The sequence below is a fragment of the Aotus nancymaae genome, unplaced genomic scaffold (genome assembly GCF_030222135.1).
Source record: "Aotus nancymaae isolate 86718 unplaced genomic scaffold, 86718_ANA_hifiasm-v0.15.2.pri h1tg000081l, whole genome shotgun sequence".
NCBI classification, from domain to species: Eukaryota; Metazoa; Chordata; class Mammalia; order Primates; family Aotidae; genus Aotus; species Aotus nancymaae.
In genome coordinates this window covers 1,173,950-1,245,789 of record NW_026988496.1, presented here as the reverse complement: position 1 = coordinate 1,245,789, position 71,840 = coordinate 1,173,950, and the positions used below count along the sequence as shown (strand labels likewise).

The window sequence follows — 71,840 nt, the reverse complement described above, 5'->3', positions numbered from 1 at the left end:
AGAGTTCGGACACACCCCCTCCCCTCGCGGGGAGTTCGGACACGCCTCCTTCCCTTGCCAGGAGCTCGGACACACCTCCTCCCGCCCCCCCCAAAACCACCGGGAGCCTGGGAAAAAAGCCCCATCAGGACCTACCTGATACCATTTTGTCCCATCCAGGCCCCACTCCCTGCCTACTATTTTGTCCTATCTGGGCCCCACTCCCCTCCATCCGGGTCCCACTCCCCACCATTTTGTCTCACTCACCTTGGGCACAGCCAATCAAACGCCTCCACTCCCTATAAAACCCCGTGCCTGAGAGGAGTCCGCGCGACTTCTCTGGCCCCTCCTGTTGGGCCGCAGAACCTCGTCCGGGAGCCTGAATAAATTCCCTTGCATTGGATTATTTTTGTGCTGGCCTCAGTTTCTTCGTTTTCTCCTCGGCGAGAACAGACCTTACAGACATTGCCTTTTTTTTAATCTCTAGAAGTTTATCTTTTTAAATATCTCCTGTATCTCTACTTAATATGCTCAATTTTTCCTCTGCCATCTGGAATATGGTTATAATAACCATTTATCATCCTTGTCTATTAACTTTATCACCTATGTCATCTCTGGTCAGTTCCTATTGATTTTTCTCCTCATGGTGGATCACATTTTCCTGCTTCTTTGCTTGCCTGTCTTTCTATTGGAGGCCAGACATTATAAATTTTACATTGTTGGGTGCTGGGTATTTTTGTACTGATGTAAATATACTTAAGCTTTGTTCTGGGAAGTTACCTGGAAACAGTTTGACCTTTTTAAATGCTTGCTTTTAAGCTCTTGTTTGTTTAGTTGATTTTTAAGCCAGGGTCAAAAAGTAGCCTTTTAATCTAGGGCTAGTTTTGCTCCTCTACTGAGGAAGTATTCTACCCAGTGTTTTATGAAGTTTTGCCACCCACAATCAGTCTGGTGAGAACACAATCTATTCTGGTCCCTGTGTGAGCTTTGAGTATTTTTCTCTCTAATCTCTTCAGGTGGTTCCTCCCTTAGCTTTAGGCATTTTCTTTACGGGCATGCACTGACCAATCCCCAGCTGAAGACTTGAGAGACATCCTCTATAGACCTCCAGAGCTTTCTCTCTGTGCAGCTCTTTTCTCCAGTTTTCCATCCTGTGAACTTTAGCTACATTGGCCTCCTACTCTGCCAATTCTGTCTTCTTAGCTCAGAAAGACTGCTAGGCTCTGCCTGTGTTCCTCCTCTCTGCACTGTGGCCTAGAAACTCTCTCCAGGCAGTATGCTAGGGCACTCACACAACTCATCTGGTGCTGGGCACAGTGGCTCACACCTGTAATCCAGCACTTTGGGAGGTGGAGGCAGGTGGATCACCTGAGGTCAGGAGTTTGAGACCAACCTGGGCAACATGGTGAAACCCTGTCTCTACTAAAAATGCAAAAATTAGCTGGGTGTGGTGGTGCACACCTGTGATCCCAGCTACTCAGGAGGCTGAGGCAGGAGAATCACTTGAACCCAAAAGGCAGAGGTTGCAGTGAGCCAAGATTGCACCACTGCACTCCAGCCTGGGTGACAGAGCGAGACTCTGTCTCAAAAACCAACCAACCAACCAAACAAACAAAACGCTCATCTTGTTTGTTTCTCCTCTTTCGTCACTATCATATGCTGCCTGATGTCCAGTGTCTGGAAACCATTGTTTTATATAGTTTGTCCCTATTGTTGCTATTGTTTTAGGCAGTAGGACGAGCTACTCAGTCTTGGCCAAATGTAGAAGTCCCTCTGCCTCTTTGTGGTACTGGGGTTTAAGATGTCAGAGGTCAGGTTTTTCTGGTCAGTAAGAGTGTAGCCCTGAGAGAGGGGGCTGAAATGGAATAGAAAATAAAGTTCCTGGAGTGAAGGCAGAATAAGAAATGTAAGGCTTAATTGTTGTGAGTCATTCATGTAGATGCTCAACAGGCAAACTAAGTGAGAACAGAACTGGCATCGCAGACAGAGGGACGAGGATGGCAAAGGGCCTGGAGGAATAAATTAGCAGTAGCTTCGGAGAATTACAAAGTATTTCTTATAGCTGGAATATAAAGTACATAAGAAGCTGCTATGGTTTGAATGCATCCCTTCTAAAATTCAGGTGTTGCCTTTGTGATAATATCAAGAGATGGGTCTTTTAAGAGGTGATTAGGCCGCAAAGGCTTCTCCCTCATGAACAGGTTTAAGGCCCTCAGAAAGGAGAAAAGAGGCTTTTAAAAAACTCTTTTCTCCTCCTCCTCCGCCATCTCCACTTTCTTTTCCTACCCGTTCCAAAAAAAATTGCCCATAACATTTTCTGGATGGGGAAAAAAAAGAGGCTTCACAGAGCATTCAGTTTGCTTGCCCTGCCACCTTCTGTCATGTGAGGACACAGAATTATTTACCTTCAGAGGAGGCAGCCCTCACCAACAACCCAACGTGCTGGTTCCTTGATCTTGGACTTCCCAGCCTTCAGAACTGTGAGCATACAAATTTCTATTCTTTGTCAGTTACCCAATTTCAGGTATTCTGTTATAGCAGCACAAAACAAACAAAGACAGAAATCATGTCAGGAAATGAAATGGACAGGTGACTGTATCTGAAGGATCCTGTCCGTTATACTAAGGAATTGGATATTTTCTTAAAGGCAATTGAGAAAGTCAAGAAATTGACAAATTATACTACAAAGCTAAGGTAACCAAAACTACATGGCACTGGCATTAAAAACAGACACATAAACAAATGGAACAGAATAGAGAACCAGAAACAAATCCGTACATCTACAGTGAACTCATTTTCGACAAAGGTGTCAAGAACATACATTGGGAAAAGGACAGTCTCTTCTATAAATGGTGCTGGGAAAACTGGCTATCCATATGCAAAAGTATGAAACTAGACCCCTATCTCTCACCACATACAAAAATCAAATCAAAATGGATTAAATATATATATCTAAAACCTAAAACTATGAAACTACTAAAAGAAAACACTGGGGAAACTCTCCCAAACAGTGGGATGGGCAAAGATTTCTCGAATAATACCCCACAAGCACAGACAATTAAGGCAAAAATAAACAAATGGGAGGGATCACATCAAGATAAAAAACTTCTGCACAGCAAAGGAAACCATCAACACAGTGAAGAGATAACAATTCACAGAATGGGTGAAAATATTTGCAGATTATCTATCTGACAAGGGATTCATAACCAAAATATATAAGGAGCTCAAACCACTCTATAGGAAAAACATCTAATAATCTGATTTTAAAATGGGCAAAAGATCTGAATAGACATTTCTCAAAAGGAGACATACAAATGGCAAACAGGCATACGAAAAGGTGTTCAACGTCATTGATCACCAGAGAAATGCAAACCAAAACTACAATGAAGTATCATCTCACTTCAGTTAAAACAGCTTTTATTCACAAGACAGGCAATAACAAATGCTGGTGAGGATGTGGAGGAAAGGAAACCCTCGTACACTGTCGTTAGAAATGTAAATTAGTACAACCACTATGGAGAACAGTTTGGAGGTTTCTCAAAAATTACATATAGGCCACGTGCAGTGGCTTATACCTGTAATCCCAGCACTTCAGGAGGCCAAGGCAGGAGGATCGTTTGAGCCAGGAGTTCAAGACCAGCCTGACAATATGGTGAGACCCACACCTGTAGTCCTAGAGCTTGAGGTAGGAGGATCGCTTGAGCCTGGGAGGTCGAGGCTACAGTGACCTGTGATTGTGCCATTACACTCCAGCCTGGATGACAAGGTGAGACCCTATTTCTTTTCTTTTTCTTTCTTTTTTTTTAAGATGGGGTTTCACCATGTTGGTCAGGCTGGTTTTGAACTCCTGACCTCAGGTGATCCACCCGCCTTGGCCTTCAAAGTGGTTGGATTACAGGCATGAGCCACCACGCCTGGCGGAGACCCTGTTTCAAAAAAAAAAAAAAAAGAAAGAAAGAAAAAGAAGAAAGAGAACTAAAAATATAACTATCATATAATCCAGCAATCCTCCTGCTAGGTATATACTTCCCCCAAAAGGAAATCAGTATATTGAAGAGATATGCACTCTCATGTTTAGTGCAGCACTATTTATAATAGCCAAAATTTAGAAGCAACCTGAATGTCCATCAACAGAAGAATAGATAAAGAAAATGTGCTATACAGGCACATATACACCATGGAATACTACGCAGCCATAAAAAACGATGAGTTCTTGTCCTTTGTAGGGACTTGGATGAATCTGGAAACCATCATTCTCAGCAAACTGACACAAGAACAGAAAATCAAACACCGCATGTTCTCACTCATAGGCAGGTGGTGAACAATGAGAACACGTGGACTCAGGGAGAGGAGGAGCACACACTGGGGTCTGTTGGGGGGTGGGGGACTAGGGGAGGGACAGCGGAGGGTGGGAAGGGTAGGGAGGGATAACATGGGGAGAAATGCTGGATATAGTATGCACCTATGCAACAACCCTGCATGACTTGCACATGTACCCCAGAACCTAAAGTAAAATAAAAAAAAAAAAAGAAAAGAAAATGTACTACATATACACAGTGAAGTACTATTCATCCATAAAAGGGAGATCCTGTCATCTCTAATGATGTGGGTAGAGCCGAAGGTCATTAAGTGAAATAAGCCAGGAACAGAAAGACCGACTTGGCATGTTCTCACTTACTTGTGGAAGCTAAAAATTAAAACAACTGAACCCATGGAGATAGAGAGTAGAACAATGGTTACCAGAGGCTGGGAAGGGTCTGGGAGTGGGGGAAGAGTAGGAATGGTTATGGGTACAAAAATAAAGTGGGATATCGCCGGGCGGGATGGCTCATACTTATAGTCCCAAGCACTTTGGGAGGCCGATGCGGGTGGATCACCTGAGGTCAGGAGATTGAGACCAGCCTGGCCAACATGGTGAAATCCCGTCTCTACTAAAAATACAAAAATTAGCTGGGTGTGGTGGCAGGTGCCCGTAATCCCTGCTACTCAGGAGGCTGAGGCAGGAAAATCGCTTGAACCTGGGAGACGGAGGTTGCAGTGAGCTGAGATTGCACGACTCCACTCCAGCCTGGACTACGGCGTGAGACTCTGTGTCAAAATAAAATAAAATAAAATAATTAAATAAAATTTTAAAAATAAAGCGAGATAGAATGAATAAGCTCTAGTATTTGATAGCACAACAGGGTGACTACAGTCAACAATAATTTATTGTACATTAAAAATAGCTAAAAGACTATAATTGGATTATTTGTAACACAAGGAAAGGATAAATGCTTGAGGTGACAGATACCCTATCTACCCCAATGTGATTATTATGTATTGCATGCCTATAACATCAAAACACCTCATGTACCCTATAAGCATGTACACCTAATATATACTCAAAAAAGTAAAAATAAAAACTAAAAAAAAAAAGAAATTGGCAGCCCAGGGAGTCAGATAGTCATCCAGATAAATTATGGAGTCTCGCAGCTGATGACAGGACATGGGGTGGAAAGGAGAACTAAAAGCTAGATTCAAAAATACCTACTACTGCATAAGGAGGCTGGGATGATAGTTTTAAGGTTGTGTAAAAGGTTATCAAGCCAAGTAGCCTGAGCCTCAAAGGAGTAGAGATTTGTTGACACAGGAGTGGGATTTGGCAGTGGGAAACTAGGAGAAAGCTTCTGTCCTGTCTTTCCCAACTCCCATCTTCTTTTCTTTTTTTGAGTTCTGCTTCACAATGATAGGAAGAGCCAACACTGAAGGATCAAAAATCCACGTGGCTATGAAATCTTGGCCGACACAAGCCTTTTTTTTTTTTTTTTTTTTTTTTTTTTTTAAGACAGAGTCTTGCTCTGTCACCCAGGCTGGAGTGTAATGGTACCATCTCTGCTCACTGCAACCTCCGCCTCCCGGGTTCAAGCAATTCTCCTGCCTCAGCCTGCCGAGTAGCTGAGACTACAGGCATGTGCCACCATGCCCGGTTACTTTTCGTATTTTTAGTAGGGACGGGGTTTCACCATGTTGGCCAGGCTGGTCTCGATTTCCTGACCTCAAGTGATCTGCCTGCCTCAGCCTCCCAAAGTGCTGGAATTACAGGCGTGAGCCAACAAGCTGTTTTTTGCTTTTTGTTTTTAGATTAGTCAAGTGAAGCAGTGAGAGTGGAGAAGGAACAAAGAAATATGTAACTGGTTGTGATCAATTAGTTGTAAACACCATTGCACTCCGACCAGCCAGCCCATCTTTTTCATAGGCAGAAATGGAGGGAGAAAGCCTGGAGCAGGCTGTGGGGAAGTAGGAGCCTCGGGAGAGAGCCCAATCCAGTCAAGGCAGGAGCTAGAAGGCAAAGTTCAGTGAAGAAAGCCAGGATGTACAGGAGTTTATTTCTCATTAAGCAGGGGTTCCAGTGGTCATAGTGGAAAGGGCTCTAAGAAAAGCAAACAGTGAGAAAAACAGGTTCAGGTGTATATGGAGGAAAGAAAGCATCTGGGGTATGACATTAGTTACGACCTGTTTTCCAGTCTTGTGAAGGTGGCAGCACGTTCTGTATTGACATTATTTCTTTAATGGCATTCTTTTTAAAGTGTTTAATTCAAACCTATATTTGTAGTTTCTAAAATGTTGATCACAGACCATTTTGTTGTTACACATGTCTGCCAATGAAAACAAAAGGCAAAGAGAATCACTGCCATCCCTATAAAAGGAATGGCTCCTTTTCTAACATTCTTTAAAAATATACATTTTACACTCCCTGCACCTCAACAAAGGTGGCAATTCAGTCAATACATTGGTTTATTTTGTTCTCCTCACTATTACACGCATGTCCCCAAGCTATCTGTTATAAGCCCTGTCTTTTTCGATTTCCCAAGGGCTTTGTCCATCGTTTACCCCCGATCCCCGGCATCTGGGACAGTACCACTTGCGCTTTGGTTTATCGTTGAGACTCACGCACGAGAAGTGGAACCACCCGATGGGGCACTCGTTGTCGCAGCGGATCATCTCCCAGTAGGAGGGCTCGCTGGGGTCAATGGGGACGTCCGCGGAGGACGCCTGCCGCTACGCCTTGGCCAAGGAGCGCTGCTGCTTCTTGGAGGTTTCGGCTTTCATTTCTTTGGGCGTGGCCGAGGTGACGTCTTGTTGCGGTTGCTGGACGCTTTCTCGCGGTTCTCGTTGTCGTGCTGCCGCCGGGAGCGCTTTCCTGTTGGGTTTCTCCGCCTGCGCGGTCGCCTCGCCTCGGGGCCGGTACGGGCTGACCCTGCGCTGTCGCCCGGCTCCTGCTGCGCCTCGAACGGCTCCACGTGGCTGTCCACCTGTCGCGTGCGGCTCCCCACCGGCCCCACCCTCTGGCTCACGATCTGGATCTCCTGGTCGCCCGGATCCTGGGTGCAGATCAGGGCTCGCTGGGTGCAGGGTGGCACCCGCAGCTTCTGCACGCCGTCCGTGTCGCGGCGGACGTTGTAGCACTCGTCCAGGTCCTTCAGGGTCTCCTCCAGCAAAGTCTCCGCACCAAGGGCCCCGGTCACTCACGCCTTTCCCGCCACACGCGGCCACACCCTCCAGTTGGCAGAGATGCGGCATGGGACCGTCTACTAGCCGGTCTCGCGGTTCGCCCGACCAGTGCGGGCGGTACGAGCTGCAGCCCAGGCCTCCAACCCCCAGCACTGGTCCCGGCCCGGCATTGCGCGGCCAGAAGCGCAATGCCATTCTTACTGTGCTCCGTTGCAACCATTTTGACTTTCATTTGAACATGTTTCTAACTCTGCCTTTGTTTTCTGCTTAAACCTCACATGATCTGATTGGCATGTCTCCAAGCAAACACACTCTAGCCCTTATGAAATGTGCTCTCTGTAGCTAAAACCCTGTTATTCCAATGTCTTCAGTATGGTCCAAAAGGCCAAATTGTTTTCTCAGACACTGTCAAATAGCTCTGCATTCACGGCTGTTACATCTTTCCTGCTTTACCAGAATATCTGCTTTCAGTTGGAAAAACTGGAAATGCCCCCTTATGTTCCCAAGGTTTTCAGCTTTTGCCCAGGCATTGTTCTGTAGAAGTGCTTTCCAGTTACATGTGGAAGTGCTATTGAACCCTGTGTAAGGCACTAGGAGCAGATACAGGTCAGAAAGTTTGATAAATTATGTGACATAGTTTAGAAAAACAGCACCTCCTCTGGGCGGTGGCTCACGCCTATAATCCCAGCACTTGCTGGAAGGCCGAGGTGGGCGGATCATGAGGTCAGGAGTTCCAGACCAGCCTGGCCAAGAGACCAGCCTGGCCAATATGGTGAAACCCCTTCTCTACTAAAAATACAAAAATGAGCTGTGCGTGGTGGCAGGTGCCTGTAATCCCAGCTACTCAGGAGGCTGAGGCAGAAGAATTGCTTGAACCTGGGAGGCAGAGGTTGCAGTGAGCCGAAGATGGTGCCATTGCACTTCAGCCTGGGCAACAGAGCATGACTCTGACTCAAAAAAGAAAAAAAGAAAAACAGCACCTCCACCAGGTGCAGTGGTTCATGCCTGTAATCCCAACACTTTAGAAGACAGAGGTGGGAGGAACTCTGGAAACAAGGAGTTGGAGAGCAGCCTGGGCAATACAGGGAGACCCTCACCTCCACCCCCATTTGTACAAAAAATTTTAAACGTTAGTTAGGCTTGGTGATTCTCCCATGTAGTCCCAGCTATTTGAGAGCCCAGGAATTTGAGGCATCAGTGAGCTACAATTGCACCACTGCACTCCAGCCTGGGTGACAAAGCAAGATCCTATCTCAGAACAAACAAACTCTAGTATTATATGCCCACAGTTTTGCACCTTGCTTTTTCCACTTAGGACACGCTTGTCCGACCTGTGGGCCGTGGGCCTCATGTGGCGCAGGACAGCTTTGAATGCATCTCAACACAAATTTTTAAACTTTCTTAAAACATGACGTTTTTGGAATGGGTGTGGTGGCTCACGCCTGTTATCCCAGCACTTTGGGAGGCCAAAGAGGGCGGATCACCTGAGGTCAGGAGTTCAAGATCAGCCTGGTCAACATGGTGAAACCCCCGTCTCTACTAAAATACAAAAAATTAGCCGGGCATGGTGGCACGCAACTGTAGTCCCAGCTACTCAGGAGGCTGAGGCAGGAGAATCGCTTGAACCTGGGTGGCGGAGGTTGCAGTGAGCCAAGACTGTGCCACTGCACTCCAGCCTGGGCAACAGCCTCAAAATAAATAAATAAATAAATTTAAAACTTATGTCTTTTTGGCAATTTAAAAAAATATAGCTAGCTCATCAGCTACCGTTAATATTAGTGTATTTTATTTGTGGCCCAAGACAGTTCTTCCAATGTGGCCCAGGAAAACCAAAAGATTGGACATCCCTGAAAGGGTATATCCTGGAAATACATCTCTCCAAGAGAGTCTGTATTAGAGCTGCTCATTGTTTCTCTGACTGCACAGTATGATATTGCTAACAGTACCATCGCTTATTGAATCAATGTCATACTGGTGAGCTTTTACGTTACTTTTAATTTTTTGCCCTTGCAGATTGTTTCAGTGAATATTTTTGTACATGTATCATTTAAAATATATACTTATAGACCTGGCATAGTGGCTCACACCTGTAATCCCAGCACTTTGGGTGGCTGAGGCAGGCAGATCACCTGAGGCCAGGAGTTTGAGACCAGCCTGGCCAACATGGTGAAACCCTGTCTCTACTAAAAATACAAAAATGAGCTGGACATGGTGGCCCATGACTGTAGTCCCAGCTACTTGGGAGGCTGAGGCAGGAGAATCAATTGAACCTGGGAGGCGGAGATTGCAGTGAACTGAGATCTCGCCACTGCACTCCAGCCTGAGAGACAGAGTGAGACTCCATCCAAAAAAAAGACAAAAAACAAAAAGAAACAAAAACCAGGCTGGGCACGGTGGTTTACACCTGTAATCCCAGTACTTTTGGAGGCTGAGGCGGACGAACCACTTGAAGTCAGGAGTTTGAGACCAGCCTGGCCAACATGGCAAAACCCCATCTCTACTAAAAATACAAAAATTAGCCGGGTGTGGTGGTGCGCGCCTGTAATCCCAGCTACTTGGGAAGCTGAGGCAGGAGAATCGCTTGAATCTGGGAGGTGGAGGTTGCAGTGAGCCAAGATCGCACCACTACACTCCAGCCGGGGCAACAGAGAGAGACTCTGTCTCAAAAAAACAAAACAAAACCAGAAAAACCATATATGTGTATACTTGTAGAATGTATAGAATAAATTTGTAGACTATAAATAAATTTGTAGAATGAATAAATATAGAACACAGTCCTTGAAGTAGAATTTCTAGATCAATGAATATGACGCTATCCCTTTTGATTGGCTATGAGGAAGCTCTATTTAGTGATCTGTTGGACACTCTAGCTGTGAGCCATCCCCTTCCAGTCTCTGCTGTTGCTACCAAGGGTAACTGTTTCCACTTGCAGAATCCTCCCTCTTCTTTTCTGGAGTATGTGATAAAACATCTTGTCTAGTGGATCTGAATATATCCTTCACGGAGAACGCTTTGTATCTGTGGTGTAACGTGGCTGGTTCAACTTTTTTTTTCTTTTCACAATCTTTTACTTGTCATCATAATCCTGGTTATGGAAGCCCTCTGCTGACTTCCTGCCATCTTCCTTCTTTTCCTCTTGTTTCCTTCTCCTCCCTCCTCCTCCTTTATCTCCTCCTCCTCCTCCTCCTCCACTACCACCAGACTTCATATAATTTCAGCGATTAGAAGGACACTTTTTTTTTCTTTTTTCCTTTGTCCTCCCCTTCATTTCAACTCCACTAGGCTACAGTTCCCAGTTATTCAATCAAATGAATCTAGGTGTTGCTGTAAAAGTATTTTGTAGACGTGATTAAAGTCCACAGCCATTTGACTTTAAGTAAGGGAGATTATCCTTGATAATCTGGGTGAGTCTGATTCAGTCTGTTGAAAGGCCTTAAGACCAGAGCTGAAGTTTCCCAGATGGAGAAGAAATTCTCCCTGTGAACAGCAGCTTTAATGTGTGCCTGAGAGTTCCAGCTTGCTCTTTGTGATGGCCCACCCTATGGATTTCAGACTCTCTTAGCCACCCCCTACAACAGTGTTAGCCCATTTCTTGCAATGAATGTCTTCATGTGTATCTTCTACTGGTTCTGTTTCTCCGATTGAATCCTGCCTGATACATCCTTCAAGGTATTTCCTCCATCCAGTCTGGGAACTTATTTCATTGATAAGACAAACATAGGGAGGCACTCCCCAGACTCTTATCTGCCCCTCAGGGGGAAAACAAGTTTCAGTGAATACTTACATAGAACTGTCATTGTCTCTGATAGAAAAGAAAACATTATGCAGGGCCCAGGGAGAGTATTCTAATATCAGGAGCCATGTGCCACAGTAGTCAAGTGGAACTACCCTATTGTTGCTTAGTTAGTTGGCTGATGTCAAAATGCTGTTAATTGCATAAGAAAGAGAGTAGGCCAGGCGCATTGGCTTATGTCTGTAGTCCCAACTATTAATACTTGGAAGGCTGAGGTGGGAGGCATCAGCCCAAGAATTCAAGGTTGTAGTGAGCTGTGATTGAGCCACTGCACTCCAGTCTGGGTGACAGAACCAGACTGTCTCTAAAAAAAGAAAAGAAAGAAAGTAAAAATTATTGAGCATAAAAATGAAGACGGGCAAAGTCTAAAATATGTATGAGGCTGGGCGAGGCTGAGACAGGAGGATTGCTTAATCCCAGGAGGTAGAGGTTGTAGTGAGCTGTGATCATGCCACTGTACTCCATCCAGCCTGGGTGACAGAGCGACACCTCGTCAAAAAAAAAAAAATTATATATATAGCATATATATAATATATATATATAAGTCATACTGATATAAATAAGTGATTAAATACATAAATAAATGGTGGAGAATAGACAAATCTTTGATGTTGAAGGATTCCAAATAATTTATGTAGATATTCTGCCCTCAAGGAGGAGGAGCATCACTCTCTATTCCTTAAGCATTGGCTGCAAACAGTGACTTCCTTCCAAAGAGTACAGTGTGGAAAGCAGGGAGAAGAGTAACTTTGCAGTGGAGAAACCTCACAAACACTATCTCAGCAGATGTTGAAGATCAACATCAACAGTGGAAAGTCATGTTGATAGTATGTATCCTAACCATGATGTGATGAAAATGGTACCTTACCTCTGTGATCTTCCTCTCCCAAATACATATCCCAGTTTAATCATGAGAAAAACATCAGAAAAATCTCAATTTAGGGATATTCTTCAAAATACCTGGCCAGTGCTCCTCAGAACTATTAAGGTCATCAACAACAAGAAAAGTCTGGAAAACTGTCACAGCCGAGGAGAAATAACAACTAAATGTTATATGGTGTCCTGGATGGGATCCAGGAACAGAAAAAGGACAGTAGGTAAAAACTAAGGGAATCTGGCTGGGCGATGTGGCTCATATGTGTAATCCCAGCACTTTGGGAGGCCAAGGCAGGTGGATCACCTGAGGTAAGGAGTTTATGACCAGCTGAGCCAACATGGTGAAACCCCATCTCTACTAAAAAAAATAAATAAATAACAACAACAAAAAATAGCTGGGCATGGTGGCGGGCGCCTGTAATTCCAGCTACTCGGGAGGCTGAAGCAGGAGAATCGCTTGAACCCGGGGGGCGGAGGTTGCAGTGAGCTGAGGTTGCACCACTGCATTCCAGCCTGGGCAACAAGAGTGAAACTCCGTCTCAAAAAAAAAGAATAAAAATAAATTAATTAAAAAAAATAAAAAATTGGCTGGGCATAATGGTGCATGCCTGTAGTCCCAAATACTTGGGAGGCTGAGGTGGGAGAGTTGCTGGAGCACAGGAGTTTGAGGCTACAGTGATAGCGCCACTGCACTCCAGCCTGGGTAACAGAGTGAGACCTCATCTAAAAAAAAAAAAAAAAAGAAAAAGTCTACAGGAGTTGGGAAAAAAAGAAAAAAAAAATTACTGTATATTCCAGCAATTCTACTTTTATGTTTCTACCCAAAAGAATTGAAAACAAGTATTCAAACCAAAAGTTGTACACAGATGTTCGTAGCAGCACTATTCACAATGGCTAAAAGATGGAAAAAAGCCCAAATGTCCATCAATGGATGAATGGATTTTTTAAAAATGTCGCATATCTGATAGAACTGAATAGTATTCTACCATATACTGACACATGCTACAACATGGATGAACCTCAAAAATGTGCTATGTAGAAAAACGACAGACACAAAGGTCACACATAGTCACACATTGTATGATTCCATTTGCATTAAATATCCAGAATAGGTAAATCCATAGACAGAACGCAGATTAGTGGTTTCTGGAGCCTTGGGGAAGGGAGGAATGGGAATGACTGCTTGATGAGTATGAGGTTTAAATATGGGGTGATGAACTGTTGTGAAACTAGATAGAGTGATTATTATACAACTTCATGCATATACTAAATGTCACTGAATTGTACACTTTCAAATTGTTAATCTTATGTTTTGTGTGAATTTTACATCAATTTTTTTTGAGACAGGGCCTAGCTCTGTCACCCAAGCTGGAGGGCAGTGGCATAATCAGGGCTCACTGCAGCCTCAACTTTCTGGTCTCAAGTGAGGCTGCAGTGAGCCTCTCAAGTAGCTGGGACTCTACAGGTGTGCACCACCACACCTGGCTATTTTTTTATTTTTTGTAGAGATGAGGTCTCACTACGTTGCCCAAGCTGGTCTCAAACTCCTGGCCTCAAGCAATCCTTTCACCTCAGTCTCCCAAATTGCTGGGATTATACATGTGAGCCACCCCACCTGGCCACATCAATTTTTTAAAAAGAGGAATGCACCAAATGCATAGAGGAAGTTGAGACTACAGGTGTGTGCCACCAAACCCAGCTAATTTTTGATTTTTTTTTTGTAGAGATGGAGCGGGGTGTCCTCCCTGTGTTGCCCAGGCTGATCTTGAACTACTGGGCTTAAGCGATCCTCCCACCTCAGCTTCCCAAAGTGCTGGGATTACAGGTGTAAGCCACCACACTTAGCCAGAAGTGGTGTTTGAATTGAGTTGTTAATCAATTTTTGAATCAATTAGCAAACATTTATTGTGTGCATACTAAATGCTAGTCACTGAGGTAGGCATTGAGGTGCTATAAATAGATATAGGTCTGGGGCAGTGGCTCACACCTGAGGCATGAGAATCACGTGAACCCGGGGGCAAAGGTTCCAGTGAGCCGAGATGGCGCCACTGCACTCCAGCCTGGGCAACAGAGTGAGACTCTGTCTCAAAAAAATTAAATAAAATAAATACATAAATAGATAGATATAGTAGGTAATAGTAGATACAGATACCTAGGTCTATACATATATGAATATTCTCTCTTTCTTGCTCTCTCTCTACACACACACACACACACACACACACACATATGAATTCAGATCTTATCTTCCCCCTCAGAGAGCTCACTATATAATTGGGAGAGGCAGACACATAAATAGGCAATTATAGTGCTTTCTGTTACATGTGATGATAGATGTATTGCAAGGTATTATGGAAGTAAGGAGGAGCAGCACCCATCACAGCCTAGGGGTGTTTTAAATAATTATTAGAAGGTGGCCAAGTGGCCAAGGCACGGTGGCTCATGCCTGTAATCCCAGCACTTTGGGAGGCTGAGGTGAGAGGATTGCTTGAATCCAGGAGTTCAAGACCAGCTTCGGCAACATAGCAGGATGCTGTCTCTACAAATAATAACAATAATGATAATAATAAAATTAGCTGGGTATGGTAGCATGTGCCTGTAGTCCCAGCTACTCAGGAAGTTGAGGCGGGAGGATCGCTTGAGCTTAGGAGGTCGAGGCTGCAATGAGCCATGATCACATCACTGCACTCCAGGCTGGTGACAGAGCAAGACCGTGTCTCGGAAAAAAAAAGAAAGTGGCCAAGTAAAGAGGGAAAGGAAGGTCATTTTAGGAAGTGTTGAGCGAAGAGATAGAAGATATATATGGAGAGACAGAGTGAGTGTGTGTGAGTGCGTGCATATGCATAGGAAGTAATTACAAGTGGTTCCATCTTATCTTAAATTTTTTTTTTTGAGATGGAGTCTCAGTCTGTTGCCAAGGCTGGACTGCAGTGGCATGATCTCGGCTAACTCCCAACTTCCGCCTCCTAGGCTTAAGCTGGGACTATGGCGTGAGCCACCACAGCCAACTAATTTTGCCTTTTTTTGTATAAACAGGGTTTTGCCACGTCACTCAGGCTGGTCTCGAACTCCTGGACTCAAGTGATCCTCCCGCTTTGGCCTCCCAAAGTGCTGGGATTACAGGCATGAGCCACTGTGTCCGGCTAAGTGGTTCCATCTTATAAAAAAAAAATTAAAACTAGGAAGTGGCCAAGTAATGGGTTTCAAACAAGTGAACAACAGGCTTATGTTTTAGATAAATCCTTTTATTAACAGTGTGAAGTCTAAGATTAGAAGAGGAAAAAGACTGGAGGCAGGGAGACTAATAAGAAGGCTATTGCATGGTGGCTCATGCCTGTAATCCCAGCACTTTGGGAGGCCGAGACAGGTGGATAATGAGGTCAGGAAATCAAGACCATCCTGGCCAACGTGATGAAATTCTGTCTCTACTAAAAATACAAAAATTACCTGGGTGTGGTGACACGTGCCTGTAATCCCAGCTACTTGGGAGGCTGAGGCACGAGAATTGCTTGAACCCAGGAGGTGGAGGTTGCAGTGAACTGAGATCGCACTCCAGCCTGGGCAACCCAGCGCGACTCCATCTGAAATAAAAAAAAAAGAAGAAGGCTGTTGCAATGGTCCAAATGAAAGATTTTCAGGGTCTGAGCCAGGCAGGGAAGTGGTAATTGTGAGAAAAAGGAAAGGTCAGAATCAAAACATGCTTAGATGGTAAAATTAACAGGACTTGAGGATTGATTGGATATTGGTGGTGAGAAAGCATTAAAGATAACTCGAGGTTCCTGTTTTGTGTGATGGAGTGTGTATTTATCAGAGATGTCAGTTGATAGCAACAAAGGCTGACTCAGCATAATGGTTTTTGTTTTTTTTTTTTTTTTAAGGATATTAGGGGCTGGGCATGGTGGCTCACACCTGTAATCTCAGCACTTTGGGAGGCCAAGCCTGGAGGATCACTTGAACCCAGGAGTTCGAGATCAGCCTGGGCAACTTAGTGAGACCCTGCCTCTAAAAAACAAAAAATAATAGACTGAGTGTGGTGCCTCATGCCTTAATCCCAGCACTTTGGGAGGCTGAGGCACGAGGCATGTGGATAACTTGAGGCCAGGAGTTTGAGACCAGCCTGACCAACACAGTGAAACCCCATCTCTACTAAAAATACAAAAGTTAGCTGAGTGTGGTGGTGCCCACGTGTAATCCCAGCTACTCAGGAGGCAGCTGAGTAAGGCACAAGAATCTCTTGAACCTGGGAAGCAGAGGTTGCAGTGAGCTGAGACTGTGCCACTGCCTTCTAGCCTGGGTGACAGAGTGAGACTCTGTCTCAAAATAATAATAATAATGATGATAATAATTTTAAAAATTAGCTGGGTGTTGTGGCACACACCTGTAGTCCCAGCCACTTAGGAGGCTGAAGCAGGAGGATCATCACTTCAGCCCAGAAAGTTGAGGCTGCAGTGAGCCATGATCATGCCACCGTACTCCAGCCTGGGCAACAGAGCAAGATCCTGTCTCTTAAAAAGAAAAAAAAAAGGATATTGGGAAGCTCCCACAATTGTTGGGAGAGCTGGAGAATCAGGTTAGAGGCTAAGCTTTCAGGAACAATGCCTCAAACCATTCCAGAAGTGTCTGGATGCTACCGGTGCCCCCACTGCTGTGAGAAGTCAACCTTGAAAACGCTGGAAATTCCCTAAGTAGCAAAAAAAATAATAAAAAATAAAAAAGGAAGAGAAGCTCCACACTCCACATATCCACATACAGCAGGTTTCTTCACTAGGTGACAAGGGAAACTGGCAAATAGCCCTGACTTACACTGCAGACTGGGGCTCATAACATGGACATTCTTCCATATATAGAAAAGCTCTTTAAATTCTGAGGGCAGCCACAGTGTGACACAGATGGTGCTGCTATCAACCAATGTAGAGAATAGAAGAGTTTGGGGGCAGGAGTGAGAAGTTCCATTTTTAACGTGTGGTATTTCAGGTGTCTGTAAAACATTCAGATATAGATGTCTAGCAGGTGGTGGGATATTTAAAGTCCTTAGCATTCAGGTAGCAGTTAAAACAACAAGAATGGGTAGGATGGTCCAGGGAGAGCATGTACATCGAGATGAGAAGAAGAAAGCAAACAGAATCCTGGGTGTGAGAAAGAAAGCTTGCCTGGATTCTTGGTGTCCCTGTAAAAAGCCCTACCGGCCTGGCACGGCAGCTCATGTCTGTAATCCCAGCACTTTGGGAGGTCAAGGCAGGCAGATTGAGCTCAGGAGTTCAAGATCAGCCTGGGCAACATGGTGAGGTGCTGTCTCTACTAAAAATACAGAAAAATTAGCCAGGCATGGTGGCATGTGCCTATAGTCTCAGCTACTCAGGAGGCTGAGGTGGGAGGATCACTTGAGCCTGGGAGCTGAGATGTGCCACTGCTCTCCAGCCTGGATGACAGAATGAGACCCTGTCTCAAAAAAAAAAAAAAAAAAAAGAACTATCTTCTGATCCAGTTGCCTCATGTTTCTTTAGTGTTCACATGTACAAAGTACTTCACTGCGTGAGTATCTCAGACCCTTCAGTTATTCACAAAACACTGGGCGACATTAACATCTAAGTAGTAGAAAGATGAAGAGGAGATCAAAAAGGAGACCAAATAGGAACTGTCAGAAGTACAATAGAATAGGCCGGACGTGGTGGGCTCACACCTGTAATTGCACCAGCACTTTGGTAGGCCGAGGCAGGTGGATCACCTGAGGTCAGGAGTTTGAGACCAGCTTGGCCAACATGGCGAAACCTCGTCTATACTAAAATTACAAAAATTAGCCGGGCATGGTGGTGCATGCCTGTAAACCTAGCTACTCAGGACGCTGAGGCAGGAGAATCACTTGAACCCGGGAGGTGGAGGTTGCAGTGAACCGAGATTGCACCACTGCACTCAAGCCTGGATGGCAGAGCATGACTCAGTTTCCAAAAAAAAAAGTACATGTACATACGGAATAACTAGGAAATTGAATTAATTCAAGGTGATAGAAGTCAAGGAACAAGAACTTTCAACAAGGACGGAATGATCAGCAGTGTCAAATGCTTACAGAGGTCCAGTAACATCAAAGGTGAAATGTAAGTATTGACTTTGGCAGTTTGGAGGTCACTTCACTAAAAGCAATTTCAGTGGAAACATTTTCCAGTACAGTAGGTAGAGGCATGAATGGATTTTTAGAGAGTGCAAATTAGACTGCTGCTAGTTGGAGAAGCTTAAAGCTGAGAAGGAAAGGAATTGGCACCTGATTAACATTCAGGATTACCGGAGAGTTTTGTAATCAGTCTTTCTCTTCTCTTTCCTCCCTCCCTCCCTCTCTTTCTCTCTCTCTCTTTCGTGGCACGACGTCAGCTCACTGCAACCTCCACCTCCCAGGTTCTAGCAATTCTCCTGCCTCAACCTCCCGAGTAGCTGGGATTACAGGCGCCTGCCACCACATCCAGCTAATTTTTGTATTTTTAGTAGAGAAGGGGTTTCACCATCTTGGTCAGGCTGGTCTTGAACTCCTGACCTCGTGATCCACCGGCGTCAGCCTCCCAAAGTGCTGGGATTACAGGCGTGAGCCACCGTGCCCGGCGTAATTTTTTTCTTAATGTGTGAGGCCCTTATGTGTTTAAGGCTGAGGAACAGACACCACAGGTTGAAATCAGCAAAGGGATAATTCATGGAGCAGGCTGCTGAAAGAGATTGAAAAAGATGGCATTTGGGGCACAGGGGGATGGGTGGATCTTGAACAGGAAGATAGAATGGAGAGAGGGATGGATGTAATGTAGTGTTGCTTGTAGTTGTTCCACTGAGGCTGAAGACCATGTACTTCTAGTGGCACTGGTTTATATTGTTTTGTAGGGTAGAAACATCTAGATGAAGAAGGAGAGAAGAGTGGTTAGTTGTACTAACCCAAGGTTAGAGGTTTGTGGGCCTGGTGTGGTAGAGAGGGCTGAAAGGGAATTGAGGGCACCGGTGAGAGAGTAGCTCAGAGAGTCAAGCATGGGGTTAAGAATGGTTGAGGCCAGGTGTGGCCTATAATCCCAGGCTCACGCCTGTAATCCCAGCACTTTGGGAAGCCAAAGCGGGAGGATCATTTGAAGCCAGGAGTTCGAGACTAGCATGTGCAACATAGTGAGACCGCCCCCACCACCATCTCTACAAAATTTTTTTTTTTTAATTAGCCAGGTGTGGTGGCACGTGCCTGTAGTTCTAGCTACCCAGGAAGCTGAAGTGGGAGGATTGCTTGAGCCCAGGAGTTCAAGGCTGCAGTGAGCTAGGATCGTGCCACTGCACTCTAGCCTTTGTGACAGAGTGAGATCCCTGTCTCGAAAAAGAAAAGAAAAAGAAAAAGAAACATTGGGAAGGGAAGGAAAAGAGGCTAGGAGAGCCTGATAGACTGGGAGAGAATAGAGGGCTCAAAGGACTAGAGGAGTCCATATGAGGTTAAAACAACAACAACAACAACAAAGAAAACCTCACATGTGGGTGAGGGCCTGAGAGAGCAGAAAGGAGAGCGCTGTGGTCTAAATGGAACATTGGAGTTGTAGATGTTAGAGGTGAGCAGTTACGGACCGCAATAAAGTTCAAGATGTGGTGCTTTGTGTGTGTGTGGCTGAAGTGGAACAGAGAAGGTAATTGAGAGAGTCAAGGAAATGAGAAGTTGCTGATTGTGTTATCTTCGTAGACAATGAGATTCCGTCTTAAAAGGGTCAGGAATTAGAATGGAGAGGGAGGCCATGAGCCAGTATCTTTACTTAAAAGGAGGAGAGTGAAGGATATGTAAGAATTTGCTAGGCAGACTGGGTTGGAGGGGATGGCCATTCTAGCGAGAGGGAGGAGATTGAGAAAAGGCACGGTTGGAAGTGTGAAACAGCCTGATCTTTTTAGGGAACTAAAACCAGTATGAGTGACGCCAAGTGTGAGTACAGGAATGTAGCAGCAGATGAGGCTGGATTAGTAGGCAGAGCTGACATATGGAGGGCCTTGTGCACTAAACCAAATGATGCAGAACCACTGAGGGGTTTTAAGCTGAGTATTGACTTAATTCTGGTTTGTATTTCAGATTTTCTAAGGTCAAATGTGGAAAATTCAAGTCAGGTAGGACTAGAGCCCCAGAGACCAGTTACAGGATTGTTGCAATTGCCCAAGCCAGGACAAGGGACGTGGCACTGGCAGCGGAGTTGGAGGATGAATTCCAGAGCTATTTTGATATCCCACATGTGTTCTTGCAGCTCTACACCCTTTCACCTATTTTCAGCATGCAATGTGAGGCTTGGTAGGTTTTCCCGTTCAGTTTATGCTCTTTAATGGCACAGCTCTTCACCCCAGAGGCAGCTGTCAGACCTTTGAGGACTGAGTCCTTATCACTAGTATCTCCACTATGCCCACTCCATAGGCTCAGGGGATGAAATTCTCTAAGGCTTTTTGGTCTCAGCGAATTTACTTTTCTTTACTTGCTTTTGTTTCCCTCTACCAAATCCTTCAGTTAATCGGAGGCAAGCATTTCATACCTTGAACATATAATGGAATCAGGCTGTTTCTTTTTAAGTGCTGTTGCCTAGAGGTTCGTATGTGGCAAATTGAAAGGGCTAATACTATACATAAAAGTTACACTGAGTATGTGAAACCAACAGACCCTCTCCCTCAACCCCCACTTAGCACTCTCCCTCCTTTTTCAGGGTTACTCATTGCCATTTGTGGTAGGCAAAATTCTAAGACAGCTCCCAATATTCCCTCATCCCAGTGTGCACACACTTTCTCCCTGTTACTTAGTCAAACGCGAATCTAGAAACTGCTGTGAGGGGATTGTGCAGATGTAATTAAGTCAGCTGATTTTAAGAAATAGAGATTATCTTGGGTGAGCCTGACCTAATCAAGTGAGTTCTTAAAAAACACTGGGCTCTTCAGTCACAAAAAGACAAATACTTACCTGAATTGAACCTTAGAAAGACTGGAGGTTAAAAAAAAAAAGACAAATACTGTATAACTCCACCTATAGGAAGTATCTAAAATAGTAAAATCCATAGAAAAAGAAAGTAGAAGGGTTTTTACCAGGGATTGGGAGAGAGGGGGGAGTTTTTTTATTTTTAAAACTTATTTTTATTAATTATTATTATTATGTTTGAGACGGTCTCTCTCTGTCGCCCAGGCTGAAGTGCAGTGGTGCAATTTCAGATCACTGCAGCCTCAACTTCCGAGGCTCACGTGATCCTCCCACCTCAGCCTCCTGAGTAGGTGGAACTACAGGTGCATGCCACCATGCCCAGCTATTTTTTTGCACTTTTTTGGTAGAGTTGGGATTTCTCCATGTTGCCCAGGCTGGTCTCAAATTCCTGGGCTCAAGCAATCGGCCATCCTTGGCCTCCCAAAGTACTAGGATTAGAGGCATTAGCCATTGTGCTTGGCCTGAGCTGTTTTTGAACGGATAGAGATTCAGTTTTGCAAGATGAAAAAGTTCCGGAGATCTATTGCACAACAATGTGAATCTACTTAACACTACTGAACGGCACACTTAAAAATGGTTAAGCCTACCAGGCGCAGGGGCTCACACCTGTAATCCTAGCACTTTGGGAGGCCGTGGGGAGACGGTCACAAGGTCAGAAGATCGAGACCATCCTGGCTAATGTGGTGAAACCCCGTCTCTACTATAAATACCAAAAAACAATTAGCCAGGCGTGGTGGCATGCACTTGTAGTCCCAGCTACTTAGGAGGCTGAGACAGAAGAATCACTTGAACCCAGGAGGTGGAGATTGCAGTGAGCCAAGATTGAGCCACTGCTCTCCAGCCTGGGCGACAGAGCAAGACTCTGTCTCAAAAAAAAAAGTTAAGCTGGGTGCGGTGGCTCACGCTTGTAATCCCAGAACGAACTTTGGAGGCCAAGACAGGTGGATCACAAGGTCATGAGTTCAAGGCCAGCCTGGCCAAGGTGGCAAAACCCCGTCTCTACTAAAAATACAGGCCGGGCACGGTGGTTCACGCCTATAATCCCAGCACTTTGAGAGCCCGAGGCGGGTGGATCACGAGGTCAAGAGATCCAGACCATCCTGGTGAACATGGTGAAACCCCGTCTCTACTAAAAATACAAAAAATTAGCTGGGCATGGTGGCACACGCCTGTAGTCCCAGCTACTCGGGAGGCTGAGGCAGGAGAATTGCTTGAACCCAGGTTGCGGTGAGCCGAGATCGCGCCATTGCACTCCAGCCTGGGTAACAAGAGTGAAACTCTGTCTCAAAAAAAAAAAAAAAAAAAAAACAAAAATTAGCTGGGCATGGTGGTGGGTGCCTATAATCCCAGCTACTCAGGAGGCTGAGGCAGAGAGTTGCTTGAACCTGGGAGGTGGAGGTTGCAGTGAGCCGAGATCACGCCACTGCCCTCCACCCTAGGCAACAGAGTGAGTGTCTCAAAAAAAAAAAGGTTAAGATGGGCCAGGCGCAGTGGCTTATGCCTATAATGCCAGTACTTTGGGAGTTCAAGGTAGGAGGGTCACTTGGGCCCAGGAGTTCAAGGATACAGTGAGCTGTGATCTCGCTACTGCATTCTAACCTGGGCGACAGAGTGAGACCCTGTCTCAAAAAAAAGTTAAGGTGTAAATTTTATGTTGTGGGGTTTGTTGTTGTTGTTGTTTTGAGATGGAGTCTCACTGTGTCGCCCAGCCTGGAGTGTGCAGTGGCGCGATCTCGGCTCACTGAAACCTCCACCCCCCTGGGCTCAAGTGATTCTCCTGCCTTAGCCTCCTGAGTAGCTGGGACTGGAGGTGCCTGCCACCATGCCCAGCTAATTTTTTTTTTGATTTTTAGCAGAGACATGGTTTCACCATGTTGACCAGGCTGGTTTTGAACTCCTTGGCTCAAGCAATCTGCCCAGCTTGGCCTCCCGAAGTGCTGGGATTCTAGGCTGTTGTGTGTTTTTTAACCACTGTTTTAAAAGGGCAGGAGGGAACTGGGCTGTTTCTTGTGAGATTTAAAGCATGACAGGAATTTGACACAAGGAAGATTCTCCATTGCTGACTTCGAAGATGGAGGAGGCCACATCACAAGCATGGGAGTAGAAGAAGGTGGTTACCGGAGGCTAGGAAGGGTAGTGGAGGGGGAGGAAAGGTGGGATAGTTAATGGATAGAAAAATATAATTGGATAGAATAAATAAGATCTAGTATTTTATAGCACAATAGGGTGGCTACAGTCAATAATTTATTATACATTTAAAAATAACTAAAATAATATAATTGAATTGTTTGTAACACAAATGATAAATGCTTGAGGTGACGGATACCCCATTCACCCTGATGTGATTATTATGCATTGTATGCCTGTATCAAAATATCTCATGTACCCCATAATACATATACCTACTATTGTACCCACAAAAATTAAAATTAAAAAAACAAGACAAGGAATGTGTGTGGCTTCTAACAGTTGAGAGCACCCCCCACCCTAACTACCAGCATGAATGTGGGAACTTCAGTCCTACAGCCACAAGGAACTAAATTCTGCCACAACTACATGAGTTTGGAAGAGGACCCTGAGCCTCAAAAATGAGTTTGAAGCCTGACCAACACCTTGACACTGGGCAGAGGACCCAGTTAACCTGTGCCTGGATTCTTGATACATGGAAAGTGTCAGAAAATAAATGTGTGTGTGTTTGTGGGGGTTTCTGTTGTTTTTTAAATGAATTTTTATTTAGAGATAAGATATTGCTGCATTGCTCAGGCTGGAGTGCAGTGGCTCAATCTAGGCTCACTGCAGCCTCCACCTCCCTGGCTCAAGCAATTTTCCTGCCTCAGCCTCCCGAGTAGCTGGGATTACAGGTGCCTGCCACCATGCCTTGCTAACTTTTTTTTTTTTGATATTAGATTATCAGATAAAGATACCATGGTTCTCAATGTATAAAGCCTAGCAAGAGTTTGGAGAAGCTAACTTTTTTTTTTTTTTTTTTTTTTGTATTTTTAGTAGAGATGGGGTTTCACCATGTTGGCCAGGCTGGTCATGAACCCCTGACCTCAAGTGATCTGCCCACCTTGGCTTCCCAAAGTTCTGGGATTCCAGGTGTGAGCCACCATGCCTGGCCTGTTTCTTCTTAGACTAGTCAACAAAACTGCCTATTGCTGGCAGTATGATTTCATTTTCAAATTAAGAATCCATATTTGATGAAAAGCCACTAAGATTCAAATAAAAAATATATTTTAAATTATTTGTAAAGTAGCATTTCTCATGTACAGTGTGACATGTACAATAATTAAAATTGGCATTTCTGAAGGCATTTTATTTTGAGACAGAGTCTAACTTAGTCACCCAGGCTGGAGTGCAGTGGTGTGATCTCGGCTCACTGGAATTTCTGTTTCCCAGGTTCAAGCAATTCTCCTGCCTCAGCTTCCTGAGTAGCTGGGATTACAGGTGCCCGCCACCACGCCTGGCTGATTTTTGTGTTTTTAGTAGAGATGGGGTTTCAACATGTTGGTCAGGCTGGTCTCGCACTCCTGACCTCAAGTGATCCACCCACCTCGGCCTCCCAAAGTGTTGGGATTACAGACGTGAGCCACTGCGCCCGGTCTGAAGACATTTTAAAGAAAACATTGAGATGTAGTATTAACAGAGAAATTGCTCATAACCAATTTAAGATTTTAGTAACTTTTATCCTGTTTCAATAATACCGACTCAGAAACTATAATGTATACTTTATAATTTACTTCTTAGATGACACATGATTTTCTTCAAGAGCAAGATGGTTGCCCTGTGTAGCTGGTCTCCTTGAAAACTATTTTTAGTTCTATCATCATTTCCTGAGATAAATATTTTCACCTTCTAAAATTTCAGATTATTGCACCAAATAGAAAGAAAACAGATTTTTTTCTTTTCTTTTTGTTTTTCGAGAGAGAGAGGGAATGAGAACTTTAGTGTACTTTCTATAGCGTTCTTATTTGTAGAAATGCATAATAGCGTCCTAGTAAGACTTGATAATAATAGCTCTGGTCTTCATCATATTTTGTGATAAAACTTTTGATTTAAAATAACCTCTGATCTATTTATCATGGCAAGCGGATAGACCTTTCCTGCCTGTTTTCTTTCTTTTCTTTTTTCTTTCTTTCCTTTTCTTTGAGCTTAGATTTTTAGAAGCACATATTTAAAAATCAAGTGTAAGACTGGATGTGGTGGCTCATGCCTGTAATCTCAGCACTTTGGGAGGCCAAGGCAGGCAGATCACCTGAGCTCAGGAGTTCAAGACCAGCCTGGGCAACAGCAAAACCCTGTCTCTACAAAAAATACAAAAATTAGCCAGGCATGGTGGTGTGTGCCTGTAGTCTCAACTACTCAGGAGGCTGAGGCAGGAGAATCGCTTGAACCTGGGAGACGGAGTTGCAGTGAGCTGCACCACTGTACTCCAGCCTGGGCGAGGAGTAAAACTCCATTGCAAAAAAAAAAAAAAAAAAAAAAATTCATTCAATTTTACTTGGGATTGAAGACATATGACATGTGCTATCAATACATAAATACATAAAACTCATAGTGGATAGCAGCAAAGGAGTGAGGGTAGCAGTAGAGAGGGAGTTATGGCAGATTAAGGAGAATCTGAGAATTCCCATTGTAATTATTTTGGAAATTGATGAAGATAATTCACACTTGGAAAAACTCAAGACTTTCCTTTTTCAAGAACCAAAATAAACTCAAGACACCTTGCCAGCACTTCCCCACCTCTCAACAAACTGATTACTCTTTTCCACATAAAACTGAAACAGTTATGGCAGCAAAATTGAGAGCAGCAAAAGTTTGTAAAACTGTATTTCAGTCTCTTTTTCTTGATTCCAAAGTACAAGATGCAGGGTTTTCATAGTCTTTTAGCAATGCTTCTCCTATAAATAAGCCTTCATTTTGTTTGGCAAAAGTAATTTTTGAAATAAGTCTATTCTGGTATACTGACATAAAACAAATGACATGGGTGCTGCAAAGAACAAACTTGTGTGAATTATGATATCGGATTGGTCGGTCCTACGGTGTAAATTGCAGATCCAGGCAACTGAGACCTTGAATAACAAAAAAACTCGATTTTCCAGAGTCCCTGGATGAATGTTCAATTAGACTAACTAACTGTCCTTTCACATCTGGTTGTTCAGAAAAGCAAAACCTACCATTTGAGTGTTCAATTCTAGTGTGACGTGTTTTACCATGGGAGCAGAAGCTTGAGCTTGAAAGATAATGGTCACCAGGGCTATCCCGGACAAGAAAAAAAACCATCTAGCACATTTGCTCGCTTCTCTTCTGCATGTCAGCTTGTGATTGCCCCCAGCACCATCCTTATTTTGTAAGTTTTTTCCAGCTCCTCTGTCTTGTCATAACTATAACGTCATGACTTTGGGCAGAATCATCAACTCCTGCAACCCCAGGAACAGAGTCAGAGTCAGAATTCAAAGGACAGTGCACATGGACTAGCGCTGGCACTACTGCTGCTAAATGTGTGTTGTTTTGCGCAGCTGTATTTGCGATGCTTTGTTACACAACAGCAGAAAACTAATGGACACGTGGACATCTGCACCTGTGAGTCCACAGAAGTTCCTTTAGATTTGATTGTTCTGTATTGGAGGTAGTAATGATGAAAGTGTCTTCATGACTTGCTCTTGGGCTCTGTACTGTAACTCCTATAGGTGCCAATAAACAAGCCATTTAGGGATAGATCCACAAAGATCTCTGGGGCAACAACCAGGTCCTGCTGTACCTGATTCTCAGCTTTGGGGATAGAATTCCCAGAAACTTCCATGGGAGAACTGTCCAGATAATAGCATGAGACCCTTGTAAAGGATAGATCCTCTTATCTAAAGGCACAGAATACAGAACATAGTCTTGAGGCATAAGTCTAATATGTAAAGGCACATGTTCATCAAGGTGAAGATGCAAGTCTTCATTCTGAAAGTCTGAACTCTCTCTCTCTTTTTTTTTTGAGACGGAGTCTTGCTCTGTCTCCCAGGCTGGAGTGCAGTGGTGCAATCTCAGCTCACTGCAACCCCTGCCTCCCGGGTTCAAGCGATTTTCCTGCCTCAGCCTCTGGATTAGCTGGGATTACAGACGCGCGCCGCCATGCCTGGCTAATTTTTTGTATTTTTAGTAGAGCTGGGGTTTCGCCATGTTGGCCAGGCTGGTCTCGAACTCCTGACTCGTGATCTGCACGCCTCACCCTCCCAAAGTGTTGGGGTTCCAGGCGTAAGCCACCGGGCCCGGCCTGAACTCTTTAATTGACTATTTTGTTCTTTGTACGCAGCTTCAGGCTGAAGATACTGAAAATCCGTGCCGGACCTGGATTGGAAGAATGAAGCAAGGCTTTGAGTCTCATGGTGTCATCTCCGTTTTGATACGCCTCTCCTCAGTTTGTAGGTTAACAAGGCAAGGAGAGGACTCTAGTGAGGACTGTGGACGGAAGCGGACCTTATTGGTCTTTGAGCTCTCACATCTTTAAAGACTTGGTGCTGAAAAGAGAAAAAGTATCCTCATCTGGCAGAACTCCCAGAGGGTGCGCTCCCCTTGTTGTTCTGCTTTTGTTTTGCAGAAAGCTGCCTTTTCAATGTACTCATTAGGCTTTCACTGTTTGATTTTTCTTTTTTCATCTTTTTTACCTTTTCCATCTTTCACTGTTGATATCACAGGTTGCCATATCAGCTACCAAATAAGAAATCATCTTTTCCAAATTCACTGGCTAGTGATGGTTGTTGTGCTACCATGAAATCAGTTTTTTCTTAACTTTTATTCAGGTTACAAGATTTCTGGAAGGTTTTAAGATCAATTTGAATTAGTCTTTGTGACTGGTTACTTCATCCAGGGGACTAGTTTCTCTCTGGAATATTAGCCCCACACTCCTCGAGAGCCTGTGCCGCTGCATCTATGTATTTCTTCGGCTTCATTTAACCTTTGGAGCCATTTTTTTTCCAGCAGCAGCAGCGCAGCAGCAGCCACCAACACGGGTCTCGTCCAGCTCTGGTGCTACTGCTGCGAAATGTGTGTTGTTTTGAGCAGCTGTATTTGTGATACTTTGTTAGACAGCAGCAAAAAACTAATGCAACATCAATGGTGTTATTAGGGTGGCAGAGTTTGGGATTGAAGACTCAGCTGATTTAATTACAGTTGATTCTAAATTTAAAATTGCACATAAAAGAAAAAACCCGAAATCAATGTCAACAATAGCAAAAAAACCACACAAGCACTTCCTTCAATGTCCAGATCAAGCCTTCTTCGTCACCCCCTGCAACCTGACCTGTTTCCTCTCTAGATATTCATAGACAGTAATATATTTTATCATCTAAATAATAGTCTTCTGTATTGCTCTCTAGTGGCTTTTTGTGTCTACCTAAAAAAGACTTCAGGTTCCTTGAGAGGAGGATTTGTTTTGTTCATTTTTGTGCTCCCCCACCCCCCACAGTATCTTGCACATAGAGAATCTAGTAAATGTTACTTATTGGCTGAATAAGTAGGAGAATGACCTGCATTTAACAACAGAAAGAGTTTTAATTAGCTAACAACCACTCATCAGCAAGGCCTAAACATCTGCCAGTGAAACCTGGGAACTCTCTTCTAAAAGTTGAAAAGCTTTTTGACAACAAACAGGTAAAACTTTGGGGAAAAAAAAAAAAAGATAAAAGTTGAAAAGCTGAGTTTATTTATCACAGATGGGGAACTTGTAATGGGTGTGTGTGTTGGGGGAGGGGTTTACCAGTTAAATCAAATTACAAGACGTTGGTGCCCAATTTTCAGGAGAGTTTGTGTAGCGATCTTCGTCTTTTTCACTGCATGACGTGACTCTTGATTATGGGATGGAAGAAATTAGCATTATGAATTTTCTCTGTGCTCATTTCCATAATCGTCTACTGTTTTGAAGAAACTTAAGCAGAACTTGAGAATTTAGTTTTTTAAAAAAATGTAGTGAAGAGGCTAGGTAGCAAAAACTTTTTGAAGAAATTCATTGACCTGCTTTCTTAGATCAAGGACTTTTTGAAATATAAGAAGGCTCTCAGAGATCCAACTTGTAGCCTCCAGTGGCTTGTAATAATTTCTTGCTGATGTGGCAAGCTACCTTAAATCGTTTCTAGAACAAAAGATGAGGTATAAATGCTAGTGTGACAAAATGTTTGAACAGTGGACTTGAAACTGCAGGAGGATCATAAGAACCGATTTGTTCAAGGAAGTGGAGGCACTTCATGACTCACTCTAGACGTGTGATTTAGGCAGATGGCAAATCAATTCATTTGTCATTGGTCTGCCTTGAGCTCAGTGGAATCGCCGATTGTGACAATTTGCAGAGCTAGTTGGTGGAAATGAAGTCACAAATCATTTGTTTGTGGAGGGGAGTCGTGGATTTTGTTGAACGTGAATCACCTTTAACATTTTTATGGCTGCCTTCGGAGTCCAAACGCCCGGCACGTCCCTGAGTTATTAAGCATTTGCCCTATCACTGTGGGCAGGAGTCTCCTAAATACCAAAACGATTTTGAAATTTCAGGCTGTACGGCAAAACACTGGAGATGTCTGCATTCAATTGGCCCTGTGAAAGCATCACTCTTTTTCATCAAAGTGCTGAAATAGATGGCCAAGTTACAATGAAGACGGGCTCAAATCGGAACCCTCTCTCTCCTTTTGAACAGCTGTCTTTGCGATGCAATCTTCTGAATTGATTGGCTCAGAATTGATCCGCGAGACTCATAACCATCCGTTTTTGTACGAATAAAGTTGATAAAACTTTTTTAGACGCCTTTGGCATTTATGTTTAAAACGACACCACCGGCTAAGTAACAGACTCTTCTTTATCGCTGTGGGAAAAATGTATCAGTCCCGTGTGTGTGTCTGTTTTTACCCTTCCGCTACACTCTTAAGAAACTTGGCCGCTCCCGCCCCGGAGAATGCCCTAACCCAGTCAGGTTGACAGGGCTGTTCGCATGCGCCGTCTCCACCGTGGTGTTTGTCGCAACGGGCGCTGCGCGGAGTACTACATGGAATCTCGATTTTGCAGCTTGAAGTCATTTTGTTGGCGGCGGTTGTTACCGGCTACCTCCGCGCAGGAACTTGATTGTAACAGAAAGTAGTTCCGGCCCGTGTTGTTCCGGCCGGGGAGCCGTCGCCGCCATTTCAAGATCGTGCTAGGTAGATGGCCAACTAGAGTTCCTAGGGTTCGAAGCCTGTAGCTGCTGCCGCCGCTCAAGCCCTCCAGAGCGCTGCCACAGCTGCTGCCCTTGTACTACTACCTCCAAATACGTTCTTGCCGGTAGTGGCGGCAGCAGAACCAATTACCTCTTTTTTGCTTTCCCTCGAGAAGCTCCAGATGGCGTCTTCCGTGGGCAACGTGGCCGACAGCACAGGTACCGGTGTCCCGTTCTACCTTGGCAGATGCCCCCTTGGGGTCTCGCGCCGTCCTCTACCTTGCATCACTCCCTCCCTTCCCTCTAACCATCCCCATTACATCAATGACATTCATTGCTCAGCTTTTCGTGATCTACTGGCATCTGATCAGATCGGGTTTTCCGCTGTCGTCCGCTCCCCGAACATTTCCTCCTCCTCCCTTGCTTGCTTTTTGCTCCCTTTTTTGCTTTGTTTTTATTTCGTAAATGTTCTAGCTTTCCACTCTCTCCCGGCGCTTCTATCTGTGACACGTGCGCTCTTAGAATGTCGTGGAATGGACTGCATTGGAACCCCTGCCCTTTTACTCCTTTGCAGCCGTTTTCTCCATCCAGCTCATCACTTCTCCTTTTTTCCCTCCACCTCCCTCTCCAGCCTTTTCCCCTTCGCCAGATTTGGTTCTTCTCTGCCAATCTAGGGCGGGGGTGCCGTTCCGATGTAATCATATCCTCACTTTGCATCACCCGAGGACTAGCAGAAGCTCGTCGATGGTGCCACAAGTCACCTCGAGAAGAGGGGACATTGAGCAGCCTCCCGCCAGGCAGTGCCTTTCTGGTGTTCTTTCGGTTGAGCAGTCCCGGTTTAGATTGGAAATTTCCAGGGGTTTCCTTTGCCATCACCCAATTCCACCACTGCCCCCAGCCTGGATTTCCCACCCTGTCCGCGGGGAACCACACCCTTCCCTTAGCGAGGTTGCCAGCCCTACTGTTCACTTCCTATCCTTGGGGGAGAAACCACCCCAATGCTGCTGCTTTGCCGTTGACCACCCTGCCCGTCCAATTCTCGCTTTGTGTTACTTTCTCGATGTATTCCTCCGCCGCCGCCTCTAGGTTTGCCATCCCCATGCTTCAGCCCAGTATCTCTTTATTCACAGGGTGTATATTTTTTTAAGTTTCCATCCCTGCTTGAAGAGTTTGTAAAGCAACTGGAGTGTAGCTGCACAAGTACCAGGCGGTTGCGCTTTTAGACAATTCAGTCGCGAGCATTTGGTACTAAAAATATGAAAGCAACCAAATTATAGGAGTGTCCTTCAGCTGCCTTTCCATATTGAGGCGATTTGGGGCGGAAGGGGGTGGGGAATTGGGCTGCGCTTCTAAGGTTTCCCGCGAGGTTATTTTTTGGTGGTTTCTGAGTTGAGCTGTGTCGAGGGTTTTAGTTATTGTTTGTGGACGTTGTGCTGTAAGTAGTAGGTGAATCGTCAATTGTACCTTATCTGTAATTGTAGGGAGTGGGATTAATAATTAGTTCGTGCTCTCCTCCCCACTCCTCCACAGTGATTTTCAAAGGTTTAAGATTCTGTATTGGATTCTGTACTAGCTTGCCCTTTTTAACGTGTTATTTTATTTGAGGAAGCTGTTTCAAATGTTAAAATACCAGATAAGCGGCATTGAAAAGTGACAATGTGAAAATAAGGAGCTAGGAAGTTCTAGAGACTTAGCTGAAATGTAATTTTATAGTTTCTATTAGAGAAAATCTCCCAGATGTGGATTGCAGGTCTCAATGCTCTTTGTGTTGGTGGTCAGCTGTGCATTCTGTCAGGAAATTTACTTTGCTTTCCTCAGTATCCAGAACACTCATCAGCTCTAACGATTGGGGAGCTGGGCTCAAATTTGAACTCATCACTTTAACCTTGGTAGAATTAAATAATTAGTCCATGGTTTCCCATTTCAACGAGCTAGTGAAGTGCTATAGTCGAAGTCCCAGTTTAAGTATTTTCACTCGTGACAAGCAGTTGTTTTCCCTCTATGGGCTTTAGTTCTATCCTTCAAAGATCTTTATGTATCTGGATTAAGTCACTTGCAGCAAAGTGCTTTTATTCATTCTTTTGCGCTTTATCAAATATCTTATATTTTAGCTTCCATCCCCCCCGCCCCCCAAATGTTTTGACCATTGCAGTTGCAGGTGAACTGCCTTGTTTATATAGGCTTGTTTGCAGTGTCTTAATCCTTTAGTCGATACCAGAGCTCTTTGGAAAATGTTAGTGCTAAACCAACGTGGGTGAGATTTAGCCAATTTAGTCCCCTTGTGAGTTTGGGATGGTAGAGGAGCAGTATAATCTTGGGTCTTTATTTGAAATGTTTGATGACCCCTTTAAATATTTTGGCTCTTGACAAATGACAAACATCTTGTTTATCAGCTGTTTTAAAAATAGCACTTTGACTTTTCGGTTTTTTCCCTTAGGCTCATTTCTACATTGTCCTTTTAAAGAATTAAATTGTGAAATACACAAACACATTGATATAATTTAAAGAGTTAACATATCTGGTGTCCTTACTGAGGTTAAGGTTAAGAGATAGATTATTACTAGTACTCCACTTCCACAAATCCAACCTGAAATATGGCACAAAATATTAAGTTTCCCAGTATGTTAAATTCTGATCTTATTAAATCTTTGTGACTTTGCAAATCACATGTTTAATATTTTGTTTATGTTAACTAAGGTATGAGGAATAATGTTCAGTGAATCGTTAGATGCTGCCTATGATTTGTAATTTAAAAGTACAAAGTATTTTTGGTCTAAAATATAATCTTATATGGAAGTAAATATTCTTTTCTAGTTTGGGAAAGAAAGTATTAATGGGTGAATTCTAAAAATGCCAATTCTGCACTTGATGTTAACTTGGAGATATAAATAACGTGCAGAACACTCTAGTGCTTTACATAGTTTCAAGCATTTTCATTTTTAAGTTAAATATACCATATTTTTACATTTTTTTGTTTGCATTTCTAACTTTTTGTTTTCCCCCCTCCTTCCCTCAAATGTTTTGATGATTCTCCAGAACCAACGAAACGTATGCTTTCCTTCCAAGGGTTAGCTGAGTTGGCACATCGAGAATATCAGGCAGGAGATTTTGAGGCAGCTGAGAGACACTGCATGCAGCTCTGGAGACAAGAGCCAGACAATACTGGTGTGCTTTTATTACTTTCATCTATACACTTCCAGTGTCGAAGGCTGGACAGGTAGGAGATGTGGGGGTACCTGCTGGTGATTGCTGCCTCTGGGTGCTGAGCTTGAAAAATGATACTTAAATATTTGAACTTGAAATTTTTCCAGTACCGGGTTTCAACTGAGCCACCAATGCACATCTGCTCTCTTGCCCACTTGTGACATGCCCAGCTGCCAGTTTTTCTCCTTCCTTTTGTGGTGGTGGTTATATTATCAGTGTGACTAGGGACCTTTTCTAGATTTTTCTACCTGGGTCTGCTGCATTCCAGACTCTGTTCAAGTAATAAATTACTGTCGATGGATATCTGAGCATCCAGTCTCCCTTTCATGAGACCTGTCAGTTTGAGGGACTGAAATGCTCAGAAGTGATGGTTATATATGCTGTGGCAGGAGATGCATACCTGAAGTTGCAAATGAAGTTGTTAAGTTGTTATGGTGTGTTGCTTTTGACTTATTTCAGTTGAATTAATTGAAAGGGAAGAACTTGTGTTCCTGTCCTTTTCATAAGTTGTCATTTAAAGATTCGCATCATTAAATCTTAACAAATGGAAAATGAGACTCATTTACATAGCTTTTCATTTTTGATCTTAATGATCATGATTTCCAATGTGGTAGTTTTTTTTTGTTTGTTTGTTTGTTTTGAGAGTTTCGCTCTCATTGCCTAGGCTGGAGCGCAATGGTAGGATCTCGGCTCACCGCAACTGCAACCTCCACCTCCCGGGTTCAAGTGATTCTCCTGCCTCAGCCCCCAAGTAGCTGGATTACAGGTGCATGCCAGCACACCCGGCTAATTTTTTTTTTTTTTTTTGCTAGAGAAAGGGTTTCTCCATATTGGTCAGGCTGGTCTTGAACTCCCGACCTCAGGTGATCTGCTCGCCTTGGCCTCCCGAAGTACTGGGATCACAGGCATGAGCCACTGCACCTGGCCAATATGGTAGTTTTGTAACAAGACTCTAGTTAGAATTAAAAAAATTTTTTTTGAGATGGAGTTTCACTCATGTCACCCAGCCTAGAGTGCAGTGGCATGATCTTGGCTCACTGCAACCTCTGTGTCCTGGGTTCGAGTGATTCTCCTGCCTCAGCCTCCTGAGTAGCTGAGATTACAGGCGCCTGCCATCACGCCTGGCTAATTTTTTGTATTTTTAGTAGAGACTCGGTTAACCATGTTGGCCAGCCTGGTCTCAAAACTCCTGACCTCATGTGATCCTCCTGCCTCAGCCTTCCAAAGTGCTGGGATTACAGGTGTGAGGCACCGCACCTGGCCAGTAATTTTATTTTGTAAGAAAGAGCTTTCCATTTTGAAATCTAGAATACCTCTACTTTTGAAAATCTTTGATTTCCCAAGTTTTTCCTGCTATGTACTAGTTAAAAGATAAGGTATTATATAATGAGCAGTAGCACAGATCTCAAACTGTTTGAGTTGCATATGGGCCATACCTTCTTTTCTGTAACATACATACCCATGCATTAACACTTCCCGCCTTTTCCAGATCTGCTCACTTTAGCACTCTGGCAATTAAACAGAACCCTCTTCTGGCAGAAGCCTATTCGAATTTGGGGAATGTGTACAAGGAAAGAGGGCAGTTGCAGGAGGCAATTGAGCATTATCGACATGCATTGCGTCTCAAACCTGATTTCATCGATGGTTATATTAACCTGGCAGCCGCCTTGGTAGCAGCGGGTGACATGGAAGGGGCAGTACAAGCTTACGTCTCTGCTCTTCAGTACAATCCTGTGAGTAAAATTTTAATGGTTATTTTCCCTTTCTAGAAACCCAGAAAGAAACATAGTGTGGTATTTCAGACACTAAAGTAGGTTTTCGCATGGAATAAAGTCAAAAGCTTAGAAATGTTTATGTCCTTAAAATGGTGAAATTGCTTTTAGCTGGTCTGTGTTGTGCTAAAATATTTGTTTTATTTAGCAAGTTATATTAAAAAACATAAAAATTCTTATTTCAAGAAACTACATCAATTTTAAAATAACACCTATAAAGTACAGGGCACATGACTTTTTTCTTTTGTGGTTAACTTTGGATAAATTCTGATAAGTGTTTGCAGGTTAATTGATTTTCAAGGAATAGTGGCTAATGGGTCTTAATCTGTAAAATTTGTAATATAAAATGGCCTTTTTTTTTTTTTTTGTGAGACGGAGTTTCGCTCTTGTTACCCAGGCTGGAGTGCAATGACGCAATCTCGGCTCACCGCAACCTCCGCCTCCTGGGTTCAGGCAATTCTCCTGCCTCAGCCTCCCGAGTAGCTGGGATTACAGGCACGTACCACCATGCCCAGCTAATTTTTTGTATTTTTAGTAGAGACGGGGTTTCACTATGTTGACCAGGATGGTCTCGATCTCTTGACCTCGTGATCCACCCGCCTCGGCCTCCCAAAGTGCTGGGATTACAGGCGTGAGCCACCGCGTCCGGCTGATAATAATTCTTAAACATAGATGATATTTCTAATTTTACCAATTTTTTAAAAAAACATGGACTCAGGTTATGTGGGTTTCTTGGGATCACAAAGCCAGTAATGAAGTATTAATAGACATTAAAAGCTGAATGTGAATATCTTCAAAGCAAATGTTGAAGTGAAAAGAAATAAAAGTGGGATGATATGCCCGGAGGGCACCCACCCATCAAAGCAGCCCTGGAGCACAATTCAAAAACCATTGATCATATCCTGCTGTCCCATAATCTCCATTTTATTGGTTAAGAAACTGAAACTAAATTTAGTACTTTGCTCAAAGATCTGAAGTCACTTTTCATGATAACATATATTAACGGTTTTTTTTTGTTAATTTCGAGAGTTTAGACATGTCCTTTTTAAAAAATCCATTGCTTTAAAAAAATTTTTTTTAAGAGATGGGGTCTTGCTATGTTGCCCAGGCTGTACTCAAACTCCTGGGCTCAAGCAATCCTCCCGCCTCAGCCTCCAGAGTAGCTGGGACTACCGGTGTGTTTCACTACACCCAGCTTCTAAATGTGTGTGTGTGTATATATATATATATATATATATATATATATATATATATATATATATTTTAAAAGACGGTGTCTCGCTATGTTGCCCGGGCTGGAGTGCAGTGGCTATTCACAGGCACAATCCCACTGCTGATCAGCGCGAAGTTTTGACTTGCTCTGTTTCTGACCTGGGCCGGTTCACCCCTCCTTAGGCAACCTGGTGGTCCCCCACTCTCAGGAGGTCACCATATTGATGCCAAACTTAGTGCAGACACCCGATTGACATAACGCACGATATCCCAGAACTCTTGGGCTCAAGCGATCCTCCCACCTCAGCCTCTCAAGTAGCTGGGACTACAGGCACACGCCACTGCACCCAGCATGTATTGGTTTTTGAATGAATACAGTGAATACCTCCAGTTAGCACTCTCGGAGGTAGCAAATGAAACTAATTTCTTGTCTATCTTTTCAGAGATACTCAGTGTGTGTGTATATATATATATATATATATATATATATATATATATATATAAATTTGAGTGATTTTTGTAAGTTTTATTGCAGTACTAATGTAGCTAGTTACCCACATAAAGTTTTAGGGAGCCCAGTATGTGTTGCCACTGGGCCTTGGAGCCTATATTTCCCAGGGCTCAGGGCTCACCTCTACCCAGTTGTCACAGTAAGTTCTTTCCCTTTATTAATCAGGTTGATTCTACTCTTGCTGATTGCGTACCCTCTTACACAGCTGTGGTCCTTACCATCTTTAACTGATGCCCTTGGGTCAGGTTTCCAGCGGCCTGTGTGTGTAGCAGAACAGTCATTGCTACTGATAGTATACCAAGCAGTAGGAGTATGTTGAGAAGGAAAACTAAAGTGAGAGATGGAACCATGTCCATTTAATATCTAACCTGCTGTTAACAGGAAGCTTATTGTTGTACCCTACTAAGGAAGTGAGATAGCACTAATATAAATCATGAGATTACCTCTTAAATGCATTGAATGGCCATGTGTTCTCATCTGGTTCTATGTTTCTTCCAGTGGAAGGTGCTGCTTTACTTATTTATTAGTTTTTACCAATAAGAATGAAAATGGAATTGTGCAAACTCCCTTGATTTCAACTAAATGTGCCATAGTGATCATATTTTAATTTATTTCAGGATATCTGAAGTTTTAATTAGATTTAAACTTTCTGTCAAATGCCCATTGTCAATTCAGTACTGGTAGAATCATGAGTCAGTTCCTTATGTTCTTGTTGACAGTGCTTAAGTGTATCATGAGTACATTGTGAGCCTAAATCACAGATGTAGTTGGCATTCTATAAAAAATGGTTAAAGAAGCTCAGGTTATTTTGGTTTTGCAGCAGTGAAAGAGTAGAATGTTAAGGTAACATCCTTGGGAACTTCGGTAACTGTTTTCAACAGCGTTTATCTTTTTAAATTAATAGATATGTCAATTTAGAAGTTGTTCTCTGTGACTTGATTATAGAAATTATTTTTGAGACAGCTATCTCATTTTTTACATTCTGAATTCTATAATGTTGGGTGGTTTCATAATTTTGCTAAGATTTTAGTCTGTCATATTTTTTTTTTGAAATGGAGTTCCGCTCTTGTCACCCAGGCTGGAGTGCAGTGGTGCGATCTTGGCTCACTGCAACCTCTGCCTCCTGGGTTCAAACGATTATCCTGCCTCAGCCTCCCAAGAAGCTGGGATCACAGGCGCCTGCCTCCACGCCTGGCTAATTTTTTGTATTTTTAGTAGAGACGGGGTTTTGCCATGTTGGCCAGACTGGTCTTGAATTCCTGACCTCAGGTGATCCGCCTGCCTCAGCCTCCCAGAGTGTTGGGATGACAGGTGTGAACCACTGTGCCCTGCCATTTTGTTGTATTTTACATGATGACTCACTAGAGTTGCCTATATCTGGCAATTCCTTTTACAGATTATGTATAAAATTGTCCTTTGTATAATGGCTGTAACCCTGAGTTGTTTTAAACAGGTCTGTTTCTGAATCTATAGGTCATTGAACTGTTGCTTGTGCTTTGATTGTGGATGCGCAGAACTGAAAGCTGCTGGCATCCTGACCATCATGTGTGTTCCTGTCATGTTATTTATTACTGCTGAACCTCACTTATACCACTGCACTGTAGAAAACCATACATTTCTATTCTCTGTTTTGCTTTTCGTTAACGTTGCTGTGCAAATGTCACATTTAAATACCTGAGTACTTATTGTGCGGGCAGTGCTTTGTTAGGAACTGGGGAGATGTGTTGTGTGGGAAGTTGCGGGTGATAATGTAAGACAGGACCTGACCCATAAAGGAAAAAATGGTGTAAGCTCCTTGGATGATAATTGTTGGAGAGTATTAATCAGAAGATTTCCTCGAGTGGGTGCTTATAACCTAAGCATTCTGTAGGAAGGTAAATAGCAAGTAGACTTCCTTGGCTGAAGTGGTGAGTCAAGTAGTAACAAGAAGTGAATGTAGTAGAAGACAGTCAATTGGAAGATTTAGAAAGAATAGAGAGGCTGAGGAGTTTGAATTTAATTTGAGAGGCAATTACTGTAGGTTTTTATCGACCTGATTTTACTTCATATGTATGTATGTGTCTAGATGTTGTGGCTGGTGGGGGTGGGAGGCTCTAGGAGCAAAGGCAGGAAACTGATGCAATCTTAGGAGGAATAGTTCTATAGGAAAATCTTACTCATTTCCATCTCCTTACTTTTATTCACACGATTTCCCCTTGTATACCGTGTTCTCCTTCTTTGTCTATTAAAACCCTACTCATCCTTCAAGACCCAGCTTAAACTTCTCCTATGAGCTTATCATTTATTTCTCTTAAAATTCTTTACTACTGTGTGGGCATTTAGTGTGTGCCTTGTCTTTTCACATAGATTGTAAGCCCCTTGATGATAAGGATTCCATTATTTTCTTTTCCCTACAGTTCCAGGCAAGTTTTTGAATTGAATAACAGTTTGCATGAAATGTATTAACCTGGGGTGGATAGAATGGGCTAACTTTGAGAAATATGATTGTCAAAAACGTTTTGATTTGACAGATGAAGCAGAATTGATATCTTAGGTTTTGAACTTTTGGGAGAATGGTGGCGTCCTTGCATTTTCTAGAAATTAGCTGTTCATGCACATAGGTTTGGATCCCCAAACAGGAGAATTGGATTTCACTGTTATATTTAATATGACATTTTGGCTTTTTCTAAAACTGCCTTATTGATTAGCTTATAGTAATCTTGAAGATAATCTATTTTTAACTGTGAGCATTGTGTTAACTTGATTTAGTATGCTGTGATGGATCTAGATGATAACAACCAAATATAGATAGATAGATAGATAGACAGATAGACAGACTGTCAGGACTTAAGTGGCATCCATCCAAGAGTTTATAGAAACTAGAGGGTAATAAAATTATGCAACAGTTGGCTACCACGTATAGCCATTACAGTCATTTTTGGAGACTTCTGATTATTATGGCTTAGAAAAGGCATAGGAGTTGTCAAAAGTCCAAACATATATAACCACAATTATCAAGTAGTAGAAGGAGCTTGTATGAATGAATTGGATTATGCAGTCATGGTTTGCCAAAACAGGGGTAACCCTTTAAGTTTAGAGAAAACATAACCATACAAAGTAGATAGCAAGATCATATAATTCATTACTTCTGAGAGTATAGTGTTAAAAAGTACTTAGTCTAATTAGAGGAGAAGTCAAATAAGATTAATGGTACCTTTGATGCTTTGAGGATTAGTATTAGCCTTTTGTGCTAGAAGTGATGGGAGACAGCCTTACTCTCTAGAACATCAGTCACTGCTTGAAGGACAGTACTGAGTCAGGGAGATCATGGAGCTGACCCAGTATGGCTGACCGTAAGATTGTTGTGTGGCAGCCTATACTTTGTTGGCAGACTTTTTGGTTCACCTGATGTATGATACTATACAGCCACAAAAGCTGTTTATCAGAATTAATCAACTGATTCTGGAAACCATAATACAGTTACAGAGCAAATCATATGTATGATGATTCTTTGGCACAGTTGACAGAATTTCACTTTATAGGACTTAATTTAAGGCTCTTTCACCCATGGAGCAGTTTGGAATAATTAGCATACTTCCTGTTGTCATTGTTTCTGCTTGTTGACTGATAGATGTGACTGACAATGGCAAAATAGGGCAAATAAAAATTTAAGCTCTCTGTTCTGATGACTGTCTCATCCTGATGAATGGACTGGTGAGTCAGATGACTGGCAGCACAATTGAGCTGCTAATAAAAAGCAGAGTCAACTGCTTTCATTATTCACCCACTCAACTCTAATGGCACTTAATACTAATGAGTAATCTAGTGGCAGGTGCCAGGATTGAGGCTTTGGTTGGATGGTAATCCTTTTGCCCGATAGTGAAATAAGTCAGGGCTTCTAAATGTACCTGTTAGCCTAAGTGTAGGTTTGCTCATAGGTAGTCATTTGCTAAATATGTTTTTTTCCACTCTGGAAAATTTTAGGTCCTTGATACAGGAGTGATTCATCATAACCTTGAATTTCATAGTTGGACAAATATTTGAGATATATATATATTTCTTTTTCTTTTTTTTTTTTTTGAGACAGAGTCTCTCTCTGTTGCCCAGGCTGGAGTACAGTGGCGCGATCTCTGCTCACTGCAGTCTCTGCCTCCTGGGTTCAACTGATTCTCCTGCTTCAGCCTCCCAAGTAGCCGGGATTACAGGTGCGCACCACCATGTCCAGCTAATTTTATATTTTTAGTAGAGACGGGATTTCACCATGTTGGCCAGGTTGGTCTCAAACTCCTGACCTCAGGTGATACTCATGCCTCAGCCTCCCAAAGTGCTGGGATTACAGGCGCGAGCCACCATGCCCGGCTTGATATATATTTTTAGCGTGACTGACATTTGGGGAGGAGAGAAGCTCTAGTAAGGTCCTGTAGTCTTTTATATGAAACTAATGGGGCCAAATGCATTTCAAAATTCAGAATTTCTGGATTTTAGAAAGATAATGCCATATATTAAAACACCCAGACAGGTCTGGAGCAGTACCTTCTAGTAAAACACATTTATATTTCTGCAGCAAAAGATAGGCGTATTCATACTAAGTGAGATAACTCAATTCTATAAATAGTTTCATGTCACTTAAGGTCAGGTTTAACCCTCAAATGAGTTTTTGGAATTTTTTGGTATTTGGAATTGTGGATGAGGAGTTGTGGTCCTGCACTGAAGTTTGTCAGGCAGTATCTTTAGTTGATAGAATAAATGGCAGGGAGCTAGATGCTTAAAAGTGATTTTAAGGTATTTTTAATTGACAAAGCAGAATATAATTAATGACAGAGTGTCTCTGGGTTTCTAGGATTTGTACTGTGTTCGCAGTGACCTGGGGAACCTGCTCAAAGCCCTGGGTCGCTTGGAAGAAGCCAAGGTAGGTGTTTGATAGAACACATTTAAACATCAGTGTTATGAAAACTTGTACTTTTTGCCAAGTCTTCAACTCTTCATTGAGCTATCTTCACAAAACAGTCCTTTGAAACTGAGGAAAACTGACGGCATGAATCGCCTCAGACTAGAGCAGGGCCAGACTTTGGCATATCTGTTCTAAATCTGGGGTAAAGCAAGAACCTGAACATTTTGGAGCCTTTCTGCTGAGCTAGACCATCTTTATAACAATGGGCTCCGTCATGATCTTATGTGGGAATAAATAACATTCCTTCAAATCTGAGGCTTGCCTGCTGGTGACAAGCAGAGCGCCTGTGATTTGGCTCAAGACTCCTATATGATGCAGGTGCCATTGAAAATGCTGCTCTTCTAAGTCCTTTGTGGCTTGTAAGTGGAGAAGAATTTCATCCAAATGTTACCCTGTAATACTGGCATTTAAAATTCTTATTTAACCTTCCTCCCTTCATCTTCCTCACCCTTTTTACAGTGGAAGAAAGGCTGTTAAAATGATTGCAAATTAATAATTGGAGCATCCTGTCCCTTCTTGTCCCCACTCCCTTCCCAAGTTCCTTTTTCCTCTTTTCCAATCCTAGTTGTCTACCTTCTTTTCTTCCTCATTTCCTTCTTTTATTCCTTCCCACCCCAACCCCTTAAAAAAAAGGTCAGAAGGACAAAGCTGGTTTGTTTGGGAAATGGACTGATCGAAAGAAAACTTGCCAAAGTGGAAAGGTGGCTTTTAGCATTCTGTGTTTCCAAATAATGAATTTGAACACCAGGTTGGGTTAATGAAAGCTTTTGGTATAATTTAAAATTAAATTTATAAATGCAGTTGTCTTGTTACAAGCCACCTTACGCAACCGCGCTGCAGGGGTGAGGAGTGGGGAGAAACCAGAATGCTTCTGAAACTCCCACCTGTTGCTCTGAGCCCCACGCGCATGCTAATGCGTGGAGTGTATGCGCAGCGTAGCTGTCTGTTTGACTGCTTCATCCAGGGAGGGAGAAGGCTTTTCAGCAGCATCTAATGTTAAAAGGCACTAGTTTGAAGTGCGTAGCTCATAAATTCTGCTGACATTTTGGATTAACCTTATGTAGGTTGCCAGCTAATGAATTATAATTGATTTCAATCTTAGCTGATAAATCTAATTGGTAATTTATAGAACAAACATTTGATAAGCTCCTATTAATTGTCACCCCACCAAGCGGACAGCTAACATGAATTGCACTTCACTGCAGCTTTAGAGATCGGTTTAGGCTGAGACGTTGCGCCTGCCTTAGGTTGCTGACTTCTTTATTTCAGAGCTCTGGAGACACCTAGTTTGAAAAATGTTATTCTGTTTTTTTGTGAGAACTTAGTAAACAAGAAAATACTCTTGAGTGAAATGCAATGTATTTCTTTTGTAATCAGTGCATTTGAAAATTCAAGCCAGCATATTCCTAGTAGATGGAAGCAAAATTAAGTTATCTTTGTAGAAAATGAAGAGCCTTTCTTCCAGCAAAAATCCCTGCTGTATGCAATAGCCCTGATTAACCCTCTCCCTTCTGCATGTTTCCCATGTTACAGACTTGAGACTGTCCTCATTCCCATATGTAATAGACATCCAAAGAATTTCAATTGCTTTGTTGAACTTTTACTAATGATCTTGTTTTTATTTTCTCTCTTGTTTTTGGTTTTTCACCATTGATATTGTATTTAGAAGGTTTCAGGTGGGTGAAACCTCCTATTCCATGCGTAAGGTGCCTCGCTGAAGGGAGCTCGAGGCCTGGATCTAGGGCAGACACACAACCTCCTCCTCCTCTTCCAGCAAGGAACGCACCGAAAAGTCACATGATGAGAAATATGGTAACGGGTTTGTAACTGCCACAGCAAAACAATTTGCCTCCATGCCTGAATCTTCTGTCTTGTGGCTTCAGAAACAGCTTAAAATAATTTTATTTACAAGCAAGTTATGTAAGAGAATGTTTTATACTATAGCCACAATTCTGTCAAAGATAAGTAAAAGTTAATTGATATTAAAAATTATTAGAGATAATTTACTTAGTAAAAGCTTCTAACTCTTCTTGTTGTTCATTTTTTTTCCTTTTTTCTTCTTTGTTTGGATTGCAGCATTCTGCTCTTCTGATGATGAGCTGTGACCCTGCAGTAGCGCAAAGGCTGCGCAGCGTTAATGCGCATTGCGTGCGAATGAGCCCCTGTGAACGGTTGACTAGATGAGTAATCTGATTGACTGGCTCCCTCAGTCCTATTCTGTAGCCTTTTTGGATAAAATTGGGTTTTAACATACTTCAAGTCCAACTAATCTCATTAAACAAATATTCTCTATGGGCCTGTCTAGTAGATTAATGGATCTGGTTGGCCGTTTGCTGCGTCTAGGGGTGTTCTATGTAGCGCAGCAGTTCGCAGCGATTGCGCAGTGCGATGCTGTTAGGTTGCGCAAGCGATGTTTGCGCTCGCATTACAGGGACCTCAACCTAGGTGCGATCCTGTCATGTGAGGTTTCAGCTTCAGTCCTCCTTGGGAGACGGGCATTGTGAGAATGTAACTTAAAGCCTGGCTTTGTGATATCCAACCTGGCAGAAAGACATTTTTCTCCTCAGTAGCATAGTTTTAATGTTAGTGAGGAACATTGTTGAAGAGCAGCAGTTCCCAAAATGTGTTTCATAGTATTTTAATAAAATGCCCAATGAAAGAAGAGTTCCATGGTCAACTAAGTTCAGGGAACCTTGTTATACTATTAAAGGCTTAGGGAAGTCCTATAGTAAAGAAACCTGTTTTCCGAATTTATTTGATCATGAACTCCTTTTTTTTCAGCCATACCTCTTAACACCTCATAGAACACACTTTGGGAAATGGTGGGGGTAGGAAAACATGGCCCCAAGTTGCACCCTCTAGATAGCACTTAAAAACATGGCAAAAGCCCTTAGTTGTTTGGGTAAGAGAACTCCAGCGTAGAGTCTTATAGCAACTGATGTCCTAGTTAAGTCCCAGTGTAAGGGTTGGTCTTTGGTTGGCAGAACTGAACATGGTGGTTTGCACTTGGGTTCTGGTGGCGCAGGCGCAGGAGCAGCCAGCTGTGGCAGCGCATTAGTTTTGGCGCAAGCGAGCCTATGCTGCAGGGTCACTTTTGGCTGGTCAGAGAAGGAATAATGATATCACCTTCTTCCCCCCCTCCCTCCAATCTTTTTTTTTTCCCTTTACAAATTTTCCCCTTTCCCTTTACCTCCTTTCCTTCCCATCTTCTTTCATTAACCCCTCCTAAGGCATGTTATTTGAAAGCAATTGAGACGCAACCGAACTTTGCAGTAGCTTGGAGTAATCTTGGCTGTGTTTTCAATGCACAAGGGGAAATTTGGCTTGCAATTCATCACTTTGAAAAGGTTAGTCATTAAGTTAATAATTGGTATTTTTGAAGTGCTTATATGTGTAAAGTGTTTTTACTAGAACTAAGTAATAGGTCTTAACCAGTCATATTATATCTTTCTCTGGCAGTATAGGCAGTACATGACTTACAGCAAACAATGATTTGACTTAAATATTTTTTCAACTTTATAGTGGTGCAAAAGAGATACATATTCAATAGAAATCTTACTTTTAGTACCCATGTAGCCATTCTGGTTTTCCCTTTCAGTAGAACATTCAGTAAATTACATGAGGTACCCAACACACTATTATAAAATAAAAAGGAGGCTGAGGCAGGAGGATCACTTGGGCATGGGAGTTAGAGGCTGCAGTGAGCTATAACCATGCCACTGCAGTTAGCCTGAGTGACAGAGTGAGGCCCTTTTTCTAAGATTAAAAAATAAAAAGGTACCATAAAGACACATGCATATGTTCATCATGGCAATTTTCACAATAGCAGAGACATGGAATCAACCTAGATGCCCATCAACAGTGGGCTAAAGAAAATGGTACATATATGCCATGGAATACCATGCAGCCATCAAAAATGAAATCATGTCCTTTGCAGCAACATGGAGGCAGCTGGAGGTCATTATCCTAAGTGAATTAACGCAGGAAAAGGAAACCAAATAACTACATGTTTTCACTTATAAGTGGGAGCTAAGCATTGAGTACACATGGACACAAACGGGAACAGTGGACAGTGGTGCTTACTTGAGGGTCGAGAGTGGGAGGAGGGTGAGGGTAGAAAAACTGCCTACTGGTTACTGTGCTCACTACCTGGGTGACAAAATCATTTGTATAGCAAATTGCTGTGACACAATTTACCCATGTAACAAACCTGCATGTGTACCCCAAACCTAAAATAAATGTTGGAATTAAAATAAAACTCATATTAAAGTTTACAAAAAGGGCTTTGTGTTAGATAATTTTGCTCAACTATAGGCTAATCTAAGTGTTCTGAGCATGTTTAAAATTATGCTAGGTGGACCAGGTGCAGTAGCTCACACCTGGGATCCCAGTGCTTTGGGAGGCCAAAGAGGGCAGATCGCTTGAGCTTAGGAGTTCAAGACCAGCCTGGACAACATAATGAGACCCTGTCTCTACAGAAATTAGCTGGGTGTGGTGGTGGCGCTCCTGTAGTCCCAGCCATTTGCAGGGCTGAGGTGGCAAGATTGCTTGGGCCCAGGAGCTAGAGGCTGCTGTGAGCCGAGATTGCACCACTGTACTCCAGCCTGGGCAACAAAGTGAGACCCTGTCTCAAAAAAAAAAAAAAAAAAAAAGACTAAGCTAGGATGTTTGGTGTTTTAAATGTATTTGCTTAAGATATTTTCAATTTACGATGGGTGTATCAGGACATAACCCCATCCTAAGTTGAGGAACATCTTTATTGCAGTATTTGCTAGACAGTACATGGTATGGCAGTTTCCGGTTTTGTGTTCAGAATGTACTTTAGGCCGTGTGCAGTGGCTCACACCTGTCATCCAGTACTTTGGGAGGCTGAGGTGGGAGGATTGCTTAAGCCTAGTAGTTTGAAACCAGCCTGGGCAACATAGTAAGACCCTATCTCTAAAAAAAAAATACAAAAAATAGCCAGGAGTGGTGGCGCACGCCTATAGTCACAGCTACTGGGGAGGGTGAGATGGGAGGATAACCTGAGGTTGAGAGTTTGAGTCTGTAGTGAGCCGTAATCATACCACTACACTCCAGCCTGGCCGACGGAGTGAGACCCTGTCTCAAAGAAAATATACTTTAGTAATAAAAAATGATATTTATAAATGGGCTTTAAAGAAGCAAGGCTTCTTGGTGAAAAGGCAGATTCCAGGTCTGGGGCAGGAAATGTAAAAAATTTTTTGAAATGCCTTGTTACACCAGAAAGCAAGGAAGCTTTGACATTACTTTGTGTCAAAAGGACTCAGGAAGTAACTTGAGGAGGCTCCCACTGGCTAAAGATGGGGACTTGAGCATCAATCGGAATAATAACTGAAATATACTGAAACTTATCAAATATGTTTAAATCTATGAGCTCATAATTATGCTAAAAAATTCATTGGTCACCTTTGGAAAGCTTATAAGGAGTAATTCATTTGAAAACTGGTTAAAAAGAGAAGAATAAAGCTTTTGAGGAACCTCTATACTGTTTCCCAAAATGGCTATACTAATTTATACTTTCCCCATCAGTTACAAGGCTTCCCTTTTCTTTACATCCTCACTAACACTTGTTATTGTCTTTTTGTTAATAGCCATACTAACAGGTATGAGATGCTAACTCATTATGGTTTTATTTTGTATTTCCCTGATGATTAGTGATGTTGAAAATATTTTTATATATCTGCTTGCCTTTTTTTTTTTTTTTTTTTTTTTTTTTGAGACGAGGTCCTGCTCTGTTGCCCAGGCTGGAGTGCAGTGGTATCATAATAGCTCACTGCAACCTCAAACTCCTGGGCTCAAGTGGTCCTCCCACCTCAGCCTCCCAAAGTGTTGGGGTTACAGACATGAGCCACTGTGCCTGGCCTGTACTACTTTTGAGAAGTGTCTATTTAGTCTGGGCGTGGTGGCTCACACCTGTAATCCCAGCACTTTAGGAGGCCAAGGCGGGTGGGTCACCTGAGGTCAGGAGTTTGAGACCAGCCTGGCCAACATGGTGAAACCCTGTCTCTATTTAAAAAAAAAAAAAAAAAAGAGAAAAATGTCTGTTTAGATCCTTTGCCTGGATTTTAATGGGCGTATTTGCTACTGAGTTGAGTTCCTTATCCCTTTATCAGATGTAGAGTTTGCAAAAGCTTTCTCCTAACCTGTGGGTTGCCTATTCACTCTGCTGTTTACTGTGCAGAAGCTTTTTAGTTTGGTTCAATCTTGCATATCTTTGCTTTTGTTGTTTGTGCTTTATGCTAAGTGAAATAAACCAGGCACAGAAAGTTAAAGTGATATAATACACTTATATCACTTATTTGTGGAATGTAAAAAAGTAGATCTCATAGAAACAGAGTAGAAAGGGAGGCTTGCAGGGAGGAGGAGGGATGGAGAAAAGGGAGATATTATTGATCAAAGGACACAAAGTTTCAGTTAGACTGGAGGAATGCTTTAGTTAAAGATCTGTAGTACTGAGCCACCACACCTCACCATTAAGGAATTGCTGTCTTTTTTTTATTGTTGTTGTTAGGTATGATAATGATATTGTGGTTAGGTTGGGAGGAAAAAGCATTCTTGTCTTGTCCCTGAGATACATATTGAAATATTTTGGAATGGAATATGTCTGGGCTTTGCTTCAAAATGATCTGGGAAGAGGGGGAGTAGGTTGGCGTATAGATTAAATAAGATCGAACATGATATATGAATTGTTGAAAATGGATAATGGAGACTTGGGAGTTAGCTTCCTCTGCTTTTGTGTATGTTTAAACATTTCTATTATAAAGTTTAAAAGTTTTTGGGGTGGACAGCTATCACTATAGACAATCTAAATTAAATGCATCATGCCATGTTTACTACAGAGTTGCCATCTAAGTGAAGATTAAGTGTTCGTTATTTTTTATTATTTTTATTTATTTATTTATTTAATTTGAGACAGAGTCTCACTCTGTCACCCAGGCTGGAGTGCAGTGGCGTGATCTCGGCTCACTGCAATCTCTGCCTCCCAGGTTCAAGCAATTCTCCTGCCTCAACCTCACAAGCAGCTTGTAAACTCTGCCTCTCACAGGCATTTGCCCCCATGCCTGCCTAATTTTTTTGTATTTTTAGTAGAGACGGTTTCGCCCTGTTGGCCAGGCTGGTCTCGAACTCCTGGCCTCAAGTGACCCACCCACCTTGGCCTCCCAAAGTGCTGGGATTACAGGCATGAGTTACTGTGCCCAGCAGAGGAAGTGTTTGTTCTTTATCAATGTTTAATAAACTTAGTGTCTTAAATACCTTTTTGGTGTTTTTTTTTTTTTTTTGACACAGTCTTGCTCTGTCACCCAGGTTGGAGTGCAGTGGCACAATCTCGGCTCACTGCAACTGCTGCCTCTTGGGTTCGAGCAATTCTCACGCCCCAGCCTCCCAAGTAGCTGGGACTACAGGTGCGCATCACCACGCCCAGCTAATTTTTGTGTTTTTAGTAGAGATGGGATTTCACCATGTTGGCCAGGATGTTTTCAATCTCTTGACCTCGTGATCTGCCCTCCTCAACCTCCCAAAGTGCTGGGATTACAGGCGTGAGCCACTGCGCCTGGCCTATCCAGATCTTTTATAAGCTCCTCGTGTGCAACCAAGGAAGGGAACTGCTGATCAAGAAAGATACTCCTATAATATGGTAAATGCAAACTTTAATCAAAACACTGGCCGGTGCAGTGACTCACACCTGTAATCCCAGCACATTGGGAGGGTAAGGCAGGTGGATCACTCGAGGTCAGGAGTTCAGGACCATCCTGGCCAACATGGCAAAACTCCACTCCAGCCTGGTGACAGAGCAAGATTCTATCTCAAAAAAAAAAAGAGGCCGGGTGCTGTGGCTCAAGCCTGTAATCCCTGCACTTTGGGAGGCCGAGATGGGCGGATCACCTGAGGTCAGGAGTTCGAGACCATCCTGGCCAGCATGGTAAAACGCCGTCTCTACTAAAAACACAAATATTAGCCGAGTGGGGGCCTTTAATTCCAGCTGCTTGGGAAACTGAGGCAGGAGAATCGCTTGAACCCGGGAGGCAGAGGTTGCAGTGAGCTGGGATCGCACTATTGCACTCCAGCCTGGGCAACAGAGTGAGACTCTGTCTCAAAAAAAAAAAAAAAAAAAAGATCTGGATATCCTGACCCTGTCTTTGGAGGGTCTGATTTAACTGGCCTGTGATAGAACCCAGGTACCTTTTCTAGGAGGTGAATTCCTAATATACTGCCAGGGTTGAGAATCATTGCTCTAGATATATCCAATGTTTCAAGACAACATGACAGCTATTTGGATGACACCATTTAATGGGTAGTTGGTTAGTATCTCCTTGAAATAATATATACTGTGTATACAGCTCTAATTGAATGTCTTAATAAGGTCTTGCTGAGTGTAAGTTGTACGCATACGACTGAGGTTTGTATTTCCTTTTCGGTAAGAGTTTGCTGCCTCTTTTGCCACTATTTTTTCAGAAGAGTTAGACTGGTTAATCGTGAGTAAAATAGGGCCAATCCTTAGAAATATTCAGTTTAATGAAATTGGAGCAGGCCCAATTTTTAATTTTTCTCTTCAGGACCCATTTTGCTTATGAGAACATGAGGCATGAGAAGTTATTTTGATAATGTTAAGGTTTGTAAAAATAATGAGAAGGCACTAAATAAATAATTTGGTTTATTAAAATGAAATGTAATTGAAAGTCTGCAAGGACCTTGGAGTAAAAAATAATTGTAATTGGGAAGTTGATCTGGTGAAATCCTAACTTGCTCTAAGTAACTGTCTTGAAATTTTTAGGCTGTCACCCTTGACCCAAATTTTCTGGATGCTTATATCAATTTAGGAAATGTCTTGAAAGAGGCACGAATTTTTGACAGGTGAGACAATGTTTTGTTTAATAAATTTTCTTGAATCTTTGTTGTATTGACACTTGACAGTTTGGACCGAAATGATGACAATGGTCCATTGAAATACATTTGCCTTTTCTAGTATGTTGTAGTTCCTTGCCCATGACGTCTGCTGTGTTGCCTTTTATTTATAGGTGTTGTTTGTTGCCTGACTTTTTGTTGTTGGCTTTCCTCAAAGCCATTAATTATCCTCATCGGGAGTTTAGTTGAAACATTTTTATTGTAAAATGGTTGAAATGGTTCTTTCTTAGACTAAATTATCCTTTGATCTGATTTAGAAAGCAAAGTAAATCCTAACTTAACTTTTTTTGTTGTCAGAGGAAAGCCTGTTTTTTATGTGGGAGTAGAAAATTTCTCAGGGTAAAGACACATTTTATAAAGGTGTAATTTTGGTTTGAGGTTAAAATATAATACAGCATGAATTATGTAATTACAATGACTTGATATATTTAATATAATACAGCTTGAATGAGTTGTAACAAACCATCTGTTAAGAATGAGTTATATTTGATGTGTATGTGTGTGTGTATGTGTGTGTTTATTTACAGAGCTGTGGCAGCTTATCTTCGTGCCCTAAGTTTGAGTCCAAATCATGCAGTGGTGCACGGCAACCTGGCTTGTGTATACTATGAGCAAGGCCTGATAGATCTGGCAATAGACACCTACAGGAGGGCTATTGAACTACAGCCACATTTCCCTGATGCTTACTGCAATCTAGCCAATGCTCTCAAAGAGAAGGGCAGTGTAAGGATTTTTACTCATTCTGTTTTTTTGTTATCTGGTAGGATTCAGAGTCTTTTCTGGCCAGGTGTCAAAGGAAAGCCTATTTTTTATGTGGGAGTAGAAGACTCATACTTGTAATGCCAGCATTTTGGGAGGCCGAGATGGGAGGATTTCTTGAGCCTAGAAGTTCGAGACCAGCCTGGGCAACATGATGAAACCCTGTCCCTACAAGAAATATAAAAATTAGCTGGGCATGGTGGCACACAACTGTAGTCCCAGCATTTTGGGAGGCCGAGGTGGGAGGATCAATTGAGTCCTGGGAGGTCGAGGCTGCAGTGAGCCATGATTGTGCCACAGCACTCCAGCCTGGGCAACAGAGTGAAACCCTGTCTCAAAAAATTACAAACGCCAAAAAACAGCAAAAAAGGAAAGTCTTTTGTACAAGTATTGAGATGGTATATTGGTTTACTTTAGAGTTTTGGTTGAGGATAAGAATACCAAAAAATATCAATTTTCTGTAGTATTACTAGTCAATAGGCTTAATAAAGCAATTTAGAAGAGTATCAGTGGAGGCTTTATGATTCTCTATAGTTTTTGAAGACTTTGTTTTGTTTTCTAGGTTGCTGAAGCAGAAGATTGTTATAATACAGCTCTCCGTCTGTGTCCCACCCATGCAGACTCTCTGAATAACCTAGCCAATATCAAACGAGAACAGGGAAACATTGAAGAGGCAGTTCGCTTGTATCGCAAAGCATTAGAAGTATGTGAGGGTGGTGTAGCTGGGTATTTAGTGTGATAGTAGAGGGAAAGCGGTTAACCATTATCTACCTGTTTTGTAAAGATAGTGGTTGAACCATTTAAAAGAGGATTCTTAAAAAAAAAAAAGGATTATTCATTGAAATAATTGAGTAACTAAGGTGTGATGTGAGGTCCTAGGTGACATTCCAGAAAATCCCTGTATTCAGAGTTCATTATTCTATGGATAAGATCTGTACAAAAAAATTAAACATTAACCCACAGTTCAAGAGAAGTTACCGATAAGTATATAATTTTAGTGCCTGATGGCTGTATGGTAGTGGTTAGTAGATGTGGTAGGAGTTTAGCAGAGAGAGATGTTTCAGTGGTATTGGAGTAGTCGGGATAAACTAAGAGGAGAAGAGGTATACCTCATTATGTTTGAAACAAGAGTTATAAAATAGAGGAAGAGGTAGAATTTCAGAATGAGTATACTTGGAAAAGTAGAGACAAGTTTAGGGGTGTAAATGTACTTGAACAAAGTTCTTAAGGTTGTGGTGAGTTATTACTGCTGCTTTAGCAATTTTTTTAACCTCAGTTATGATCTTGATTCTTTATAGGTCTTCCCAGAGTTTGCTGCTGCTCATTCAAATTTAGCAAGTGTACTGCAACAGCAGGGAAAACTGCAGGAAGCTCTGATGCATTATAAGGAGGCTATTCGGTAAGAGACACTAACAGCCTTATTTTAAAAATTATTTTTAACTTAAAAATGTTTGACATTCGGCACATTGTAGGTGCTAAAATGGCTTTAACAACAGAATAAGTTAACATTACAATGGGTTAAAGATTTTTGTATTAGAGAAATAAAACCTTTGCCTTCTCTTTTAGAATCAGTCCCACCTTTGCTGATGCCTACTCTAATATGGGAAACACTCTAAAGGAGATGCAGGATGTTCAGGGAGCCTTGCAGTGTTATACGCGTGCCATCCAAATTAATCCTGCATTTGCAGATGCACATAGCAATCTGGCTTCCATTCATAAGGTACTACTGTTTAGTATAATATATACAGCTTAGCACCTAAAATTTAGTTTTTGGAAACTTTTTACCATCCTGCTTTATTTTCCAGGATTCAGGGAATATTCCAGAAGCTATAGCTTCTTATCGCACGGCTCTGAAACTTAAGCCTGATTTTCCTGATGCTTATTGTAACTTGGCTCATTGCCTGCAGGTAAAGAATAACAGGCCAGCAATTGGCTCTCAGTGTTGTAATAGATTTTTAATTGTTATGTCCCATAAGAATCCAAGCCTGACTGGAAACAGTGTTTTTAATAGGCTATCTGACATTGCTTTAGGCCAAAGACATATCAAATATTAAATCCTGGAATGGGGCTTTCTGGATAATAACTTCTTTTTGCTTTCTCTAGATTGTCTGTGATTGGACAGACTATGATGAGCGAATGAAGAAGTTGGTCAGTATTGTGGCTGACCAGTTAGAGAAGAATAGGTTGCCTTCTGTGCATCCTCATCATAGTATGCTATATCCTCTTTCTCATGGCTTCAGGAAGGCTATTGCTGAGAGGCATGGGAACCTCTGCTTAGATAAGGTGTGATTCTTCTGTATTAATCTTTTTGTTGTAAACTAAAACACAAATACAGAAAACTGTGCAAATCAAATCTGTGGCTTAATGATTATACAGTGAACACCACCCAGGTTGAGAAATAAAACTTTTGTGAGCCACTTCAGAGCCCCTTCCGTTGTGTCCTGTCTTGAGTATAACCCCCTGCACTTCATAGGATGGAATCCTTAACTCCTTAACTTAAACACTAACAGTAGACTGATGGTACTTTTCTTTAAGTTGGAAGCCATAATTTGTTTTTCTTTTTTCTTTTTCTTTTTCTTTTTCTTTTTTTTTTGTTTCTGAGACAGGGTCTTGCTTGGTCACCCAGGCTGGAGTGCAGTGGTGTGATCATGGCTTACTGCAGCCTCGCCCTCCCCAAGCTTAGGTGATCCTCACACCTCAGCCTCCCAAGTAGCTGGGACTACAGGCGCGTGCCACCACACCTAATTTTGTACTTTTTATAGAGATGAGGTTTTGCTATGTTGCCCAAGCTGGTCTTGAACCTCTGGACTGAAGCGATCTGCCCTCTTTGCCCTCCCAAAGTGCTGGGATTGCGGGTGTGAGCCACTGTGCCTGGCCAGCCATCATGGAGTGCTTGGTATTTTGTATTCACCTTTGAGAATTAGAGCACTACTTGATCAAGGATTGGATCAACGGTTGGAGAATAGAGTACTAGGTGTAATTTTTTGTTGTTGTTGTTGAGACAGAGTGTCTCTCTCACCCAGGCTGGAGTGCAATGGCGCAATCTTAGCTCAGTGCAACCTCTGTCTCCCAGGTTAAAGTGATTCTCGTGCCTCAGCCTCCTGAGTAGCTAGGATTCAGGCGTGTGCGACCACGCCTGGCTAATTTTTGTGTTTTTAGTAGGGATAGGGCTTTGCCATGTTAGGCTGGTCTCGAACTCCTGACCTCAGGTGATCTGCCTGCCTCAGCCTCCCAAAGTGCTGGGATTATAGGCGTGAGCCACTGTACCAGGCCATAATTTTGTTTTTAGAAAATGTTTCCCTATAGAATTTTCTAAAATGCTGGAAGGTTTATCATGCTTATATCTACAAGTTTTAGATTTGCTCACACTTTTTGAGACAGGGTCTTGCTTTGTTGCCCAGGCTGGAGTACAGTGGCACAATCTTGGCTCACTGCAACCTCCATCTCCTGGGTTCAGGCGATTCTCCCACCTCAGCCTCCCAGGTAGCGGGGACTACAGGCATGCACCACCACACACGGCTAATTTTTGGTGGTTTTTTTTTTTTTTTTCAGTAGAGATGGGATTTCGCCATGTTGGCCAGGCTGGTCTCGAACTCCTGACCTCAAGCAATCCATCCGCCTTGGCCTCCCAGAGTGCTGGGATTTGCTCATGCTTTTTATAGATCTCAGGAGCAGGTCAAAGTATGAAGCGTATTACATAAAGTGCTGAGGTTCCATCTCTCTGGCAATATTAATTAAATGCTCTGGGCAGACCTTTTTCAACAGATGTGAGGTATAGGTTTGGCGTGTTTTTCGACAGTTTTCCTAGATTGAAATTTATGTGTGGATTTTACTAACAAGCATTGGATTCTGTTGATAGATTAATGTTCTTCATAAACCACCATATGAACATCCAAAAGACTTGAAGCTCAGTGATGGTCGGCTGCGTGTAGGATATGTGAGTTCCGACTTTGGGAATCATCCTACTTCTCACCTTATGCAGTCTATTCCAGGCATGCACAATCCTGATAAATTTGAGGTAAGACTAGTGTTTCTCTAAAATTACTATTTGTTTAAAGAAAAAAACCCACAATCTTGGCTTGTCACAATAAGGCATGGAAAACCAGTGTCTTTTGGAAAGATTTGAACTGGAAAGGTTTGAGCCAGTGTTATTAAATACGCCATGTGCTGCCTTTCAGGTGTTCTGTTATGCCCTGAGCCCAGATGATGGCACAAACTTCCGAGTGAAGGTGATGGCAGAAGCCAATCATTTCATTGATCTTTCTCAGGTAGATGAAACTCTCATACTTTAACTTTTTATTTTAAGCAAGTTTAAATAAAACTATTAGCATATAGTTTATTTTCGTAGGTGTTAAATGCTATAGTACCACACATAGGCAATTGTGTTGATCTTATTTCCTTGGTCATTTATGTTAATCAGCATGGCTTTTGCTGAGGTAGCAAATGAAACAGAAATGTGTTATGCTTGTGTTTGGACATACAACTTTTCTGGAGATTGAGCCAGCACTTGTGACAGAAGATACTTAATAAATATTGACAAAATGGTGACTTGGGAGAAGAATAAATAGGTCTTTTAAAGAAAATAGATGAAATATGGTTCATCAGTTTCCATGGGCCTTTGCCTTTGGTTATCTTTATTTCTGTAGTCGTTCTATTGTTGTATCCTCTCTGAGAGTAAGTTTTATGATAAATTAAGATTGAAACCTGTGGGGGGATTCATTTGCTGAGTATGTAGGCTACAGTTTTTTCTTTGTAGACTATTAGCCACTTTGACTAATAGGGATAATATACTCTTTACATAGTGTGTGTGTGTACACATGTATGTACATATACATGCAGGTATGGTATGTATGCATATATATAGAAATATATGTGTGTGTGTATATATATGAATCATTGAAGTCCTAGCAGAAAGGTTGTGAGACTTCTCATTCAATAAATAGTATGTACCAACAAATTTTGCAGTATAGCTGTTGCTTCAAAAGTATACCTGGCCATTTTTGATATACAGTTGGACTCTTTGTGACCAAGAAGCATATCTCTTCCTACATCTGAGGTCTTCAGAGACTCACTGTTGATTAACTACAGTCTAAACTCTTCAGCATAGCTTTTGTAACCTTTCTCTGTTTGCCACAACTTTGTCGATACTTTCACCCACCATTCAGCATCATATATACCCATACCAAATAGAAGTGAATCACTCACCATTTTTTAATTTTTTTTTTGAGACGGAGTTTTGCTCTTGTTGCCCAGGCTTGAGTGCAGTGGCGTGATCTCGGCTCACTGCAACCTCCACCTCCCAGGTTCAAGTGATTCTCTTGCCTCAGCCTCCCAAGTAGCTGGGATTACAGGTGCCTGCTACCACATCCTGCTAATTTTTGTATTTTTAGTAGAGATGGGGTTTCACCATGTTGGCCAGGCTGGTCTTGAACTCCTGACCTCAGGTGATCCACCCGCCTCAGCCTCCCAAAGGGCTGGGATTACAGGCATGTGTCACCATGTCTGGCTTACTCACTATTTTTTAAACTCCTTCACATTTTAGTTCTTCACTCATACTTTTCTCTAATGAGATTGCATTCTGTTAAACTCCTTCAAACTCTTGTTCATCTTTGAAGGCCTAATTAGAATACCAATTCTAAGCTGGATGCAGTGGCTGACACCTATAATCCTTTGAGAGGCTGAGGTGGGAGAATTGCTTGAGGCCAGTTTGAGACCATCATGGGAAAATAGACCCTGTCCCTACCTTAAAAAAAAAATTACAAATTTAAAATACCAATTTATGAAATATTGTTACTCATACATTCAATCCAGAAGTGAACTCTCCTTCCTCTGTGTTCTGTTTCCGTAATGCTTTCGGCCCATTTTAATGGCACTCAACCATATTTGTGTCCGAATTAATGTAGTTAATTTGTGTTCTTATCACTTTTCCTTCGGGGAATCTGAATTCCGTTAAATGCCATTAAAGGTAAAGAAATTGATCTGAGATTATACATAGTGAGTTTTTATTTTCTATTCTGTAGATTCCATGCAATGGAAAAGCTGCTGATCGCATCCATCAGGATGGAATTCATATCCTTGTAAATATGAATGGCTATACCAAGGGTGCTCGAAATGAGCTCTTTGCTCTCAGGCCAGCTCCTATTCAGGTAAACAGATTAATAGTCATCACTCATAACATGTATTTGGCTAAGAAGACGGCGATGTGCTTCTTTTCCTACCTCTGGTTAACTGATATTTGAAACTGTAGGGCAGACATGCTTTATTTTTTAACTTTTTTAGGTTGTTGAAGTGCACAGGGACAAAAAGAGTGTAGAACACAGTGCTTACAGGTACATGTATATAGAGACATGCAATTCATGGTTGGGTATAAACAGTTTACTCTGTCTTGCAAATTTGAAGAACATTTTAGCATTTTGAAAGTTAGTCTAAAATACAGGCCGAGAATGGTCATGTAATCCCAGCACTTTGGGATGCTGAGGCAGGAGAATCACCTGAAACCAGGAGTTTGAGACCAGCCTGGGCAACAAGGCAAAACACCCTCTTGCTATAAAAAATTAGAAAAGTTAGCCAGTTTAGTGGTATGCCCTTGTGATCCCAGCTATTTGGGAGGCTGAGGTGGAAGGATTGCTCAAGCCTAGGAGTTTGAGGCTGCAGTGAGCTATCATTGTGCCACTGCACTCCAGCCTAGGTGACAGAGTGAGACTTTGTCTCTTAAAAAACTACTACATTGCTTTTAGCTAAAGAAGTCAGCCTTGCTGGACATGTGGCAAGTGCCTATAATCTTAGCTACTCTGGAGGCTGAGGCAGAAGGATCGCTTGAGCCCAGGAGTTTGAGGCTGCAGTGAGCTATGATTGCACCACTGTACTCCAGCCTAGGGAACAGAATGAGACCCTGTCTCTAGAAAAGAGTTAGACCTAAAAAAGAGGTCTAGACCTAGAAAAGACTCAAGAAAAGAGTTAGACCTTCTTGTTTATTTACTTATTTAATTTTGGCATGTTTAGGTTCTTTTTTAAAACACCACTTTATTGAGATACAGTTGACATACAAAAACTTGTACATATTTAATGTATATGACTTGATGAATTCAGAGGTAAGTGTACTGATGAAGGTTCTTAATCAGTTTTTGATCTGATTTTTTAAGGCAATGTGGCTGGGATACCCTGGGACAAGTGGTGCGCTTTTCATGGATTATATTATCACTGATCAGGAAACTTCGCCAGCTGAAGTTGCTGAGCAGTATTCTGAGAAATTGGCTTATATGCCCCACACTTTTTTTATTGGTGATCATGCTAATATGTTCCCTCACCTGAAGGTAGGTATGAAACAGTGCTATGAGGGAATTTCAAAGAACTGTAGCTTTTTATTTCCTTGCTGTTACCTGTATAAATCCTAAAAGACATATCTGAAACTATTTTTTCCATTAGAAAAAGGCAGTCATCGATTTTAAGTCCAATGGGCACATTTATGACAATCGGATAGTTCTGAATGGCATTGACCTCAAAGCATTTCTTGATAGTCTACCAGATGTGAAGATTGTCAAGGTCAGAACCTAGTCAATATTGTCATGAAATAAAGTTAACTGCATTCAGGATCTTTCCCCTAATGATGCATTTTGTGTGTGTGTGTTTCTTTTAGATGAAGTGTCCTGATGGAGGAGACAATGCAGACAGCAGTAACACAGCTCTTAATATGCCTGTTATTCCTATGAATACTATTGCAGAAGCAGTTATTGAAATGATTAACAGAGGACAGATTCAAATAACAATTAATGGATTCAGTATTAGCAATGGACTGGCAACTACTCAGGTGAGCAGATAATGCACTATTATATGTCCCATCAACTTTGCATTTATTTCCTTTAAACCTCATGGTAACTCTAGGAGGCAAGTATCATTATCACCATTTTATAGATGAGGAAATGAGTTTAGTGTAAACGGGCATCTTATGTAGCTTTGTCTGATTTTAAAAGTCTCCCAGATTCAGCCAGCAGATTATTACTTACTGAGAATCTGCTGTGTTAATACCATGTTGTTATTCCCTGCCTGTGGCTTTACTCTCTTATCATATGATGAACTATCTGTAGATACTGTACAGTTTCTTGCTTTTGTAAACCCATCCTTTCCCTAGCTAAATCCTACTCAGACATTCAGTTCAGACAACTCTTCCAGGAATCCATGTCTGTACTTACCACTGATGTTCCACCCCTACTTCACTGGTACCTGTCCTCTATGCCTCTGTTATGTTTGGAATATATCATTACATACAGCACAACAGATGATAATTCCCTGTGTTTGTATCCTCTACTGAATTGAATTACTGGGCCCATCTCTTAAAAACAGTAATGTAGTATGTACTCAATAAATAATATATTGCATGTTTAAATAAGTAGCTCTATCAAAAGCGTGTAAGGCAAAGAAAGATCTCTGGCCTCTAGAGGTCATAGATGTCCTTGCATACCTGGAATAGTTATGTAGCAGTGTAAGGCAGTACTCAGATGTGTGAGAATTACAAGATTAGACTAATTATGTATGTAGAAGCCCAGAAATGGTGATGATCTATGTGAACAGAGACACTCTTGGAAGAAGAGACCATTTGGAGGAGTAATTTATTTAGCCTTGAAGAGTAGATGTGATTTAGAAAAGGACATTTCATTCATAAAGAAAAGAGTGATCAAAAGCTGTTGGATTGTTAATAGGATCTTGAGACCTTTTTTTGGTTAAAGCAAGAAGTTTCATAGTGCAGTCTCCCCCAAATTAAGATCATGCTGCAACTGTTTGCCTTTTCTTAAATTTCATATATCATGAATATTTTCTCATGATTCAGGGACTTTTAATGGTTATACCATTTTGGATCTTATGGATTGAAATATTGAACTCCTTTTGCCTTTAAATATAACCATCATCTTTTCCTTGTTCTAGATCAACAATAAGGCTGCAACTGGAGAGGAGGTTCCCCGTACCATTATCGTAACCACCCGTTCTCAGTACGGGTTACCAGAAGATGCCATTGTATACTGTAACTTTAATCAGTTATATAAAATTGACCCTTCTACTTTGCAGATGTGGGCAAATGTGAGTGTGCATAGACTCATTGTTACCGTCTCAGAGACTAATAAATAAAGATTTTGTATACAGAGCTTCTTGCTGAAGATGGTCCTTCCACTCCCATTTAGGAGCTGTTCTGCTCATTTATTTTTAAAAAAATTTTTTGGCCAGGTGCAGTGGCTCATGCCTGTAATCCGAGCACTTTGGGAGGCCAAGGCAGGTGGATCACCTGAAGTCAGGAGTTTGAGACCAGCCTGACCAACATTGTGAAGTCCCTTCTCTATTAAAAATACCAAAAAATTAGCTGGGTGTGGTGGTAGGCGCCTGTAATCTCAGCTACTCGGGAGGCCGAGGCAGGAGAAGAATCCCTTGAACCCAGCAGGCGGAGGTTGCAGTGAGCCAAGATCACACCATTGTACTCCAGCCTGAGCAACAAGAGGGAAACTCTGTCTCAAAATAAATAAATAAATAAATAGAACCTTTTTTAAAAATTCATTTTATTTATTTACGTGTGACTCAACTGGGTTGTGCTCTTTTTTTAAAAAACAGAATCTCACTCTGTTGTTCAGGCTGGAGTGTAGTGGTGTGATCTTGGCTCATGGCAACCTTTGCATCCCAGGTTCAAGTGATTCTTGTGCCTCAGCCTTCCAAGTCGCTAGGATTACAGGCATGTGCCACCATGCCTGGGTAATTTTTTTGGGGTTTTTAGTAGAGACAGGGTTTTACCATGTTGGCCAGGCTGGCCTTGAACTCCCGGCCTGGGGAGATCTGCCTGCCTTGGCCTCCTAAAGTGCTATGATTACATGTGTGAGCCACTGAGCCCGGCCTTGTGCTCATTTATAATCTTCAAGAGTTACAGATTTTTCAGGCATTTCGGTTCTAAAGTCTAAACATGTCTTTGTGAACCTTTTAAATTTACATATTCAAAGCGTTCTTCTGTCTAAAGGGTCAGCAAACTTTTTCTTAAAGGGCCAGATGGTAAATATTTTCAGTTTTGTGGTCCATACTGTCTCACATATACTCAGCTTTGCCATTGTAGCATGAAAATACCATAGGCATTTTGTAAATGATAAGTGTCGCTGTGTTCTAATAACATTGTATTTGTATGAAATGGCAGTATGCCATATTTGGCTCACAGGCTGTGTAGTTTGCCAACCCCTGGTCTAAACTGATAGCATATACTGTCATGTACATCCACCCATGTTTAACATTCTTGTAGTATTGTAGAGTTATAACCAAGAAGGAGTCGATTTATACATACGATTATCTCTTAGTTCATCAGACAAGTTTGCATAAGTGGGATATTAGATAGCTGTAACTGGCTCTTAACCCATAGAACTAAAATAAAATAGCATGTTTTACCTTTAGGTAATCTGGAGATAATTTCTTGGTTAATTTTTTTCCCCTGGTATCTGTTTTATGTTCAGAGGAGAGGGGTGGATAGAATAGAAGAGGAAGCAGATGAGTACAGGTCTGCTGTCCTTAATCCTTACTTCCCTATGTTCACAAAATCTCTGAAAATCAAAAGCTTTTTCCTAAGTGTGTGGCAAATTTGTTTGGCAGCAAAACTACCTGAACTAGCATTAGGGTATGTATTAGTCTGTTCTCATGCTGCTATATAGGACTGCCCGAAACTGGGTAATTTATAAAAGAAAGAGGTTTAATTGACTCAGAGTTCTGCCTGGCTGTGGAGGCCTCAGGAGACTTATAGTCATGGCGGAAAAAGGAGCAAAGACATGCTGTTTCACATAATGGCAGGAAGATGTGCCAAGCAAAAGGGAGAAAAGCCCCTTATAAAACCATCAGATCTCGTGAGAACTCACTCTATTATGAGAACAGCAGCATTGGGAATAACTGCCCCCATGATTCATTTACCTCCCACTGGGTCCCTCCCATGACATGTGGGGCTTATGGGAACTACAGTTCAAGATGAGCAATTCGGGTGGAGACACAGTCAAACCACATCAGGGTATTTATAGTCTTTTATTTATTCCATTTAGTATGACTATTCCTGCATCTCAGTGCAGAGGTACTGATAGTGTTTATTTGTAGGAAGTTGCTGCTAAGGGTGTTAACATAATACACACACACACACACACACACACACACACAGTACTACTATTTTAAAATCTGAAATATTCTGAGTTTGGAAATTCATCTGTTCTCATAGCTTTCAGAGAAAGGGATTTTGAACTTATATGGTACATTGAGTAGATGTAAATCTAAATCAGGAGTTGGCAAACTATGACTCATGGGTCAAATCCAGCCCACTGCTTGTTTTTGTAAATACAGTTTTATGGACACATAGACATGTTTGCTTGTTTGATACATTGTCTATGGCTGCTTTCAAGCTACAACAGAAGAAGTGAACAGTTTTAACAGTCCATGTGGCCACAGAGCCAAAAATATTTGCTATCTGGCCCTTTACAAAAACGACCAATTTACATTAGACAGGTAAAGTTAGGGAAGTGTGAGGTAACTTTCTCTGTTGTATCATAGTGGGGGATTTGAAATTTGGAATGCAAAATTTCTCTCTCTCAACAAAACCCACTGCCTGTGTCAATTCCCACAGGAGGTAGCTGCCTCAGATTTTGCCAATTAGTAATTTGTTTTCTCTACCAACGTCGACCTCCTCTCCTTCTTTGAACTCACTCTGAGGACAGCTAAGCAGAAGAGGGCCAATTCAATTGATCTAATCACCTCTGTGAAGGAAAGACTTAAGTTCACAGCAGGCGTCTATCTGCATGGATAGAATAGAGTGTGGTAGAACTATTAGAGACCTCTGGGAGTCTTTGTTGAGAAAGACTGCTATTAATAATTATGCTTATTTTCCCTATTTTAGATTCTGAAGCGTGTTCCCAATAGTGTACTCTGGCTCTTGCGTTTTCCAGCGGTAGGAGAACCTAATATTCAACAGTACGCACAAAACATGGGCCTGCCCCAGAACCGTATCATTTTTTCACCTGTTGCTCCTAAAGAGGAACACGTCAGGAGAGGCCAGCTGGCTGATGTCTGCTTGGACACTCCACTCTGTAATGGGCACACCACAGGGATGGATGTCCTCTGGGCAGGGACCCCCATGGTGACTATGCCAGGTAAGTTGCTGATAAATCACTGGAATCTTCCTTGTTCTTTTGAATATCTCCTTTTGGGGAGAAACTTCCAGATGAAATTATATGTACTAGAAGCAACATTGAAGGCAAAGTGATAGAAAGTGAGACTTGTTCTCACTTCATTCTCTTCATCTGCGTTATGTGGGGACTTAAATAACATTAACTCTGTGCTATTTTACATTCGCAGATGTGCAGTTGTTATCTTTTGTATTACAGGAGAGACTCTTGCTTCTCGAGTTGCAGCTTCCCAGCTCACTTGCTTAGGCTGTCTTGAGCTTATTGCTAAAAACAGACAAGAATATGAAGACATAGCTGTGAAGCTGGGAACTGATCTAGAATAGTAAGTAAACTTTTCTGTGAACAAATTATATGATAAAGTAGAGAGAAGGTAGCTGTTATAAAATGAAACCATAAAATAAGTGTAATATAAAATAGGTGAACTAGCTTGTATGCCCTCTGGTTGGGACCACTTTCTAAACTCTTAGAAATGAAGTGATCAATAGGTTTTACTATGTAAAAAGTAAATGGCTAAATAAAAAATTTTCAAGAAAATTAAAAGGCAAACGGGAAAAAATCTTTGTCTCAGATATCAAAGTATTAATTGCCTGGCTATATAAAGACTGCAGAACATTTACATTTTAAATCCCCTAGTAGGAAAGTAAAAATGGAAATGACTACACACCTCACTGAAGTGGAAATACAAATGGTTAACAAGAAAATGTTTCAGGCTCTGTAGTAGAAATGTGAATGAAAATTATACTGAGGCCGGGCGCGGTGGCTTATGCCTGTAATCCCAGTACTTCGGGAGACGGAGGTGGGCGGATCACTTGAGGTCAGGAGTTCGAGACCAGCCTGGCCAACATGGTGAAACCCTGTCTCTACTAAAGATACAAAAATTAGTTGGGTGTGGTGGCACATGCCTCTAGTCGCAGCTATTCCGGAGGCCTAGGCGGGAGAATTGCTTGAACCTGGAAGGCAGAGGTTGTGGTGAGCTGAGATCACGTCATTGCACTCCAGCCTGGGTGACAGAGTGAGACTCTGTCTTAAAAAAAAAAAATAATTATACTGAGGTGTATCCATTATTTGCCTATACAATAAAAAGATTTTTTATATCAATGAGGGAGCATTGGTGAACAAATTGGTACAGCCCTTCCTCAGAGTTTTTAGAGCCTTAAAAGTTATGGTGGCTCATGCCTGTAATCCCAGCACCTTGGGAGACTGAGGTGGGCAGATCACGAGGTCAAGAGTTCAAGACCAGCCTGGCCAACATGGTGAAACCCCGTCTCTACTAAAAATACAAAAATTAGCTGAGTATAGTGGCTTATTCCTGTAATCCCAGCTACTCAGGAGGCTGAGGCAGGAGAATTGCTTGAACTGGATACCGGGAGGCAGAGGTTTCAGTGAGCCCAGATCGTGCCACTGCACTCCAGCCTGGGCTACAGAGCGGGACTCCATCTCCAAAAAAAAAAAAAAGTTTGATCTTTGACCCTAATACTGTCACTTTTTCACTACAGTCAGTGTAAGAAATAAAAAAAGCATAACTTAACTGGCTGAAAATGAGTAGGAATTAGAGAGGTGATGGTTAGATGAGTGAGGATTTATCCATACAATAAACTAGTATTTCTTTCATTCTTGTATTATTTTTTGAGATAGTATCTCACTTATCTCACTCTGTCACCTAGGCTGGAATGCAGTGGTGTGATCTTGGCTTACTGCAGCCTTGACGTCCTGGGCTCAGGCGATCCTCCCACCTCGGCCACCTGAGTAGCAGGGACAGGGACTATAGGTGCATGCCACCATGCCCCATTCCTGGCTGATTTTTAAATTTTTTTGTAGAGACGAGGTCTTGGTATGTTGCCTAGGCTGGATATTTCTTAAATGAGGTTTTTCTTTCGCTATAATGGGTGATGTTTTTTTCTTTGTGTTTTTCTGTGAAGTAGCATATTACATAGAAATTAAAGCAGCATACTTTTTGAGTCAGACTACCTTGAGTGAACCCAAGCTTTTCTGCTTATGAGCTTTGTGACTTTGGGGAAATAAATCTCACTCAGTGTTGTGCCTTGGTTTCTTCTACAAAATGGAGCATAATGCTAGTACCTACTTTGCAGAGATGTTGTGAGGATTAAAAAAGGCATTCCATGTAAAGTGCTTAGAATAGTTACTGGTGCCTGGTAAGCATTTGGCAGATATTAGCTACTTACTATTTTCAGAATTTTCTCCATAGAACATCACATACATCTAAGAAAAGTGAGAAATTTGAGCCCAGACATTAAAAACAATTAAGATTGATGTCCATTAGCCCAGAAATAAATATAGTAAAAAATGTAGTGCGTTTTATTTTCAGACAGGGTCTTGTTCTGTCACTCAGGCTGGAGTGCAGTGGCATGATCATGGCTCACTGCAACCTCTGCTTCCTGGGATCAAGTGATCCTCCCACCTCAGCCTTCCTAGTAGCTGGGACTACAGACACATGCCACCATGCCTGGCTTTTTTTTTTTTTTGAGACGGAGTTTCACTCTTGTTACCCAGGCTGGAGTGCAATGGCGCGATCTCGGCTCACCGCAACCTCCGCCTCCTGGGTTCAGGCAATTCTTCCTGCCTCAGCCTCCTGAGTAGCTGGGATTACAGGCACGCGCCACCATGCCCAGCTAATATTTTGTATTTTTAGTAGAGACGGGGTTTCACCATGTTGACCAGGATGGTCTCGATCTCTTGACCTCGTGATCCACCCGCCTCGGCCTCCCAAAGTGCTGGGATTACAGGCATGAACCACCACGCCTGGCCATGCCTGGCTTTTTAAAATTTTTGTTTTTTGTAGAGTTGAGGTCTCATCAATGTTGGCCAGGCTGGTCTCAAACTCTTGGGTTCAAGCAATCCACTTGCCTTGGCCTCCCAAAGTGGTGGGATTACAGGCACATGAGACACTGTACCCAGCCTGTAGTGCATTTTAAAATTTTTATTAGACTTGGCCGGGCCTGGTGGCTCAAGCCTGTAATTCCACCACTTTGGGAGGCCGAGGAGGGTGGATCACGAGGTCAAGAGATCGAGACTATCCTGGCCAACATGGTGAAACCCCGTCTCTACTAAAAATACAAAAATTAGCTGGACGTGGTGGCACGCGCCTGTAGTCCTAGCTACTTGGGAGGCTGAGGCAGGAGAATCTCTTGAACCTGGGAGGTGGAGGTTGCAGTGAGCCGAGATCACGCCACTGCACTCCAGCCTGACAACAGAGCGAGAGTTCGTCTCAAAAAAAACGTTTTCTTTATTAGACTCTTTGGAACTTAGTTTGGTTCATACGATACTTTCCCCCAACATTTTTGTTATGAAAATTTTTAATTTTATAATAAACACCTATACCTACTGCTTAGAATCTACCATTAGTATTTTACTATTCTTTATTACATATCTATTCATCCATTCTCTTTATTCATCTGCTAATCCATCTTATTTGACACATTTTGAAATAAATTGCAGACATCAGTACACTTCTTTTTAAATACTTAAGAATGGCTGTCATTAACTGGAGTTCAGTATACATGTATTTTTTTTTGAGAGGATCTCCCTCTGTTGCCTAGGCTGGAATGCAGTGATGCGATCTCTGCTCACTGCAACCTCCACCTCCCGGACTCAAGCAATCTTTCCACCTTGACCTCCTGAGTAGCTGGAACTATAGGTACCAGCCACCACACCCCGCTAATTTTTGTATTTTTAGTAGAGGCAGGGTTTCGACAGATTGCCCAGTCTGGTCTTAAATACCTGACCTCAAGTGATCTACCTGCTTCAGTCTCCCAAAGCGTTGAGATTACAGGCGTGAGCCACCACGCTTGGCCATTTTTTTCTTTTAAGGCAGAATTTATATACAGTGATACACAAATCTTACTATTCAGTGAGCTTTGAAAAATACCTTTGTAACCCAAACTCCTATGAAGACATAGAACACTATCACTCCAGAGAGTTTCTTCATGCCCCTTTTCAGTCAGTCTTTCTCACCAACCCCCAGAGACAACCACTGTTCTGAAGGTTTCTTTTTCCCTTCCATAAATTAGTTTGCTTTTCTAGAATTTTATCCAAATGGAACTCTGTCAGTATGCACTCTAAAGCCTTCTTTCAGCAAGTTTATTTCTTTTGATTGCCGAGTAGTATTTCACTGTATGGATGTACTACAGTTTGTTTTCCTATTGACACATAGAACTTAAAAAAAAGGAGAGTACATAGATCTTTCTCTTTGGAGAGTAGCATTAATATGGACATGTTTGTATTGAGACCAACAGATGTGCACAACCATTTTACTACTTCTCTCACAACAAACATTAAAACAAAAACTACAAAAATTGCTGAGTGTGGTGGTGCGTGCCTATAGTCTCAGCTTCTCAGGAGGCTGAGGCAGGATGATTGTTTGAGCCAGGAGGTTGAGGCTGCAGTGAGCCATCACTGTGCCATTGTACTCCAGCCTGGGCAACAGAGTGAAACTATTTCAAAAATTAAAAAGAAAATAAAAAAATTAATAGATTTAAAAGTGTTATTGTTAGGTCAGAGGGTTATGAACATTTAAGGTTAATACATACATTGCTAAATTGCTTACCAAAAGGTAAGCAGTTTATGTTCTGACAGTACATAGGAATAGTCATGTGCCATTGTCAATTCTTATTTTAAAGGTAGAAATGAGATGAAATGGAGAAGGCCTGGTATCCCTTGGATATACTTGTTTAGAAAAGAACTAAGTTTTTTCAGAGTACATGGAGGTGAGCTCGTTTCAGTCTTAGCATTATGTAAGCTGTGACCCTTCCCTTTTTCAGCATTGAGATAACAGGAAGCCAATCAGGAAATGAGATAGTGTAAAGTTTGGTCATGCATTTTTTTTTTTTTTTTTTTTTGAGACGGAGTTTCGCTCTTGTTACCCAGGCTGGAGCGCAATGGCGCGATCTCGGCTCACCGCAATCTCCGCCTCCTGGGTTCAGGCAATTCTCCTGCCTCAGCCTCCTGAGTAGCTGGGATTACAGGCACGCGCCACCGTGCCCAGCTAATTTTTTGTATTAGTAGAGACGGGGTTTCACCATGTTGACCAGGATGGTCTCGATCTCTTGACCTCGTGATCCACCCGCCTCGGCCTCCCAAAGTGCTGGGATTACAGGCTTGAGCCACCGCGCCCGGCCTGGTCATGCATTTTTTTACCACAAAGGGGACTAGGTATTTATAGGGTGTGGTTCTGAGTTTCTGCTCTGATTGGTAAACGAAGTTCTCTTTTTTAATTATCCAGCCTGAAGAAAATTCGTGGCAAAGTCTGGAAGCAAAGAATATCTAGCCCTCTGTTCAACACCAAACAATACACAATGGAACTAGAGCGGCTCTATCTACAGATGTGGGAGCATTATGCAGCTGGCAACAAACCCGACCACATGATTAAGCCTGTTGAAGTCACTGAGTCAGCGTAAAGAAAGACTGCACAGGAGAATTACCCCTATACCTGAGCCTCAACCTTCTAGGGGAAAGGGAACTAGATAACATACTTCTTACTTGTCTGTACAGTACCTTGTTGCAGATGGGTGATATATAATGGTAATAGAATAGCACAGCCAGACTTGCTTCCTGCATGATAGGGAGAGACACAAGAAATAAGAGATGGGAAACTGCTGTTCCACAAGGAATCTCCGTAGAATTTTGCAGCAACCAGATGGTGCATAGGTCTGGAAGGTCTGATCTCCCTTGGTCTTCCATGGGATGGTTAGTGTGGAGGGGAGATATAGATTGTCCGGCCGCTTTGCAATTCCATGGATTGATTCAATCTTCTGGATTAATTTTTTTCTTTCTATTTTGGGTATTGGAACTTTTAAAAATGTTTGGTTTCAGGTATTTTTATTCATGTGAAGTGTATATGATTCTCTTGAGATAAGGTTTTAAGCTAAAATGTTACTCCCTGTTTTAGTTTCTGAACTCTGACAGATCGACAGGGACTTTGCTGGTGTAGTCTTTTTATAGGTTTTATAAACCACTTGAGCCTATATCAGTCGTTTTAGTGTCTGACCTAATGTTTGGAGCTATCAGTGCTTTGTTGATTTAGATGATGACTCAAGATGTTTTCTGGTCCATTTCCCATTTCCTTCTCTTCCCTGACCCCCACACCCCCACCCTTAAAATTTCTCCTGTAACTCAGCTAACAAAGTCAAGTCTGATTCAAAACATCCTAGGGTGTTTCTCTTAAACACACCATCTGGTGCCAAATGAAGATTTTTAGGAGTGATTACTAATTATGAAGGTTATAGTTGTGGTACTGTCATTGATAATAATGTAGATTTTTTTTTGACTAATTTTGACCTATTTCACCAGTGTTTTACCCTTGACAGCCCCTTCTATGCTGCTTCCAAAAGTGATAGTGTGTGTTAAGATTTTTACCTTCCTTTCTAAATTTTTTTTTTTTAAGTGAGTCCTGTTCTTCCTATTTCTTTCAGCAGAAATGAAATCCCAGGTAAGTATAAGTATTCAAATCAGTAAGTCACAATTATCTCTGGTGCATTAAATAACTTTCATCAAGAAACAGGTTATAGGTAAAATCTCTGAAGGACCATCTGTGTATTCAAGTAATTATTTTTTAGAACTTGTAGGGTATTCTATAATAACTGTCTTCTGGACTTGGTCTTGAAGTCTGTACAGATTCAGCCTCACTCAATAGTAGCAAACTGCACTGGTACTTGGTTTGGAGTACAAATTAGACTTACAGTCCTCCTGGAACTTGAGTTTTTGACATTAAAATCATAGGAATAAAGTTATGGGATCTTAACAAAGGGTTGAGGGTTTGAGGTTTAAACAAGCCAACATATGAATATATGTTTTGTCTTGCTGTTCTGCACTTACGCTATCCAGTCGCAGATAATTTTTTGTCTGCTAGTAGTACTCTAGATTATGTCTTTCCAAAGCGCTGAGGCTGTGCACCTATTCTGTAGTTGCAGCTGATGCCTGAATGTATCCTAGCTGACAAATTATTAAGAACTTGAATTTCTGAAAGATTCTTACTGTTAACCAAATTTTGAGCAAGGAGTCTTGAAGGTAATTCTAAACCAGAATTACCTGTTAATAAACAGTGTACCTTTTAACAATGTAAATTGCAGAATATCAGTGAAGGGATTTCTTAATTTATTTTTTACCTGATGATTGAAATATCAGTTAAAGGTTGCCAGCATGGTTGCAGATAAACTAATGTTTGAAATTCACTGAATTACATAATGTGGAATAATAGGATAATATACTTCCAGTGCCCTCAAGGCTGTGACTTTACAGCCATTTTACATAGCACATCATTCCTCCTATAGGGATGAACTTTTTCCTGGCACGAAAAGTAGCCGCTCTAGTTGAAGCTTTGCTTATTGTAACAGGCTTTTATTTCCAGGTAACATGTCTGTGGAAGACTTAATTCTGATTAGAGATATAGATATTACTGGAAACTAATTGTTTTTTTTCCTATTGTACTCTGCTTTATCAAAGAAGTAAAACATTTAAATCGTGCTACAGAAATTAAGATGTTGTCTTGCAATCCTTAAACAATAAATGATTTCCCCTTAATATGGCTGATGTATTTTGTCTCCTGTTATATTGAGTGTTACTGAAGAATAGGTTCATCCAGTGATGAAACCTGTATTTGAACAGCTCCAAACAGCATTAAAGGACCAAATTTCCCGTCTTTAGCTATGATATTAGGAATTGTTTTCTCAGCCAGGTCTGGTGGAGGGTGGGGTTAGTTTATGATCCATTAAGAAGACAAAGCAGCCAGGTATGGTGGCTCACGCCTGTAACCCCAGCACTTTGGGAGGCCAAGGCAGGTGGATCACTTGAGGTCAGGAGTTCAAGATCAGCCTGGCTAACATGGTGAAACCCCGTCTCTACCGAAAATACAAAAAATTAGCCGGGCATGGTGGTGCACGCTTGTAATTCTAGCTACTCAGGAGGCTAGACAGGAGAACCGCTTGAAACACGGGAGGCGAAGGTTGCAGTGAGCCGAGATTGTGCCATTGCACTCCAGCCTAGGCAACAGAGTGAGACTTCATCTCAAAAAAGGAAAAGAGAAAGGCTGTGATCCCCAACACACCCATTCATGCTTGTTCCTCTTTTGCTTATGACCTCTCTGCTTTTAT

At 42.1% G+C, this 71,840-nt stretch overlaps 1 protein-coding gene and 1 pseudogene across 2 annotated transcripts; one reads left to right on the top strand and one right to left on the bottom strand.

The window, feature by feature from the left end:
* The window catches only part of LOC135271542 (inhibitor of growth protein 1-like), an 18,670-nt pseudogene extending 10,980 nt beyond the window's left edge, over positions 1 to 7,690 (bottom strand).
* Positions 7,691 to 30,216: 22,526 nt separating this feature from the next.
* OGT (O-linked N-acetylglucosamine (GlcNAc) transferase) lies at positions 30,217 to 71,271 on the top strand. Of its 2 annotated transcripts, none has more exons than XM_012475035.2 (22): positions 30,217 to 30,465; positions 33,313 to 33,463; positions 34,940 to 35,183; positions 41,765 to 41,833; positions 45,106 to 45,222; positions 50,670 to 50,749; positions 51,328 to 51,523; positions 52,122 to 52,262; positions 52,858 to 52,958; positions 53,126 to 53,279; positions 53,365 to 53,466; positions 53,663 to 53,842; positions 55,419 to 55,577; positions 55,738 to 55,827; positions 57,580 to 57,705; positions 58,702 to 58,872; positions 58,985 to 59,101; positions 59,196 to 59,366; positions 60,479 to 60,631; positions 63,447 to 63,699; positions 63,934 to 64,057; positions 68,975 to 71,271. In XM_012475035.2, the coding sequence occupies exons 1-22, from the start codon at positions 30,429 to 30,431 to the stop codon at positions 69,147 to 69,149; spliced, it is 3,111 nt and encodes a 1,036-aa protein (XP_012330458.1). In that variant the 5' UTR covers positions 30,217 to 30,428; the 3' UTR covers positions 69,150 to 71,271. The 2 variants fall into 2 exon arrangements, with proteins under 2 accessions (XP_012330458.1, XP_012330457.1); XM_012475034.2 differs by having other exon boundaries at positions 33,283 to 33,463.
* The last annotated feature ends 569 nt before the right edge of the window (positions 71,272 to 71,840 follow it).

What these genes read in the sequence shown, in the direction of transcription:
- OGT (XM_012475034.2), top strand. Translation starts at nt 30,429, where the DNA reads ATGGCGTCTTCCGTGGGCAACGTGGCCGACAGCACAG. An exon ending in ACTTGGCTCATTGCCTGCAG is followed by an intron (nt 53,467 to 53,662) that starts GTAAAGAATAAC and finishes TGCTTTCTCTAG; the next exon opens with ATTGTCTGTGATTGGACAGA. An exon ending in ACAATCCTGATAAATTTGAG is followed by an intron (nt 55,578 to 55,737) that starts GTAAGACTAGTG and finishes GCTGCCTTTCAG; the next exon opens with GTGTTCTGTTATGCCCTGAG.